General features: G+C 49.1%; 1 long non-coding RNA gene and 1 pseudogene across 1 annotated transcript; one reads left to right on the top strand and one right to left on the bottom strand.

Moving 5' to 3' along the window:
* Positions 1-60142: 60142 nt before the first annotated feature.
* LOC144153427 (uncharacterized) lies at positions 60143-63150 on the top strand (annotated as a pseudogene).
* Positions 63151-63808: 658 nt separating this feature from the next.
* On the bottom strand, positions 63809-66543 carry LOC144163196 (uncharacterized). Its single transcript, XR_013320858.1, has 2 exons — positions 66427-66543; positions 63809-64782 (listed from the first exon to the last, which is right to left on the bottom strand). It is a non-coding gene; the product is annotated as an uncharacterized LOC144163196 (long non-coding RNA).
* Positions 66544-72089: the final 5546 nt, after the last annotated feature.

The raw sequence follows: 72089 nt of genomic DNA, 5'->3' as shown, positions 1-72089 counted from the left end.
CTCAATGACACTGCAGTATTGCCGTAGCAGGGTGCACGGCAGCGACGGCTTCGCGCGTGTTCGGAAGCGGTACGGAGTCCTCGGCATCTTCGACAGAGTGGAGACAAGCATGGATACAAGCGAATAACGGTGAACCCAGCGAACCGGGCAAGTGCGGGCAGCGAGTGGCGCGGACTTAAAGTTCGGTGACACCGCAGCCCGCAGCGCCCAATGGGATGCTTGAGGCTCCAACGGCATGCATGCGTGGAGCTGGTCCACTCTTCACAGACCGGTTTCGGCTTTGGGTGAGCCTCATTTCACACCCGCTCGCTCGCTCCTGTCACGTGATCATAAAGATCGTGACGTCAAGACCGGAAGTCACTTGACAAAGATCGTTTCGTCACATTTTTGTGTTACCCAAAACAAATCATGCCAGCACTGCCGTGCGCGTTTTCTCTTGGCGTCGGCGTTTGTTTAACGTCCCATTTTCTTCCTCTAAATGTCGGTGCTATCCGCATGTTACGTTGTGAAGCGTCGATCTGCAACGTCGATCTGCAAACGTTTCTGTCAGATTACCAAACGTCCCGAGCGAGCGAGAGAGAGAGAGAGAGCTATTTTCCTCTTGTTTCCGTCGTTTCGTGGTTTCGGGCGTCGCGATCGTGCGTGGCGGTCGATCGTTCCGAGTGCGCGGCTGGCCTTGCGCGCCGGGAAGCTGACGTTCACATGTGGTACTTAATAACCATACCTTACCTGTGCTTGCTTATAGCTCAGAGTACTGGAACAACGAGAAATTTCGCAGCTACCTTGAAACGGTGTGGAACGAGCTGTGGGTAATGTTTCACAGGCTTGAATTGGGCGTTGTTCTAACGACAAATAACCGCATTGAAGCCCAAAACAGGGTGCTCAAGGCCCACTATGTCAAAAGTGCGAGTGGAAAGCGGTCACTGACGTCTCTGATTGCAGCCGTTGTTTGTGGCTACATTCCGGACAACGAGAAAAGGTTCCATGATTCGACGATGAGGCAGTCGTCCCTGTACAGACAGTAGAGAGTTTTAGTACAGAGGAAAGCGGCACTTTAGCGTGCCAATAGCGGTAGCGTGACCGCTAACGCTATGGGCGCACTAAAGGGGCGCCTCAGCAGGCTCTGCATTCCGAGATAGAAGCTCTGGAAATCAGGCAGCATGTGCTGCGAAAAGCCAAAGCTGAAGAATGGGAAAAGTGCAGCTCCCTTCTTCATTACTGCCATGACGTTGATGCACTGTTGGACACCAAGAAAATGGTTGAATCAGCATTCCGTAGGTTAGCTGAATGTGCACCACACAGTTCAGGTCTTCAAATTTGAGGCTCCCCAATGAAACGCCTTCCAAAGCGGAAACGCCTATAGTGTGTGTAAGGGTTCCAGGCGCCAGCGACACTGCAAAGTCGAACGCATGGGAAGCGGCGGTTCCGAGAAGTGGGAATGAATGACTTTATGGCAGCCAGCTCGTTAAGAGCAAGCGGTCTCTGGGTCACGCCGCCCGCGGGGGGACACATTGTCTGGGGTCGCAGCTGCGCTGTCGCGTTGTTTTGGCCGGAGTGCGCGGTGTAGCCGTGGGAAAACATTGGTAGCCTGGCGACTCAAATGTCATCCCGGGGGCATAGCGGCCGCTGGCTCGGGGCCCACCGCGGTTTCCATTCGCAGGTTGTAAAACCATTTGGTCCGTCGAGCGGCTGGAGACGGGGAGCGTGGAGCTGTCAACTGTGGTTAGACAGTGGCCGATTTATGGCTATAGCTTTCCTTTTGTTGGGCAGTGCGCGCGCGGAGTGGAGGCGCGCGAGGGTGCGCGCGTTGCGGCCCGGGATGGGCGCGGCAGAGGTGACGCCTGAGCCGGCCGCCATGTCCTTTTGTCCCTGCGCGCTGTTTCTGGCCCACGGTCTAATTAACGGGGCATCGCCTGTCAACGGCGGAGAATCTTGGGGACGCGCTGGGTCGTTAAGGCGGATGTTTATGGGTTTCAGCTGGCTTGAGTAGCTGTCCTGTCTCGAACGAGATGCGTGGGAACAGGCATGCAGACCACGTTCGTGGAAGCGTGTCCCTGGCGCTTGCACGTGTTTTTGCGGGTTTTAAAGCAAAGCTTTTTACCTCTACCCCCCAAGGGTTCTTTCGCGACCGTTGGTGTCACCAGAAAACTCCAGCGAACAAATAAAAGAATTTACTGGCACCGCCGGGAGTTGAACCTGGAGCTAATAGACTAACAAAGCGAGAGCCCATTGTCTTACCGCTATAGCTACGGGCCCAGACGAAGAAGGGGAAGACAGGTGGTGTACTCACCAAGCACATCTACGGGTTTTCCCCTGCGTTCTCGCTGAATGCCACGTGAAAGCGTCACGCGACCACTCACGCCCATCTAGCGCCGCTGTGCGCACATTGCTCATGTGCTAAGAGTTACGAAAATTAAAGGAAGCTCACACCAATGCATGGCATCTCACTTCTAGTACGCCAATGTGCTAAAGCCTGTGGCCTCCAGTGTTCACGTAAAAAGTCACACCTCCTTGTCGTCCGCCCTCACGCCAAATCAAGGAATACATTCAAATACTCCTTGATGGCTAGGTCATCACTCCAAGCCCCAGCATCAAGATCCTGGGCATACATCTCGAGGCTAACGCCAAGAGTAACGTCTGCTTGCAGCGCCTCAAAAACAGCATTAATCAAATCATACACATAATCACGCGAGTTGCCACCAAGAAGCGAGGCCTAAAGGAATCCGGCACCTTTAGATTAATTGAAGCTTTTGTCCTCTCGAGAGTCACTTTGTCAAACTGCAAAAGTGGCTTTTACACGAGGAACCATCCACTTGTAGAAAATAAACTGATTTGATTTGATTTATGTCAACCCCCTGTCTTCTTCTCAACAAGGAAGACATAGAGATGATTTATATAATGATTAGAAAGGTGGTCGAGCATGCAATTGGTCTTCTCATCAGTGCGTCCAAACAGAGCACAGGGCTCCACAACACGGTGGAAGAGCTGATAGAAGGCCATCTTTCTAACCAGAAGATCCGACTCAGAACTGCGGTGGGTAACTGCATGCTTCACCAGATTGGCTGGGCAGCCCAGAATGTCACTCCGCTTGACGTACTCCCAGACTCTTGGCGACTAAAACTAAAGATGCCCCCTTTGCTTAGAAATATGAACTCCTCACATGACGAGGGTCACCGAAAAGCACGGGCTCAAGCTCTAAACACCACCGTCGGTGGGGATCATGCAGTTATCAACACAGACGTCTCCAAACATCGAGGGCAGCAATACGCCATCATCGTGGCTACCTCCACCACCAACCTCCTTGCGTGTACCTCGCTTAGCGCCCAAGAAATGACGGCAGCAGATTAGGCAGCCATCAGCCTTCCTCTCACTCAACCAGAGGTTCGGAGGGTAGTCACCGATTCCCAGCAAGACTACTGGAATTACCAGTCGGGTTGGGTGTCCTGACCTGCACTGCGCGTGCTAAAAAATCACTCCCCAAACGGTTCCATTCAGCTCATCTGGGCACCCGCTCACGCTTCAATGGAGGGCAACAAATACGACCACCCAACAAGCCTGTGCTTTTACCTACCGTGCTATGGAGCTGCACGAGGACAGTCACCCGCTTGTCACGTTCAGGGAGATAACCCAGCATTATCGCCTTCTGAGGCAGACTCTACGTTCGCCTTACCCCGACCTTTCCAGAGAACAACAAACTACCCTACGGTTCATACAATCTGGGCTCGTTCCCACATCCTACGCGTCGTCACTTAATGCATCCGAATCACTACGACGCTGATTGTAAATTTTGCTCAGAAGTAGGAACACTCCGCCCGTAATTGGGCTGTGCGACTTTAGCCCTGAGCAACCTCCTCTCTTTCGTTCAACTACCCAACAAGAGCAATGGGAGAGGGTGCTGTCCAGGCCCTCTCTACCTACCCAGCTTCAGCGGGTACACACAACACAGGCCGCGCGGACCGCATATGGGCAACACAGAAGAGGGAATTACTCCCCAGGGCTGCACTCTGCGCCGTTCAGAAATCTGAACAGAAGTATTTCTTCCTCCTCCTCCTCCTCCTTCTCTGCCGGAAATCTCGTCGCCTCCGTCCGCGGCGCAGAGACGGAGAAGTCAGATCATCTAACACCGGGTTGGAGCTCACTTTAATTTTATAAGAAAAGTTTCCACTCTTGTGCTACACCAATACAACTCAACCAAACACCGTTCATGCATCATGCATTGATTTAACCTTACGAAGAATATCTCTTTGAAGTAATAAATGGTGTGGTTAAGTGCATTTCACTTCTCTCCGGAATTACTATTTCTAAAGCGATGTGAGTGAATTTAAGTGACGTCGCATGGGTAATCGTTATGGGTGCCGTTTACAGCTTTGCTTTTCACCACATTCACAGGGTGGATTGGCGCGATTTTTTTTTCAGTGTTTGCTGTGTTTGTTTGGTTTGCTTTTGATATTTTCCTTCTTCCTGTTGTGAGAGAGGGTGACCGATATCTCAGGGTTACGGGGGGCCTTGCCCACCGCAGTTTAAACCCGGATGTGGTAACCCGCCCAATCAGATCGCCAAGGGAGGCTGATTGGCCTGTGTATCGGGGGTGGAGACAAGGTGACCCATTAAAACCACGAGACACGAGGTCTCGGTGTCGAATCCTCAGAGTTTTAATAAGCTATGCACGGCCGGCGTATTGCCGGGCTAGCCAGGTCAGGCTAGGGAGGATCTCACCACTTGGGTAGTCTTAGGTCACGGTCCGTCGCTGACGGGGGTGTCGCGGCCACAAAGTCCTAGCTGACCTAGTAACCCACTTTATTTCTTACTCTGTTTACTTCAGTCTGTAAATATCCTGTATATGTCTTCCATGTAAATATACAGTTTTGAAAAACCCTCCATCCCCCGCACGGGGCACCTTGAGTATTCATGGTGACGGTGTTGGCGACACTGCGGACCCCGAGCCCCCAACATAAACTGTAACCTACCGTGTTGATGTGTTTAAAGGTGAAGGGTCGAAGCCTCAAACGGTGGCCGTCGGAGCCCAGGTCAAGCTCCGGCGGATGGGCTCCCTGTCTGTTTACTAGGCAGGGAGCTCCGGGACCTCTCAGGCTATCAGGGTAAGGTTTGAGAAGAAAGTACCCCCGTCCCCAGCTTTTTTTCTATGCTGTATGGAAAATTCAAAAACCCCCTCCAAACGTGATCGGTCCCTGAAAAGGGGCCGCACCGAAGTATCTTTCCCTCCACTTTCAAGCAGTAACTTCCCAAAGCCAGAAAAATTCTCTCGTTTCCTTGTTATCGAATCTCTTGACTCAGCCCGCCCTCTTGCTTCACAATCAGTATTTTTGATTACAAAATACCTTGATGGAATAATTGGGAAAACCTACAATGCCAAAAAACAACGCACAGGTGAAGTCCTTGTTGAAGTAAAAAACCAGCAGCAGGCAACCGCACTTCTTGGTCAGACGAAAATGGTCGATCTGGACATCAGGGTCACACCCCACCGCAGCCTGAATAGCTCGCAGGGTGTGATCTCTGAGGCAGATCTTCTTAACGAGACAGATGCCGACATTCTTGAAGGTCTAAAGGATCAGGGTGTCACAGCCGTGCGCCGCATCACGATGCGTAGAGATAATAAGATAATCCCCACGAAACATATTATCCTGACCTTCAACTGCTCCTCACTTCCTGACCATATCAACGCAGGGTTCATCCGATGCTCCATTCGTCCTTACATTCCAAACCCGCGCCGCTGCTTTAAGTGCCAGCGGTTCGGGCACGGAACCAACTCCTGCCGTGGTCGTCTGACCTGCGCAAAGTGCGCTCAGCATGATCATCCTTCTGATAATTGTCCATCGTCAACCCTCACCTGCGCCAACTGCCAGGGACCCCATGCCGCCTACTCTCGAACGTGTGAGAAGTTTAAGCACGAGAAGGCGAGCATTAATGTGAAGGTAACTGAGAACATCACCTTCCCAGAGGCGCGAAAGAGGTTCGCCTCTTTCCCCCTGGGGAGGTACGCCGACGCGGCTCGCCGGGGGGCGGAGCGGCGTCTGGTGTCCACAGGGACGAAGTTCAGCGAGTCTGACCTGGCCGCTCCGCCGCCCCCCCCTGGGGTGCCTCAGGCAGCCCAATCCGTCGCCACGCCGCTTGCTGAGGCAGCAGCGGTTGTGGTGACATCTTCTGTAGGGACCGGTGCCGCTCCCGCCTCTGTCACCCCGTCCTCCAGTGCGTTGGAGGGTACCGAGGTGATGGACACCACGGGCCCCGCACCGGTTCCCACCGCCACCGCACCGCCCGTGCCACCTCTGGCGCCCCGGACGCCCTCGGCGGTGGCGGCTCAAGCGAAGGGCTCCCGAGGGGGGGGCCAAGTCCAGGGGTCCCGGTCCGTCGGGCACCCCTCGGACATCCGACGACGACATGGATGTCGGGCCGTTCCTGCCTGCAACGCAGCGCAAGGAACGCGTCCCGACGCCAAAGCCTCCCGACAAGCCAAAAAAGACGAGAGTCACAGCCCCGAAAGACGACACATAAACAAACACAGACACTCCAGTAGCTCTCACACTATATAATGGGAAGAGAAAACATAATTCAATGGAACTGTGGAGGCCTTCTTAAAAATCTTGACGATGTATACGAACTACTGCATGCTAATCAGCCAAGTGTAATGTGTGTTCAGGAAACACATTTGAATTCCAAGCACACAAATTTCTTGAATAGTTACATGGTCTTCAGAAAGGACAGGGATGGCTGCACACACTCTTCTGGCGGTGTGGCCATAATTCCCCGGAAATCCTTAGCCTGCCACCCTGTCACTCTGAACACTGTCCTCGAGGCTGTAGCAATTCGAACAATATTATTTAATAGGGTGATAACGGTTTGCTCAATATATATTCCTCCTGATCTTGCACTTCCGAGCTGTGACTTCGAGGCGTTGGTTGACCAGCTGCCCGAACCATACATCTTAACAGGCGATGTTAATGCTCACAATTCTCTATGGGGCTCTTCTCGTACGGATGCCCGGGGTCGCTTGATAGAGAGGTTTCTTACATCCTCTGGAGCATGCCTTTTCAACAATAAACAGCCTACATACCATAACATAGGACACAACACATACTCATATCTTGACTTGGCTATTGGCTCTGCAGTTCTCTTTCCACTTCTCGAGTGGGGTGTGGGCACTGACCCATATGGCAGTGACCACTTCCCCACCTCACTAACATACATAGGTAAAGTCCCATGCAGTCCATCTTCCCATAATAGGTTCAATGAAGCACGAGCTAACTGGAGTACATTTACAGAGACATCCAAACTACACCACACATCCATAGGACACCTACACGTTGAAGAATCTACCAACCTCCTCGCGGCGCACATCCCCGACGCCGCCGAAAAGTCCATTCCCCACGCCTCTGGTGCCCCGCGCAACCAGCGGAGGCCGTGGTGGAATGAGGACTGTAGGCGGACGCGAGAGGCCCAGAACAAGGCGTGGGGTATCCTTCGTCGGTACCCCACGTCGGGAAACCTCCTCTTGTTCAAACGGGCCAAGGCGTTAGGAAAACGTGTGCGCCGTGGGGCAAAACGAGAGAGTTGGCGTACATTCATAACATCAATAAACTCCTACACAGACACAAGGGAAGTATGGACACGAATACGTAAACTCAATGGACAACAAACACACAGCCTGCCTCTGGTCAGCACTACAGGGGACACACTCGAAGACCAGGCTGACACACTCGCACAACACTTCCAACACGTGTCCAGTTCAGCACACTACACAAACACTTTCCTGAAACATAAAGCCTGTTGTGAAAAGAAGTCCCTACGCGACAGCAACAAATCACAGACTTCTTACAACTCCCTGTTTTCACTACATGAGCTGAGGGCTGCTCTAAGCACGTGTAAACCCTCAGCTCCAGGCCCAGACAACATCACATACACAATGATACAACACCTGCACGCAGACACTCTTCTAACACTCTTACACCTCTATAACAAGATTTGGCTTTCGGGGCACATTCCAAACTCTTGGAAGGAGGCTATAGTTGTAGCTTTCCTGAAGGAGGGAAAGGACCCGTCGTCCCCCTCAAGCTACCGTCCTATAGCCCTGACGAGCTGCCTGTGCAAGCTCTTCGAGAAGATGGTAAATCGCAGGCTCGTGTACTTCCTCGAGTACAATGGTCTTCTCGAGAGCTGCCAGGCGGGCTTTAGGGTGGGGCGATCGACGAACGATCAGCTGGTAGCCCTTGACTCGTACATCAAGGATGCCTTCGCGCATAAGCAGTATTGTTTAACTGTCTTCTTCGACCTTGAAAAGGCATACGACACCGCTTGGCGTTATGGGATCCTTAGGGACCTCAAGTCATTCGGTGTATCGGGTAACATGTTGAACACTCTTGTTAGTTACTTGTCAGACAGAACGTTTCGAGTAAGAGTTGGTTGTGCACTCTCAAACGTTTACGTGCAAGAAAATGGCGTGCCACAGGGTGGCGTGTTGAGCTGCACTCTCTTCATAGTAAAAATGAACTCTCTTGGTAAGGCACTGCCACCTACAATTTCTTATTCCATGTATCTAGATGACGTGCAGATATCCTATAAATCATGCAATATGTCAATCTGCGAACGTCAAGTCCAGCTTGGTGTAAAGAAACTTGCCGGCTGGGCAGACAAGAATAGTTTTAAATTAAATCCTGTAAAAAGCTCCTGCGTTGTGTTCTCCAGGAAGCGCGGGGTCCATATGGACCCAGACATTGCTCTTAATGGCGTGTCGCTTCCTGTGAACAAGGAGCACAAGTTCTTAGGTGTTGTGTTTGACCAGAAACTCACATTCGTTCCACACATCAAGGAACTTAAACATAAATGTCTTAAAACAATGAATATACTTAAGGTTCTCTCCCATCAATCTTATGGTTCCGACAAAGAACTCCTACTACGGCTCTATACTGCTTTGGTTGGGTCTCGTTTAGACTATGGCAGTGTGGTATATGGGTCGGCGACTAAAACAGCGTTGCGAATGCTTGACCCAGTGCTACACTTGGGGCTTCGTCTCGCCTCGGGTGCTTTTCGCACTAGCCCTGTCGAGAGTCTGTATGTCGAGTGTGATAAGTGGAGCCTTGAGAACCAACGAACGTACATGGACTTGCTATATGCTTTTAAAATTTCATCACTGAATAATCATCCTTTTTATCCTGTCTTTAACGATACATCAACATCTCTGCTCTTTGCAAATCGCCCATCCGTTCCTCTGCCCTTTTCACTTGGAGTGAGAGAGCGAGCCTCGGATCTCAGTGCTTCGTTTTTAGATGTGTACAAGTCATCCTTTTCTAACAGTTTACCGCCTTGGCAAGTTCGCCCTGTGTCGTGCGACCTTTCCTTTATGAGACTTGACAAAAATCGTGTACCACGAGCTGCAATACTGCAGCACTTTCTGTCTTTGCAGTTTAAATACACATGTGCAGAATTTTATAGTGACGCTTCTAAAACCTCCAGTATGGTGTCGTGGTCCTAATTTCAATGCAGCCAGAACCATGAGCATGCACACATCAATTTTTTCAGCAGAAGCGTATGGAATTTTACTGATTGTACGACACATCCTTGAAAATCACATTCCCAATTCCATCATATATACAGATTCTTTGAGTGTTGTTCGCGCACTGTCATCGCATACACCCCCCAGAAACCACATAGTTAATCTTGTATTCTGCACTATCATGTCCGTGTATGCACAAAATCATGAGCTGGTCCTCTGCTGGGTCCCAGGACACGCAGGGATCTCTGGGAACGAGTTGGCAGACGAGAGGGCCGGTGCGGCTGCACTCAGGAACACTGTGGACATTACAACGGTACCCTACACAGACCTCAAGCCACACATAAGACAACACCTGCGCAGAACATGGCAAACACACTGGGACGAACAGACAGACAACAAACTACATGTAATATAGCCACACTTGGGACGGTACACAACTGACTCACACAACAGACACACGGAAGTCGCCTTGGGTAGGCTGCGGATAGGGCACACCCATGCGACGCACTCGTATCTGCTGACGGGATCATCTAGACCCCAGTGCAGCAGGTGCGGAGAGGCCCTATCCGTGATGCACATTCTCATACAATGTAAGGCACTCGACACTACACGACGCAAACACTTCCCTCAACTACACACACGACATATTCCACCACACCCGTCATACTTCTTAGGAGACGATGCCATGTTTTCTGTTCAACGCACCTTTCAGTTCCTATCAGAAGTTCACTTTTTACAACTCATCTCATACCACCCATAGCTTTTACGCCTGGTCCTATACACCAGCCACCTTATTTATTTTTAACCACTCTTGTTCTTCACCCTGGCCATTTACACCAGCCGTGCTCATAGCTTTTAACTGATTTTATTTCTTGTTCTCTCCTCATCAAATCACTTTGTGTTTGGCGCTCTTTGCCCATGTCGGCCTTGCGCCAATAAAATCAAACCATCATCATCAAAACCCTCCATCAACCATCGTCGTCGTCGTGTCATCAGTGCCGCAACCATCAGGCACCAACGCAGATCATCATCATCTTCAACAACAATGAAAGAACTAACCATCATTTACTGTGTGCTATCCTTTTACTGTGGGCTAGCTGATTTGCGAGTGGTGTATGAAGTCATTCCAAGTTGTCCACAAAATGCTTTGCACTCAAAAGGGCCTGAAGGCAAAATACAAGTTTGTGAAAGATTTGGTGTTTTACAATGCCTCCTTCACTTGTCAGGCAGCAAACCATGTCTTATTCATTGAGAAATTAAACGATTTTCAATTTAAGTCAAAATTTTCTCCCGCTGCATTGTGTGTTTCCCGACATCAGCGATACATATTTAGGGCAGGTATCTAAAACAAAAGTTTGTGTGTTGGCTAAGTCTGCCGCAAACAGCGAGACGTGTCGTTTGTTGTCTTAATTTACCGTCCACCTTCCTACGTGGCACAATGATACCATGCAAGGACAGCTGTCCACACTCGCTTTGTTTGTGACCGGATTTGTACCTGGCTTATTTTTGTTACGGTTCATGGTAATCGTTTCCTGAAACACTGGTTTGGACAAACAGAGTTACGTAAGTGGCAATGTAGCTTATGCCACTTAACACTGCCGTGTCAGACAAGCCCATTATGCCCGACAACTCCGCAGCTTTGGCCAGCATAGTGCGTGTCTTTAGCACCAGTGCTTTTAAGTTTATGTTTGTAACTTTCATTCTTCCTGCTATAAAAGGAATATGCACTAAACTTAGGTGCCAATATCTAATTTTACAAGCTTACAATCCCTGTTGAATATGTGTTGCACTTTGTCGGCCTCAGCCAATCGCAAATAGCTGCCTACAGTGCATCATACAGTGCGAAAAAGCAGCTTGGGTGTTGCATGTCTTTTCTCTGTTTTCATCATTACATAACTTATCTGAGTGAAGCTTGCGCTTAAAGTGGAATCGGGGTTATTGTAACGAGGCACCTTTTCAAATAAACCACACTTGCATTTTGTCTTCATGGCTTCTTTAATGTTACATTTACACTGAAATTCTGACACAGATATCCCGAGAGTGCGCTTTTTGTTGAACTGAACTCCATGTTCTAAAGACAGCGAAGAGAGGCTTGCCTGATATGTTCGCACTCACTTGAGTTGAAAAATGTTCCCTCGGCAGGCTCTGTCAGCAACTCATATGTATGTTGTTTTGGTGTCATTACTGTATCTATTCCAAGTCTTAGTTTCTTTAACTGCTATAACAATAAAAGGGTCACTTGAGAGAAATTGAATTCAGCAACAAAGTACTGGTTTGCAGTATATGCTTAGCAGTACTTAAATAATAGATATTTGTGTAATGTCCGTGCCTTGTTCAAGATTATCAGGGTTGTGTTGCCTCCAGGTGCGGCATAGGTGTAAGCTATGCATGCTAATGTATTGGAATATACCAGGCTTCGTGCCTTTTGTGTTTTGAAAACCAACTGTTCTCTTTAGTGTGTTTTTCTAACTGACCATGGAACAATTTTTATGAAGGCTTTGTGCAATGCCCGTGAGTTTTAATTGCACAGAGGTGCAGTGTCCTGGTATCTGTACAACAAAGTGAGAGTGGTCTTGTGTTCTTTGATTTCCATTTTATTACTCCACATTGAATTGCTTACCTGTGTATATATTAGTTTGTCTTTCAGTATGTTATTTGAATTGGAATGTTTGTACACCGACACGTACCTGAGGCGCTCTCAAATAAATTGGTGTCTGCTCAACTATCCTGTATCACAGATCTGTAGCATTGCTGAGAGCAGTTAAGTGGCTTGTAAGCTACAGCTTAGACAGCCATTACCAGTTGAATGCTTCACACTGTTAAGGCATAATTACAGGTACAAACAAGAAGTCAGTCACATAAACAATAAACTACCTACCTGCAAGATATTGCTTTTATTGAACTTTTTCTGTAAAAATAATATTTGCTTTTTCTTGTGTTTCGAGTGTACGTATTGAATTCTAATTCACTTTCTCAGTTAACGGTGTTTTTGGACATATGCTGATTTTATATTTTATATATTTTGTTTTACCAGCAGTTTCTCTAAAGCATGTGGCAATGCTTGCTGTCATTCTAACTTCGCCTGATTTATGTAAAGTTGTGATGTACAGCAGCGGCAACGAAACATCCCAACTGTATGCGCCATAATGCAAGCACAATGTTTGGTACAAAGTTTGTTTACAGCAGGCTTTTTCAGCTGCTGCTGACTCACAGAAAAAATATGTAAAGTTCCTTTCAGGCTTTGGTAACTGTTGTGACTAATGTTAGTGCAGTAGAAGTGTGGCGGTGTCACAATTAATTTGTAAAATTGGTTTCGAACTCGGAATACTTTTACTAACTCTGTGAAACTATGCAAGTCATTACGTTAACTTTGTTTTAGTGGATTCAGCATCTAAAGGTCCAACGAGACGAAATGTCCAATAGTGGAGATTCCGTCTCAATGGACCTTTCGTCTCGTTGGACATTCAGGCTTGATTGGACCTTCCGTCTCGGTGGATCTCTCGATTCGTTGGATATTAAGGCTCTTACTATTGAATGAATGTCTGGAGCACTCTAAAGTTACCTTGAATGCCCTCTATCGCAACATAGTTGTGGGACCTTCCGCATTTTCACACGCAATAACTTTTACACGATAATTTGAAGTGAAATGTACGCCTGGCACCTCTGATTTACGTCATAAAATTTGAGTGTGCATGCAACGCTATTGACGAAAGCAAGCTTGGTCGCGAGTACGTTGCTGAGGGTGCCGAAATAGGACTCCAGTTTTTCCATTCGGGCCTGTTTTATCATTCGGGCAAACTATAAGAGTTTTTCTCGTCGTTTTGCTGGTGTGCACTATTATCAGCTAAAAAAATAATGTTTCCGACTTCATGCGCATGGCAGGCACGCGAGCGCTAAACAAACAAGCAAACAGTCACGTGCTCGTCCATCCAAAAAAAGAGGGTGCTACGACATTCGCCTGACACTCCCCGCGTATGCGCGCGAGTGTCCGCCAACTGCTCGCAGCCCGTAAGAAGCGGTCGATGCGGATGAGGGCTGTGTATTGTCACTTCGGTCTCATCAAGGCGTCAGTTTGATGTGTCATATTTGTCATCGAGGATTTCACATATTAATCAGTTATGGAGATAAAACATCCAACTTGAATATCTCCCCTTCTGATATTCGTCTAAATTTCGCGCCCACTTATAAAGACGGCGTTATTGTGCTTCACGCTGTCACAAGAGCAAGCCCAAATACTAACTTCAAGCCTTGGAATGATCATAGTATTCACTTTTCAAATGTGGAAACTTTTCAAAAACTGTCTTTTTTTCATCGATTCCCTTTCCTCATCTGTCCGCAACACTACAAATTTAGTGATGCCCTCAGCAGCATAGACTCAGCACCAGGACATACAGGGTGTTACATCCATAAATGGAACCCTTTAAAAAAATTTCCTGGGCGTATCGCGGCTCCGTTCGCGCTCAAACTTCACACGGAGGTCGCATTTTGTGGTATATTTTGTTTGGCACTGGGAAACACAGCAGTAGTTACCTGTTTATTCTGTAAATACATAACATCGATTTTCGACTATGGCAAAATGGCGGCCATTATGGACCGGCAAGCTGATCTTGGATCGGTGGTTCCACCTGGGATATGCAAAATGAAACGAGCGATGACGATTCACGGTAGGAAGGAGACGAATGAGGCAGCAGACGATCAGAAAACCTCTTTTGTCGATAGCTTAGCATGGCCACAAATAATTACATAGCAGCTAGTACAAATCATAATACTTTACTCCTGCGGTTCACTTTTGTCGATATTATTCACCTGGTTTCAGATAAGCTGTCATCTGCTGTGCCAGGTTACCCCACTCTCCGAAATAAGGCTTACAATTCTTTGTTCACGTTTGTTGCTTTGTTCTCGTTTTACTTCAATTATTATTCTGTGCGCAAGTTTCTATGCTTGCGACATGGCGCCATGAGGTGTTCACAGCATACGAAAAGGCATATCATGTTCACCTGCAGTGACTGATATTATGGCGTCATGTCCCAACTACAGAATGTTCGCCGTTCAGCTGCCTTGAGAGACAGGTAAGGTGTGCCGTACATAACGTGCCTTATAAGAAAAGCTTAAGTCGGATGATGTGTGGTTCCTTCACTCCTGCCCGTTTGTGCTTTGATGCGGTGAATGAATTTGGTTAGCCGAGTCATGGTGCGTTTAAGTCGTAGTACTGCATGGGAGCCTGATCTGTCCTGTAAGATGGTGAGTCCAGGTAGGCTCAAAGGCGAACTGCGCTCAAAATTTGAACCTCCTGAAAACATTATTTCCGCGTAGTCAGCCTAAAAAGACTGCATGCATGCTTAGGCAAAAAGGACTCAAAGTTGGTCTTCCGGGGGACTACTTGACTTTTCCCCCATCATTACACCCTTTGGGGACTAAATGTGAGCGGACGAACGGTTAATCTGGCACCCCGTTGGCCAGTTCCCATATTCCCAAGGGATGGACAACTATACTTCAAACAAAGGAGTGAACAAGAGAGAGTGCGAGCTGCGGATGCTGCTCGAATGCAATTATTTATTCTCATGCAGGTCAGATGATTTTGTGTGCACGTTAATTCTAGTCAACCATTAAGGAGTGCTCCAGCAACTCGAGAAGATAGCCCATACGTTGCTATAAGAGTCAATTGAGCAGAAGTTCGTTTTTCTAGCTGAAGAGTAATTGGCGAAATTTTGTGATTTCCGGGACCGTCTTGACACGCCATTAATCATATTTCCATGGCTGGTAATGAGTTTGAACTTTAACGCCATGCCCTTGGCAGTGTTGCGACCGTGTCATCCCAGCGCTGACACCAGTCGTTGCGGCCGGGTGGGCCGACCCGAGCCGAGCTCTGTCGCCTTCGGCATACGTGTGGTAGCGTGGTGTAGAGCGAGCGGCCAGCCGCTGTTGCAGCCGTGAAGAAGTCCAGAAGCCGTAGGCTAACGTAACTATTTACTTCATAGCGAGAGGTGATCCCAAGCCAAAAAAAACAATGCCCCGACGGGCGAGGTAACAGTACAGGACTCGAGCAGACTGGTAGCATGGATTCACTGCTCTAACAGGAATGGGTTATAGCGCTTGCGGGGCTCTATTTATTTGAGGTGAGCGCGACCACGGGTGGCGCAGCGAAGGGCGTCTTCGTGACGTCGACTTAGGGATTCTCGCATTTGTCGTCTGCTTCACTCGGGCTCGCTATATATGCTGTTTCTTTGCACTCGGTTAACTTTTGATGTTTGTCCGCACCAGATCTTGCGTATGCGCAACTTTTTATTATAAGAAAAGACTTAAAATCGCATACACTAGCTGAGGGAGGGATTTACAGTATAGCTTTCGGCACCGCGTCGGAAGAAACATTGCCGGCGTGGCCCCTTTCCTGCGAAGCCGGTCCTGCGCGGAGAGTCCGAGCTAGGCGTCAGCTTCTGTATTCAGAAATCTTTCGGACAAGGGAACATCCTGAGTCTAAAAACGACAGCAGCGAAAATGCAAGACCAAAACAAAATCCAGGCCTTCGGGGCTCTCGGCTCTGGCAGAAGGCACTAGGATTCCTGGCAATCGAATGTAAGCTACAACAGTTTTTGCAACCTTGCCGAACTCTCGGAAGTATTGTATCACATTACTTTACGTTGTCATGACATGAAAGTGTGCCGACATGCATTATGGGGCGCAAAAAATGTAAGTGGAGTTCCAAATAACCTGCGTGCGTATAGGCGCGTGCTGGGGCAGACTTTTGACCAGTATGGAGGCTTATAGAGCAAAACGGGAAACGTGTACGGTAAAAATACAGTAACAATATATTTCTTCACACCTCTGAGAGACATTTCGGTGCATTTCGGACAGCCATGCCTTCCCAATATTCAGATTAATGACACTGCACTCAAGAGTACGAGGAGGAGGAGGCGGAGGAAAAAACTTCAGCAGTACAATCGAGCTCGTTAGTGGGCGGGTTCCTCAGTCCAGGACAGAGAGTAAGAATAATTTTCTTCAATTCATCGAATGTCATCCCGAGTAGGCAAGGATTTGTTCTTTGCGCCTGAAGGGGTTGGAAAAAAATAAATAGCTGCTTGGAGGTATTCATCGGTTATGATTCTTCATAATACTGCAAACCGGCACGCACACCATTTCTTGCGTTTCTCAGAGAGTATATCAAGCTTTCAACACCTAAATCATGTCATAGATGTTCATGTTGAGATTCAGTTCGTTAGTTACGATCGAAATTGGGGGAGGAAAAGTCGCCTTCCAGAAATCGCGGTGGCATAGCACAAACCTTCTCATTGCATTTGCATGTGAATGAACTCACGCTGCGAATATGCACCTTCTTGTGCGCAGCCATATCGAAAGCCAATTTCTGAAGATTGTAGTGTAAGCCTCACAGCCTGAAGGACATATCCACACGAACTATTTGCGCCTCTCAAACATCACCAAACCTCCTAATAAGACGTGCGTGGCGGCGCAGAAAATTTAGTGCCTTGGAAAAAACATTCAGCTGATACAACTCAACAACAACGAAAGAAATAGAAGACAACCGCTTTGTTTCCTGCTTTGCGATGCGCGTGTAGGGACGCGCGGCTTGGTGCGTACCATTAGACTGTTGAAAATTTATATGAACATATCGAAAATACTTTAGGGGAGCCTACGCATTTTGCATACTTATCGAGGAGCTCTGAGCCCTGAACCTGGCAAATAATCTAGAAAGGAGGAGTTACACACGATTATCTGGCCGGTGCTCTGAAGGAAGTTGGTCTCTCTCTCCTCATTCGTTGCAAAGTTTTGCGGTATACAGCTTAATTTTATTAAGAGCTGTCAGAAGCTGGAAAAATAACTGAATTACTGGAAATACGCTTTTCGATGCCCTAAAAGGTTAAAGCGGGCGATTTTTCGCTTAGGTTTTGCTTCCCGTCACAAGCGGACCTCAGCGGAGCGAGTGTATCAGCGGCGCAAGTGTAGCAGACGACAGCGGCGTGTGTCCCTAAGCTGACGCCAGAGCCAGGGCGCGCCACTCAAACATCTCCCCGCCAATACCCAAAAGCGGCAACGCTCAAAACGCCAACAAGCGGCAACACGCCACGAACGCCAGACACACACAACGCTCTTTCCAGAGTTCGTGACCAGTCGGTAGCATCGGTGCAAGTTGAGTCCGAGAGAGGGGAGAGAGAAGGACTCCGCTGCGATCGCGGGGCCTCTGTGTCCTTGAAGAGCGTTGAGACGAGCCTCGCCGGCAGCCGCCGAAGTTTTGAAACGGAGACCCAGGCTTGTCCCGGCATGAAAAACATGTCACCGACAAGGGTAGGGGGCTGCCTGAAAGGCGCACGCAGTGGCTTCGCCGCACAGCCGAGGAGTAATGCCGGAAAGTACGGCGGCGGGCCGATTCGTAACAGCAGGCATTAACCAACCACTCTTGTTTCTCCACATACCCAACTTGGGGGATAGCAACTCATAACTTGTGGTTCGATACCCAATGGTACAATACCGGACGTCGCGATGTGGAGTACCGACCCGACGATCTCGTATGAGTATGGACACCCGTTCGCCGTCGCGGGCTTTCAGAGGAGCTACTGCGGCGTTACTTCGGGCCTTACAAGGTTCTGTCGCGTCTATAGGACGTAACCTACGCCGTGGTTCCCGAAGGAAACGTGTTTTCCCCTCCAAGGCGACAACCTCGCCCAGAAGTTGTACATGTCGTACGTCTGAAACCGTATCATGTCCGGTGACAAGGCGATGACTGCTCATGTGCGTTTACATCCCCGCCGCATGCTGACGTTGTAACCAAGTGGTTATGATTATCCTCTTGTTTTTCAACGAGTGGCATCGGGTCGATGCCATGCAGGAGGGGGGACAGTGCAACGGCTGGCAATGAGTTCGAACTTTAACGCCATGCCTCGGCAGTCATTAACCAACCGCTCGTTTCTCCACATACCCAACTTGGGGGATAGCAACTGATAACTTGTGGAGACGAAGACGAAGAAGAAAGGAAGCCGGAGAAGAAGAGACGGGAGAAGAGGTCGAGAGTTCGGTCAAGGCTGGACGTTCGCAGCTCGCTTGTGGGCATAAGTTCGCCCGTGTAAACAAACAATCCTGCTAGTAGTTTTGTTTATACCGTGAGAATATGATGGTCGAGTGTGCCGCGAACAAACAGATTAGTCTTATAGATTTCCATGATCACAATCACAATTTCTTGTTTGTATTGTGGTGGAACTATTTTGAGGAGGTTGACGAAAGGCATCCGCTGCACAGTCGCAACGCTCATTTTATTAACGTAGTGTAACGTTTGGCACAACACACTTGAACCTACCGCTATCGGCTTAATATTCACAACAAATGCGTGTCTTGAATAAAACATTGGGACCTTAGTATTGTTGGACCCTTCATCTCAGTGGACTTTTCATCTCGTTGGACATTTGGGATAGATTGGACCTTCAGACTCGGTGGATCTTTCGTCTCGTTGCACATTCAGGCTCGATTGCACCTTTCGTCTCGTTGGATATTCAGGCTCGAATGGACCTTTCGTCTCGCCGATCATGTGACAAATTGGACCTTTAGACTGGTTGGACATTCAGGCCACAAGCGGTTTTTGTGTAGATTGAAATAAAATTCAAGAGAACAAAGAGCAGAATGCACATTTGGTGGACACTTCAATGCCCACAGGAGGATATATATCAAAAGGCGGGGGTAAGTGCGAAAGGGTTCAAGTGGAGGTTGATCAGATAACATGCCTGATTTATAGCAGCCCTAAAACGGCACTTGTAAAGTGGCCTTTTAGCCGAGACAAATTTCTGGCTTTTTGTCAATCTCACATTCGAAGCTGTTATTAGCTATAGAACCTAGTTTTTGTAGTTCCTAAAGCTAAGTTACGACGTCCTAGTAAATTGGCAGAAGTCTAGCCTTCATGCGAGGGATAAAAAAAACAAGCGTCCTGCTGTCACCGTGGTCTTCGTACCTTTCTTTCCCCACCGCCGCTGCCATCTTTCGTCCCCGAAACGCGTAGCATATTACGCGGGTAGCAGCTCCGTTGAGCGAAACAACCTCCGGCGCTAACTGAACGCCAAAGCGATCGTAACTGACCAGCGCAACCACGCCTTGCTTGCAGCGGCTCTCTGCAACAATCGCTACCCATGCAAGCATCGCACTTCACCACCGAGTGCGCCGACATGAAGAGCGACAGCACAAAGCAATCGGTACATATGACACAACACACCCTCCACTCGACCACATCTCATTTGCGCATTTACCGCAAAAGCCGAATGTGGTAAGTACGTCGAGCTCTACGCTTCGATGCACACAATCGAACCTCAGTGTATTCTCCACATCACAGCACGGCGTTTGGTCGTGTGGTGATCTCTGGCACGTTGTTGCATGTCATTGCTGATGGCAATGTGACTTGTAGGATAGGTAGTGCAGAACTAGCGGTGGCTAACTTTGTCCTCGATTCTTCACGAGATGGATCGGTGTTTGATTGTTTGATTGTAGGGTTTAAAGCGCCGACGCAACGCAGGCAATGAGGCGCGCCGTAGTGGAGGGCTCCGGATTAATTTTGACCACCTGGGGATCTTTAACGTGCGCCGAAATCTCGTACACACGGGCGTTTTGGCTTTTGTCCTCCACCAGAAAAGCGGCCGCCGCAGCCGGGAATCGAACCCGCGACCTCGTGCTCAGCAGCGCAACGCCTTAGCCACTGAGCCACCGCGGCGGGTGGATCGGTGTTTGTCGTGGTCGCCGTTTCACCGATGAGGGCTCAGCACGCCGGCTTCACCCCTGAGCTCCCAGCACAGCACGCAACGCAAAGTCGAGCGTTTGCAGATCGACGCTGCACTTGGTTTAAGTAACCAGCCTTGACAACGTAACACGCGGATAGCACCGACGTTTAGAGGAAGAAAATGGGGCGCCAAACAAACGCCGACGCCAACGTAGAAAAAACGCGCACGGCACAATTTGTTTTGGGTAAAACAAGGAAGTGGCGAAACGATCTTTGTCACGTGCCTTCCGGTCTTGACGTCACGACCTTTATGATCACGTGACAGGAGCGAGAGGGGGTGTCATAGCGATGGGGTGTGAAATGAGGCTCACCCGGTTTGGACGCGCCCGAGCTCGCCCGAGCTCGCCACCGCTGCGCGCCGATGTATTGCGGGAAAGCCTGCCGCATGTCTAAGGAGAGCGAAAAATCCCGCGCGGGAGAGTTCGATATATCCATTGGGAGCAAAATCGCGTTCGGTATAAAAAGTTTTAAATGCATGTAATTTTTACCAGCATTATACAAGGGTTCGATATAGCCAGTAATTCGATATATCTCTGTTCGATATAAGCAGGCTTTACTAGTAGCGTTTGCGCCCACAATATGAGCATCTTTACCACACAAGCAACTTCGTGTGCGCCTTGAAGGGAAAGAGCGCTTACAAGCGGTCGCTGGAGCTCCCAACACTGCTTCGCGGCCGAAGCCGCCGCCATGTTGCCGCCACCGGCCGCACCGCGCGCAGCGTGCGGGTGGCTCCACGATCGGCTACCGGCGGCGCAACGCCGGTAGCCGATCGCAGAGGCCACGTTCCGCGCATCGAGTTTCTTACAATATACACATAGACAAAGACGCTAGCGCCAGAGAGGAATCTGGCGCTAGCGTCTATGCGGCTTACATCAAGGCCGTCTGTGTCGTCGTGGGCAGCCATTATATCATGCGCTGAGCGCTCGCCTTGGTTTCATCATTGGCGTGGATTGCAACGTTTTAGTGACCGCAAATGTAAACAAAGTGCCACAAAAACGCGATGAATAGTGTGGAATTATGCAAGTGAACAATAAAAACAGGCTGTGTTAAAACTAAGTAAAAAAGTAGTAAACCGCAGTTTTGCCGGAACGGTTGTGCCTGCTATTCCGCAGGGCAAGGTTGTAGTTACGAACAATGTTAATATTAGGAGGGGGGGGGAAACTCATTAGAGACTCTGATTTTATTAATTTTACTATTATTTGAAATAGTAAATTGTTCGAAGAACTTGAAAAGGTTTTTGATCGTGCCGATGTAAACGTTGCCTCCGTGGTGAACCGGTGCACCGACCGTCAGCCAGTTTAACAAGAAAAAAGAAAACGTGGCGTGACCCCAAGTAGCACGAACATTAGAATAACGTTATCTGAAAGTTGCGAAAGTTTAAATAACGTAAATGTTACGTGACAATGTTTATATAACGTTTTAAAAGAACATTCAATGTTTATGTCATGTTAGAAACGTTATTTTTACGTTTAAAAGAAACGTGTATCTTATCGTTTTGTTCCCAAAGTTTATTTAACGTTCAGGAAACAACTTCAAACCAATGTTAGAAATACTAATATTATTACAATGCTCATGACCCAACATTAAAGTAATGTAAGTGCGTAAACATTATGATAACGTTCAGGACATGTTCCGGAAACACCTTATAACCAATGTTAGAAATGCTAACGTTATTACAATGCTCAGGACTCAACATTAAAGTAATGTAAATATCCAAACGTTTTAATAACGTTCAGGGCATGTTCAGGACAGAACATTAGTGGGCCGCAAATAATGTAAACATTCTTATAATGTTAAGACGTTACAGCAATGCAACGCTCTAGGTAAAAACTTTATTGCAACATTATTACAATGTTCCAGGCGTAACGTAGAAGCAACGTACGAAATTTAACGTTATTAAAATGCTCAACGTAATACTGTCAGGTAACGCAATAAATCTGAACATAAGTACAGCGTTTAAGTTACAACGCCAGAGTAATGTTATGCTTCAAACATTAACCCAATGTTCAAACTAAGTGCACAATACGGCAACTGGCTTTTACCAAAGCCTTCGATTGAAGGACTCTGGTTTTACACAGTGCCGCGGTCAGGGGGGGGGAGGGGATTCAGGGGGTCAAAACACGTCCTCCCCCGAAATTTCTCGTGGGGCGGAGGGTTCATCTAGGACTGGAAGATTCACGCGAACGTGAATCTGCGCGTACGTGCACCTCATGCGTACGTGAATCACATGCGCCAGATAACGCTTCCAGGCTCCAGCGCGTACCAGTCGGTTCTTCTAGCTCCCTCTTTACCATTTCGACATACTAAAAGGGGAAGGATATTTTATGTTATTTCTTTATTTCACATCATACTACTTTGCATCTTGTGTCCTCGGCGTGTCGCCATTGATTCTGCTATCTCTGGCGTGTCTTCCGCGACCACTTCCAGCTCGTTTGAGCAGCTCCGGCGGCTCGGGCCAACAGTCCCTACTACAATACCAGTCTTAAGCTGACAGTCGGATGGAAGCCACAGGCTCGTTCAACCAGTCACACACACACACACATATATATATATATATATATATATATATATATATATATATATATATATATATATATATATATATATATATATATATATACATATATATATATATATATATATATATATATATATATATATATATATATATATATATATATGTACCAAGGATAGTAGGCCACATTTTCAACCAGCTCCTGGCACAGGGTAGAGGGTGCTTGCCCCAGTTGGCGCTCCGGATCTACAGAGCCTGCGCTGTCTCGCGGGTTCTTTACGCACTCGCCCTGGTCAACCTCAGGGATGCTCAGTGGAAGACCCTGAAGGTGGCTCATCGAAAGGCCCTTCGGCGCTGCGTCGGCCAACCAAGAGACTCCCCAGTGGCCTGCACCCTGTTGGAAACCGGAAGCTGGCCCATCTAGCTGCTCGCCACGCAAACAGTGCTGCGGCATGTGGAGCGCCTGTACCGAGCACCTGGAGATGACCACCTCGTGGCCAGGCTTCACTCGAGAGGGCAATCCTGCATGGGCAGCATGGCCGCTCTATTTGAGGACTATGTAGAAGTCCCTCAGTCCCTGTCCCTGTGCCTTCTGCCTCCCCCCCCCACCACCAGCCGTACCCCTAGACGTCACAATCACGCTGCCAGTAGTTGAGTCCCGGGCGAGACTGCCAGAGGTCGGGATTCGCCAGGAAGCTGCTGCCCTCATGGACCTCGAACCGCCGGGACAATTCCTGGTATACACAGATGGCTCGGTCCTTCCAAGTGAGGGCCGAGGGGCTGCTGCCTGCACTGCCCCGGCCAGAGGAGCCCATCGGCAATGCCGGCTGCCGTTACCCACCAGCTCCACAGTGGCCAAGCTGGCAGGCCTACACTTGGCCGCGGACATGCTGCTGGAAGATCCACCACCAGCGGCCGCCATCTTCTGCGACTCCCGGCCGGCGCTACTTCGCCTGAGGGAGGCATCTGCACCTCGAGATGTCCCTAGTTGTCATGCTGCGCGACCTGCAGGGACAAGGCTGCAACCCCCGGTTGCAGTGGCTTCCTGCCCACGTTGGTATACAGGGGAACGAGGCTGCAGACGATCTAGCGAAAGCAGCCCAACACTCTCCAATGGCCCCGGTTTCCGCCTCCCTGGTGCGCTAGGATGTTGCCAGGGACGTCATCAGGCCAGAGGTGGCCGCCCGCCACCCCTGCAAATGAGTGGCCACCTGTGAGGGCTTCCCGCGGCTCCTTTCCATCAGTGGGATATCCCAAATAGAGCGGCCTCTCCTTCTCCGGCTCCGCACCGGCAGCTACAGCGCAGTAGCACGCCTCCACAGACAGGGTTGCAAGGCCACACCCACCTGTGCCCACTGCCCCGACACCGAAACATTGGATGACATCCTCTGCTCCTGCCCTGCGTATGCTGCTGCCCGGAAAAAACTGGTGTCTGGGTTCCGGCGGCTGGGGCTACCGTCAAGCACTGCAGAGGACATCCTGCGTCCTCGGGGACCCTTCATGCTGCACCGAGAGGCCTTCAGGCTGCTCCTCTCGTACCTCCACGAGTCGCGCCTCAACACCCGCCCAGGAACTGTCGAAGCCAGACCCCACCCATAATCTACCCCCTGTTAACCCTTTTGTGTGCGTGGGTGTGTATGTGTGAGTGCGTGTGTATGTAAATAGTCTGTATATAACCTGCGTGTGTATGTATACAGTTTGTACATAGCCTTTTAATAGCCTGTTATCATATTTATTTTCCATTGCCCTACACTGCCTTTTTTTCTTCTTCAATGCGCTTTTCTCCCCCGGCGAAACCTGTGCCCTCTGTCGAGGGGCAAAACTTCGCCTTGTAAATATTTTCAGTTTAATAAACACTTTCTCTCTCTCCGTGATCGACGCGTGCATCTCTCAGCTTTTCGTTTTCATCTTTTCCGCAGCCCTCACGCAACCTCCGTTACCTCCTGATGATGATGATCGTTGGATGTTTATGGCGCATGGCCAACTGGGGCAAAGAGCGCCAAAACAATAGTCGATGATGGGGGTGAAACCCCAAACACTAAGTAAAATCAGCAAAAACAAAAGTAAAATCACAAAACGACAATGAGCATGGCTGGTGTATAGGGCCAGATTTCATGATGCGTGATAGGAAATGAGGTTTAAAAACTTGACGTCAGACAAATACTCAAACACACGTTTCACGGAAACAATGGCATCATCACCTAGGAAAAACGATGAATGTAGGGGAATATGTTGTCTGTAAAGTTCTCTGAAGTGTTTGTGTCGTGTTGTGTCAAGTGCCTTGCATTGCATGAGTATGTGGACTACGGATAGGCCCTCCCCACACCTGCTACGCAGGGGTCTTGGAGATCCCGTGAGCAGGTGCGAGTGCGTCACATGTGTATGGCCTATCCGTAATCTAGCTAAGGTAACTTCAATGTGCCTGTTGTGTGAGTCAGTAGTGTATTGTCCCAAGTGTGGTTTTATTACGTGTAGTTTGTTGTCTGTCTGTTCGCTCCAGTCTGCTTGCCATGTTTTACGGAGTTGTTGTCTAATGTGTGGCTTGAGCTCTGTGTAAGGTAGTGTTGCCATGTCGACTGTGTTTCGGAGTGCAGCATTGGCGGCCATTTCATCCGCCACTTCATTACCGCCAATGCCAGAGTGGCCTGGCACCCAACACACAGTCACCCCAAGGTTTGAGGAATAAGCTACCATAATTGTTTTGAAGACATGATTAATGACATGGTTTTTTGATGACTTTCCGGATGATAATGCACGGACGACGCTCAACGAATCTGTATAAATGACGGATGTAGGAATACGATGTTCAACTATGTGACTTACAACGACAAATATGCCATATCCTCCTGCCGTAAAAATACTTGTATTAACATTCATTGTTCTACATGCTTCAAAATTGGGCCCATGCGCAGCACAAGACACCGCAGTGGTCGTTTTAGATGCATCGCTGAAAAACTCTGCAGCCTTGTATTTATCCTGTATATACATGAAATGCTGCAAAATCCCACTTTTTGGTGTCATGTTCTTATTGTATTTTAAGAAAGACAAGTCACATGCAACAGGACGAAGATGCAATGGTGCTACAAGATCGGTGATAGATGACTTGAATGTGTCTACAAAGGAGACCTCATGAATAGTGACCTCGTCCCTTACTCTGAGCGAGAAGGGAACAGGAATGGATGGGCGATTTAAAAAGAGCTTTGATGTGGATGTATCATTAAAAACCGGTTTAAAAGGATGGTTGTCCATTGATGAAATTTTAGAAGCATATAACAAGTCAACATAGGTTCGCTGGTGTGATAAGCACCATTTGTCACACTCTGCGTAAAGACTCTGTACAGGGCTCGTACGGAATGCGCCACAAGAGAGGCGAAGCCCCAAGTGAAGCACTGGGTCGAGCATTTTAAGTGCTGTTTTAGTGGCTGACCCATACACAACACTCCCATAGTCCAATCTAGACCCCACTAGGCTTCTGAAAATACGTAACAGGAGTTGCTTATCCGTTCCATACGACTGGTGGGACAAGATTTTAAGAATGTTTAGAGCCTTTAGACATTTATGTTTCAATTGTTTAATGTGAGGGATGAACGTAAGCCTTTCATCCAACACCACACCTAAAAACTTGTGTTCCTTCCTCAGAGGAATCGATACGCCATTAAGGATAATGTCTGGGTCCGGATGGATCCCACGCCTCCTGGAGAAGACAACACAGGTGCTTTTTTCTGGGTTAAGTTTAAAACCGTTCTTGTCTGCCCAGCTGGCAAGTTTTTTGACACCGAGCTGGACTTGACGCTCACAGATGGACATATTACATGATTTAAAAGATACCTGGATGTCGTCTACATACATTGAATAAGAAATTGTAGGTGGCAGTGCCTTCCCAAGGGAGTTCATCTTAACTATGAACAGAGTGCAGCTTAGCACTCCACCTTGCGGAACGCCGTTTTCTTGCACATGAACTCTTGAGAGTGCGCTACCTACTCTCACGCGAAACGTTCTTTCGGACAAATAACTAGCAAGGGTGTTGAGCATATGGCCCGAAACACCGAAAGACTTTAGGTCACTGAGGATGCCGTAACGCCAAGCGGTGTCATAGGCCTTCTTAAGGTAAAAACCACCGTTGTGCAAAACTGTTTGTGAATGAAGGCGTCATTTATATAGGACTCGAGCGCGACGAGTTGGTCGTTGGTGGACCGCCCCGCCCTGAAGCCTGCCTGGGAGCTCTCGAGAAGACCATTGTACTCAAGAAAGTACATGAGTCTCCTGTTTATCATCTCGAGGAGCTTGCACAGGCAGCTTGTGAGGGCGATGGGCCGATAGCTGGCGGGAGAGGAAGGGTCTTTTCCTTCCTTCAGGAAAGCCACTACTATGGCCTCTCTCCAAGAGCGAGGAATGTGCCCCGAAAGCCATATGTTGTTGTATAGATGTAGGAGTGTTTCAAGAGTGTCTGGGTGTAGGTATTGTATCATGGTGTATGTGATTTTGTCTGCACCTGGAGCTGAAGGCTTACATGCGTTCAGAGCAACCTTCAGCTCATGAATTGAAAAAGGAGAATTGTAAGAAGTGTGCGACTTGTTGTTATCACGCAGGGACTTCTTTTCTACAGATGTCTTGTGTTTCATGAAAGTGTTTGTGTAGTGTGCTGAACTGGACACGTGTTCGAAGTGTTGTGCAAGTGTGTTAGCCTGGTCTTCCAGTGTGTCCCCTGTTGTACTAACCAGGGGCAGGCTGTGTGTCTGTTGTCCTTTTAGTTTTCGTATTCGTGTCCAGACTTTGTGTGTGTCAGTGTATGAGTTGATGGAAGTGAGGAAGGTGCGCCAACTCTCCCTTTTCGACTCACGACGCACTCGCTTCCCAAAAGCCTTTGCCCGTTTAAAAGAAATGAGGTTATCTGACGTGGGGTACCGGCGAAGGACACCCCACGCCTTGTTCTGGGCCTCTCGCGCCCGCCTACAGTCCTCGTTCCACCAGGGCCTCCTTGGGTTGCGGGATGCACTGGAGGCCTGCGGCATAGACTTTTCGGCGGCGTCGAGTATGTGTGCCGTGACGAGTTGGGCTGCTTCCTCCACGTGTAGGTGTTTTATGGTTGTGTGGTGTAGTTTAGATGTTTCTGTGAATGTGCTCCAGTTTGCTTTTGATTCATTAAACCTGTTATGGGAAGATGGACTGCATGGGCCTTTACCTATGTACGTTAGGGAAGTGGGGAAATGGTCACTACCATATGGGTCTGTGCCCACACCCCACTCAAGACATGGAAAGAGAACTGCGGAACCAATCGCCAAGTCAAGATGCGAGTATGTATTGTGTCCTAAGTTATGGTATGTAGGCTGTTTTTTGTTGAAAAGGCATGCTCCGGAGGATGTAAGAAACTTCTCTATCAGGCGACCGCGGGCATCCGTTCTGGAGGAGCCCCAAAGAGAGTTGTGCGCATTAAGGTCGCCTGTTAGTATGTATGGTTCGGGCAGCTGGTCGACCAGTGCCTCGAAATCAGAGCTCAGAGGTGCAAAATCAGGAGGAATGTAAATGGAGCATTGTCACGCGTCTCACGCGGCGAAGAAATGAGGCTCAAGTTGGTTCATTTGATGGCAACACAATATATTTACAAAACAAAACTACTCAAACGAACAGAATCATAGCAAACCCACAAGCATATCACACAATACATAAAAAACAAGGTCGACCTCACACTACCAAAAATCTAGCCAAAACGTCACTATAACACGTTAACTGTTAATGCCCAACTCAAACAAATCCCACCTCCGGTACTACTAGGAACACGGTGCGACGCCGATGACGTGGCCCAGTGGAACGGTTGGCTTACATGTTTCCGAACGTAGCAGCTCGTCTCGATGGCGGGTGGTGTTCTTCAGTGGTCGGGATGACCGTGGTGAGATGCCACGGCTTCGCTGAGCAGCGCGGCTCAGCAAGGGGCCAGCAGAGCGAAGCTGCTGGTAATCGGTGGTCTTGAGCTGCCCGCTGCCAGACGGTGCGGTGCCGCTGGTGCGTCGTGGGGCACTGCTCGACGGGTCGCCGGCGGTGCGATGCCGCCGGTCAGCAGGAGGCCAGCAGAGCGCAGCTGCTGGTAATCGGTGGTTCCGGGCAGCCCGCTGCCAAACGGTGCGATGCCGCTGGTGCGATGTGCAGGCACGGCCCGAACTTGCCACCGTTCCTCCGAAGAACCCGCTCCACTCTCTTTGCTCCAACTTCGTTCTCCCCGTCTTCACCTCGCATTATATCGTGTGAGGCTCCAATTTGCTGTCGTAGATAACCTTCTCCTCCTCTTCGGTCACCCTGTGTACCTTCTTTATTGGTTCCTTCCAATCCTCCTTTCCATCCCGTGCGCTGATTCTTCTTCCTCTTCGTCTTTTCTTTCGTCATTTTCTTCTCGGGCCAATCCCCCTTCGGGTATGGGTTCTTACCACATGACAAGCATACCGTTATCAACCTATTAAATATTATCGTACGGATTGCTACCGCCTCGAGGACAGTGTTCAGAGTGACAGGGTGGCAGGCTAAGGATTTCCGGGCAATTATGGCCACACCGCCAGAAGAGTGTGTGCAGCCATCCCTGTCCTTTCTGAAGACCATGTAACTATTCAAGAAATTTGTGTGCTTGGAATTCAAATGTGTTTCCTGAACACACATTACACTTGGCTGATTAGCATGCAGTAGTTCGTATACATCGTCAAGATTTTTAAGAAGGCCTCTACAGTTCCATTGAATTATGTTTTCTCTTCCCATTATTTAGTGTGAGAGCTACTGGAGTGTGTGTGTTTGTTTATGTGTCGTCTTTCGGGGCTGTGACCCTCGCCTTTTTTGGCTTGTCGGGGGGCTTTGGCGTCGGGACGCGTTCCTTGCGCTGCGTTGCAGGCAGGAACGGCCCGACATCCATGTCGTCGTCGGATGTCCGAGGGGTGCCCGACGGACCGGGCCCCCCGGACTTGGCCCCCCCTCGGGAGCCCTTCGTTTGAGCCGCCACCGCCGAGGGCGTCCGGGGCGCCAGAGGTGGCACGGGCGGTGCGGTGGAGGTGGGAACCGGTGCGGGGCCCGTGGTGTCCATCACCTCGGTACCCTCCAACACACTGGAGGATGGGGAGACAGAGGCGGGAGCGGCACCGGTCCCGGCGGAAGAGGTTGCCACCACAACCGCTGCTGCCTCAGCAAGCGGCGTGGTTGGGCTGCCAGAGGCAACCCAGAGGGGGGCGGCGGAGGGACCAGGTCAGACTCGCTGAACTGGGTCCCTGTGGAAACCAGACGCCGCTCCGCCCCCCGGCGAGCTGCGTCGGCGTACCTCCCCAGAGGGAAAGAGGCGAACCTCTTCCGCGCCTCTGGGAAGGTGATGTTTTCAGTGATTTTGAGGTTGAATATTATCTTTTCCATCTGGAACCTTTCACACGTGCGGGAGTACGCAGCATGAGGTCCATGACAGTTGCTGCACATTAATTGTTGAGCCTGGCAGTTATCTGTATCATGATCTTGAGATGAACATTTTGCACACGTTGTTTTTCCACGACAGGAGGTGGTGCCATGCCCGAACCATTGGCACTTGAAACAGCGCCGCGGGTTCGGGATGTAAGGCCGGACAGAACAATGAATGAAACGCGCTTTGATGGATTCAGGGAGTGTGGAACGGTCAAATGTCAAGATTATATGCTTTGTCATGATTTGCTTATCATCTCGTCGCATGGTGATGCGCCTCACTGCCGTCACGCCCTCGCCTTTCAGACCTTCGAGCAGATCGGCTTCCGTCTCATTTATCAGATCTGGCTCAGAAATCACACCCTGAGAGCTATTGAGGCTACGGTGGGGTGTGACTCTGATGTCCAAATCTGCCATGCGATTCTGGGTAAGGAGGCTTGTGGCTTGCTGGTGAGTGTTCACCTCGACCAGAACTTCGCCGGTTCTCAGTTTCTTGGCTTGGAAAGACTTGCCAAGGATGCCTTCAAGGAATTTGGTGATAAGGAACACTGACTGGGAGGAGATAGGATTTGACTTGTCAAGAGATTCAACAATCAAGAAGCGCGGATAGTTATCTGGCTTTTGGGATGCAATTGTTGGCAAGGGTGGGAATGAAGCTTCGGTGCGGCCCCTTTTCGGGGGCCGATCACGTTTGGGGGGGGGGGGGGTTTGGGAAATGCCATATGATACATTGGAAAGCAGGGAGACGGGGGTACTTTCTTCTTTGACCTTACCCTGTTAGCCAAAGAGGTCCCGGAGCTCCCTGCCTGGTGAACAGACAGGGAGCCCATCCGACGGAGCTTGACCAAGGCTCCGACGGCCACCGTTCGTGGTTTCTCATCCTCCACCTATAAACACATCGCCACGGTTGGATCCAGCTTATGTTTGGGGGCTCGGGGTCCGCGGTATCGCCAGTACCGTCACCAAGATTGCTCAAGGTGCCCCGTGCGGGGTCCGTTACCTCCTGTCAGAGCCCCTAAAAATGCGTTGCGTCATGGAAACTAGGTTCAATAGAATAACACAAGCCTTGGTCGATTACAGGATAGACAAGGAGGTCAGATGTTTAAATTGTTTGGGCCCTTGACATTAGAAAGATCAGAGCTCTGGCCAACGTGCAGGAAGAGGCGGCTGTTTGAAATAGTTCTCAATGCGTAAATGTGCCGCGATTCTCGTGGTCGAACCCCTTACGCCTCTTGAACTCGCGAGCCCTGGCGTAACTTATATGTTAGGACCTCAAGAAAGGTCCCCGCTTGTTACATTGTTAAATTGGTTTAAAGAGTAAACACAAGCACCCAACTATCTCAAATTAGGCCTGAAATGTAAAAAAAAGAACGCTCGAAGCTCATGAAACCAACTGTTTGTTCTTAACAGGCGGCTTGACAAAGAGACAAAAAGGCAGTTTAGGGGGTCAGCTTTACGGGTGGGGGCCTGGAGAGAGGATAACGAACCGCTCCCCCCCCCCTCCCATATAAAATCCTGGCTACTCGTTTTAAAAATCGCAGCAAAATTATTTCAGTGCTTAACAGCATTTTGATGCTGGAGATGTGCTGACACGACGGTTGTAAGTGTGTGCCCGCGTGCTTATTTTGTGTTATGAGTCCAGCCGCCAACGTGTTGAGAAGAATAAATAACCGCCCCAGTCGGGCACCAGTTGTGGTTTTGGACGCTGACAGTCCGCGCAAAACATTTCTCGGGCCCACACGCGACTTTACTCTCAGCTGCCTTTGTTCCCTCTGTTCAAATGAAGGAATAGCTCCGTCAACAACCGGTCCCATTCATGACCAGTCCCATTGTTGCCCACCGCTGCTCCTCTCGTTTTGCAAGCCATGAACACAGAGTTGCTTGCGGGAGCGCGTGGGGAGGAGGAGGGGAGGTGGGGGGGCTTCGTCTCCCTTTTACGACCCGCAAGGGAAATGCCTCAAATTCCTGTTCTCGTGCCTTATATTAAGGGTGAGGCTGCCTGGTATTTTTCTTTTCGCTCATCAGCACCGAGCGCAAGAAAAGAGCGACACACAGAGCAGCAGAAGATGCTTCGCTTCATCGATAAACACTCTTATGGCCAGGAAACACCTGCATTTGCAATTCAAATGCAGGTTGCTTCAAATATAGAAGAAAACACACTTTTTACTATTTTCAGTAAGCAATGTGAAGTGAAATGTATTCTCAAAAAACAGTAATGCTGGAAAAACTGATAGTTTTATGTGTAATTTCCACATCCCTGTCACGTTTTCACCGCCAATTATGCGCTATTAAAGCAGAAACCGCAAAAATGTGAGAACTAGTTCGTATCTATGGCGATCGAATTAACACCCATTGGACGATCTGGTAGATTTCTAACGAACTCATACCTGCAGTGAAAGCCAGAGTTGCCCTTCGCATGCAACGCGAAACTGCATGCGACACCGCAGTTTCGCGTTGTTTTGTTTCGTATTATCCATATAAAGTAATAAGCACAACAATATTGTTATGGAGCATCAGCCACAGAGGAAGAAGAGAGGAACGCCAGTACCTAGTCTACTTAAAGCCTTGTGGACATGTGCTATATTCTAGCCAAAATAAGACGCTGGGAGCGCTCAGACCCTGAGGTGTACATGGAAAAGGAAGTAGACGAAGCTCTTGCGTTCATGATTTGCGCGGGGCCTTCCGTACTGCAAATACGGCTTGTTTATTGATGGATTGTAGGGTTTCACCCGACGACGCAACGCAGGCGATGCGGCACGCCGTAGTGGAGGGCTCCGGATTAATTTTGAGCCTTTGGGTATCTTTAACGTGCGCCGAAACATCGTACACACGGGAGTTATTGCTTTTTGCTTCCATCAGAAAAGCGGCCGCCGCGGCCGGTAATAGAACCCGCGTCCTCGTGCCCAGCAGCACAACGCCTTAGCCACTGGACCACAACCGCGGGTGTCAATACGCCTTGCAATAGATCTTCGCTTCACGTCTTCCTCTCCGTAACGTGTTGGTGGCGGTTGCAAACCATATATCCGCGCTCCTTCCTCGAGCCTATATAAGCGTGCTCACAAGCGATGATACTGTATACTCTCGCGCTCACGCTACAAACGGCTAGCCTTCTTTATGAGTGTAGTTGGGGAATCGACTGCCTGATGTCGACGGGCAGTGGTCCCAAGGTGAAATCAAGCCCAGGGACCAATTCTTATTCCCTTGCAAAGATCTAACAAAGCTGTACAAACTTCCTTTGTAGCCGCATCACTGTCTTCCTAGAGGGGATTCCAACAATGTCCACGTATGTAAACTACACTTCGCTGTCACTCCAATGCCTGCCCATAGCACTGCACTAGAAGGCACGGTTGCTGCCTAAATATTTTCATGACTTCTGTTGCGGTCTTGTTAATTAACTGCAAAAGCTTTAATGTTTGACAACTCAATGGCCTTTGATGAAACTTCGTAAAAATATTTAGGAGACGAAACTGTTACTTCGAAGACTTCCCTTTGCAGCAGACTTAATCAATTCAATTTTGGTGCAAGTGTAGGGTTATCCGCCGTGTAAAAGCACGCACCACGTCGAGATACAGGGTTACGTGTACAGTTAAACCTAAATGTAACAAAGATGATAAACATTTCGATTTTTCTTTACATGCAGATTTTAGTTACATGAAAGTTTCGATTTAAGCTAGGCTCCCGTAAATGAAGCTAAAACTAAATCAGAATGCTAGACATCAGGTATACTGAACCCTCGCTTTAAGAATTTGTTTTACGCTGAAAAAAATGCGCTATTTGCGTTTTCTGCTTTCCCACGAAGTTTTTGAGTACACGGAATTCCAAAAAATCAAGGTCACTTACCCCTGTATTCGCAAACGAGACTTAAGTAATAATTCTGCCTTTTGACACTCTTCACTGCCTTAACGAATTTCAAGGATGTGGTCTCTCTACCTCATAATATGCACAACCCTAGCATTGCACAATGCACTCATGCACACAGCGAGGAACCACAGTGGAGTCGAGCTATTTGAGCACGCTCACGAAACTGCGACCCCATCTCGCCAGGTGGAGTAGGGGGGGGGGGGGGGGGGGTGAGGGGCGGGAGGGAAAAGAAATATGCCAGTGTACGTCAAACGAAGGCGTTTATTTGCGCCAACCCCTTCAGTTACATTTCAATATTCCCGTGGGTGGAAAGGGGCGATGGGCGATTTGGCGCCACGCGCAAGTGTGCGCGTCATCGGCGCGCTGAACCAGTGGGCTTAGCAATAAGGGCAAAATCTACGGTGCTGGCCGATGGGCTCGCTAGAGAAAGACACTGTCCGTCTGTTCCCAGGCACGTACCGCATGGCGTGATCGTCGAGTGTCAGGTACGGCGAATATGTGAGCGAAGGGACTAAGGATCAACCTAGGACACAGGCCGGCAGCCGGAAGGGCTTGCGGGCTTAGAGCCGGCGCAAAAGAGCTCCGACCGGGCGGTGAGGGAAATAGTTACGCACCTTAGGCTGTCCTGCTGAGCGTCTACCCGAACGGCCCCCCGCGCAGAGCGCGAGTCCCGCGTACCGGCGAGGGGGAGTTCGGGTGCCGTTCAAACAAGCCAATGAAAGGAGCTTAAGCAAGAACCAGGGCCGTGGAGCTGACAGTGTTTTTTCGCGCAACATATGCCGGCGCCTTCACCTCGTCAGGAATTTGAAGCTTTGGCTCGGCCCAACGCAGTGGCGCAGGGGTGAGCTGGCCCTTCGGGAAGAGGGTGGGCGGAGAGGGGGGGGGGGGGGGGAAGACGCCAGGATCCCCACAAGGACTACACGTATGCTAAAAGGGCGCCTTTTCGTGAACTTGATGCTTTTTCTCGCACTCAAACTTTTCGAGAGGGTGCTAGCTGGGATTCTGTACCAGACGACAACATTCATCCTTCTTTCCAGCGGAGACCGCACCAGAAATTACAATATGTCTTGAAAAGAGGAAGCTTTTCGTTTCCATGTAGTGGAACTCATCACCAACGAACTTACACTTCAGAAAGCAGTGGAGACACGCCACTACGTACACCGACAGTTGCTCCTAGCACGTAACCGACACCACACTAACACTGGAAACGGACGGTAGTTTGCGGAGCGGGCAACGTTCGCTAAATTGCTGCATATCTCCAGCCAATTTTTCAGAAAAAGTGCCAAAAAAACTGGCTCATCAGCGTAGCGAATTCGCCACATCAAGGTGTAATGGTTGCCATGCCTTCGTTATGTACAAGTCAGGTCGCAAAATCGTTTTCAATGGGGCTAGGAATGGGGATTTTAAAACGTTGTTAAATCCAGGAATTCGTTACATAGAGGTGTGTTACATCCTGGTTCAAATGTAATTGAAATGTCTCCCTTTTTCCCATTTTGTGCCTTGCAGATATTATGCTAACTCAAAGCCAGACTTCTTCACACCGGCAAGAGTAAAAAGATTATGGAGTATTCGTCCCTGAAATTCAGCCGAAGGGCAAGAAACCAATATCTAGTTTCAAATTACGCGAACTTCGTTTAAAACCTTGATTTGTGTTTGTTGTTGAAAAGTTGCATACCCATATTTCTCCCATCCTCGGGTGCGGCTCAAGCACACGATGACCTCGATAAATGGGGAGGATGAGCGGAAGGGGGGTGGGGGGGAGATCGAACCTTTCAGCGCCCACTTGGTTGGCGCCTATGCCATCGAGCTAATTTGAAACAAATCATCCGATCACAGCGTCTGCCTGTTACGAACCGGCCTATTTCCGATTGGCCTATGACGGGGTCTGGGACATTTCGGGGAAGCACGTTTCTGTGCACGGGCTTTCCGATGCACGGACTTCTCGGTTCACAGGCATTTCGATGCGAAAACATTTTGAAGAACAGATATGGTTACTCGTTGTGTGCTCCTCACGAGCCAGACCGAATCCCTTCCCAATAGGGCCCTCCTCCATCACATACACCCCTCAGTTTATCCCTCTCCCTTTTGCCCACTATGCGGAGACAAGGCCACGGTGCAACATTACATCTGGGTCTGTCCGTATGATCCCCTCCCTCAAATCAATTCCTCGGAGCTCTCGGAGGCAGCGCTGCGCTGCTCTGACCCGGAGAGACAGAAGATCATCATAGCCCGGGCTACGAAGGTCGCCGCACAGCTCCGGCTGCCGGCCACCTGCCTCGCTTTGAGGTTTTTAATAAAGTGCTTCTCTCTCTCTCTCTCACGGGGGGCGCCACCTGCGCTCGAGGAAGGTAGACATGTGTTCCATAGGCTCCGTCTTCGACCTCTGGTAGTGCCGGACTTCTTGGAGTTATTGCCTTGAGTGTGCACTCTACAGCTTCGCGAAGTGGCCAGCTTCCCGTTCGTGCTTGTCTCCAGCAAATCTGACCGCGCGGCGACGCATTACTGACGACTTGAACTGTGCCCGCCAGCTAACCCTCTTGCCCGGCAGTGAGGCGGCCGGCTGCGGTGGCACTCCCTAGCACGTGCTCGGACACCTCGTGCTCTGTCCTCCTGTCTGCATGCTCGCGCACAGTGTCGGCGGCAACACCATCTTCTTCAACGCTCCCACAACTTCCAAGGTCGGCGCTTCATGCTCCCAGTGGTTCCCTGCTGGCCCCCGCTCAACTGGTCCTGGCTTCTCCGCCGATGACGCTCTCACAAGCTACAGCCTCCACCCCTGCAACCCAGTCGCCTGATGACCCGGATGGTCAAGTTATGGATAAAGACGGCAGCAACCGGGACAACGACGGCCCTGGAAGATCTGGACTCGAGTCAAGCCCAATCGCAAGACTGCAATCGCTCGCCTAGATCGGGTAAGTAGGCCCCGAGCACTCTTCTTGATGAGACCACTCACAAAAATTAGTGAGCGCGCTATACCCAAAAACGCCCTCGCACATTTGTTAGGCACTCTTGCGCCTACTCCCGAAATGGCCGAACTCGCAACGCACCGCTTCAACGTCGCGGGAAACTGCATACAGGTTACCTTATATGACCATGAGCACGCTAACCGCCTCCTTGCAACTACAAGTCTCTGCTTTCAGAACGACAACCGTGTGGTCACTCTTCCTATCGAGGTCAAACACTCCCCCAACTGTGCGAATACTTCACGTGGAGTCATCACAGTGGAACCTGGAGATTCAAATGAAACAATTTTGAATTGGATTCGCCGTGAGCAAGCTGAGGTCTTGGCGGCGCAACGGATAGTCAAAACGAATCGAGCTGTTCTAACCTTTGCCTCTCCAACGATTCCGCACGTCGTCAAATACTATATGGCTATAGTTAAAGTATCTCCTTATGAGCCCAAGCGAATGGTTTGCTTCGCATGCCACAACATCGGGCACATGGCGAAGTACTGCCCGCCTCAATCTGTGTGTCGTAAATGTGGGCGCGTACATGCCGAAGCTGAACCTTGCAAGCGCACACTTTATTGCGTGGCATGTAAAAAGGATGGGCGTCTGGCAGTGGACCCCACGTGTCCGGCCCGCACTGCCTCCTCCTCTCGCACCTATTCAAAAGTGCAAGACGGCGTGTCCTGGGCTGATCGGTTCGTACTCATGGCAACCCAAGTACCAATGCCGTCGGCGCAGTGTCGTCACCTGCTGCAGCTACAGTTGACCCTCCACCTCCACGTCCTGAGACAAGCGACCCCATTCTGCAGACAGTATTGTCCGAACTTGCCAGCCTCCGAACTGAACTCCACCAGCTTCGTGAGGAAAACGCGCAGCTCAAGGCTGAACTTGCAGCATCCAAGCTGGGGTCTCATACCACGCCCACCAATGCAGCTTCCTCTACCTCAATCACGCCCCAAAAAAAGGCTGATTCCCCCTCTACTTCCATTATTGCACCTGCAAAGTCGGCCCTCCGCAAGCCCCTTCCCTCCACGCCCAAGCAACGAAAAAGTCGCAGTACTAGCGTCAAGCGTACCCCCACCTCGCAAAAAGCGACCAACACGAACGATATTATGAAGATTCTAAAATTTAATCGCGCTGACATCCAGCAAGAACGACGTGCTCGAATGGCTGACATGGACAAGCTTCGCACCTTCACAGAAAAATATGCTGAACAAACTACGGGCACAATGAATTACCTCCAAACCCTACCCGGTCGTCCAAATGAAGGCGATGAACCGCCTAGAAAGATAACCCTCTGTGCTACCCTTGGAAAATGAAGCGGTCTCTTTGCGTTTTACAGTGGAACTGCCGTAGTTTCGATCAATCGGCTTCTATTCTGTCCAGTCGAGTATCACAAATTCTATTCTCCACCGAGAAACCCGATCCATGCCCAAACTTAGAGGATGCACCAGTTATTCAGAAGCATCAATAACTCACCGTGGCAAGACCACACCACTCGCCCAGCCTCTAGTGGTTGAATAAGCAGCTGTTTTGGTACGATCGGACCTAGGTTGCTGCAAGCTGTCCGTCCCAGGCCAATGCTCTAAGGATCACGAGGTGGTTATCGTGCAGGTTCGCCTACCTGACGGGAAACCAATAATTGCAGCATCCGTGTACTACCGTCCAGTTACCGGCTCGCAAAAATCCATCAACTATAATTGGCTAGCAGTCTTTCAGGCATTACGGAACCAGGGGGTAGATGAGCACTATGTAAGAATACTAGGGGATATCTACAATGGGTCTACAGCTACCATTATCCTCCATAGGGAGAGCAGTAAAATACCTATAAGGAAGGGTGTCAGACAAGGAGACACAAATTCTCCAATGTTATTCACAGCATGCTTACAAGAAGTATTCAGAACGTTGGATTGGGAACAGGTGGGAGTAAGGGTTAATGGAGAATACCTCAGTAACTTCAGATTTGCTGATGATGTTGCCTTGCTAAGTAACCCCGGGGACGAATTGCAAAGCATGCTCTCCGCACTGGGCGAACAGAGTAGAACCGTGGGCCTGAAAATTAATATGCAGAAAACCAAAGTAATGATAAATAACCTCGGGACAGCACAGCAGTTTGAGATAGGTTGCGAGGCAGTGGAAGTGGTAAGCGAATATATCTACTTAGGCCAAGTTGTGACCCCAGATCCCAACCATGAGGCAGAGATAATTAGAAGGATCAGAATGGGGTGGGGTGCATACGGCAGACATTCTCAGATAATAAATAGCAGCCTATCATTGTCGCTGAAGAAGAAAGTGTATGACAGCTGCATCTTACCGGTACTCACCTACGGGGCAGAAACCTGGAGGCTCACTAAGAGGGTTCAACTTAAATTGAGAACGACTCAGCGGGCAATGGAGCGGAAAATGATAGGTGTAACACTAAGGGACAAGAAGAGAGCGGAGTGTGCCAGGGAGCAAACTGGTGTTAAAGACATATTAGTAGAAATTAAGAAGAAGAAATGGACGTGGGCAGGGTATGTAATGCGAAGGCAAGATAACCGCTGGTCATTAAAGGAGTACTGACACGAAATTTCTCGCTTTCAGTTTTTACGCTGTAAAGAATACCTATTGTCCCAATAATTACGAAAATCGAACCGAAAGCCGTCAGCCGCCAACACAGAATTAATTATAGCACGTTTATTGCAACCAATTTCAAATTTGGTCGCCGCGCGGGAAAATGGCCGTTCGAAGGCCAGCCTGCAAGCCGGCCAGCCTTACGTCACGGTATCACCCGTGACGTCAGGGACGTTTTTCTTTCCTCCATGCGTTCGCCGCATCGTCTGCTACGATTTCACATGGTCCGCGACTCGCCCGCGCAGCCGACATGTAGTCTGAATCGTCAGACTCGGATGAGTCACTGCCACCCGACAGACCGAACAACTTTATTTGGCCAGGCGATTAGGCCGGCGATGTCTTCGCCGTCGTCCGTTTTTTAATATCACTGCGGCTCGAACCGGCGCAGACCGTGATATAGCAACAGCTTGTCGCCACTCTTCTAATCAATCTCATCACGAAAAAGAAGCTCCACATGCGAGAAAGTAGATGTTAGTGTGTTGAAAATTGTGCTAGGAGTTGTTATCAGCGCCGAATTTAAAAGTGGCGTTCAGATATTTGCCGCGATGGCAAGCCTACGCTGACCGTCAGCGGAGGTTCGGCGCTCCGACTCAGCACTGCGGGCACCACGGTGCGGCGAGCGGCCGAAAGATGGCGCCACCTGCGCGCTAGAATCAAAACAGGCCGCGGCAGATGTCTTGGTCGCCGATCGCTGTAACGGAAATTATTGCCAAAATAATCTTCATATGCGAAAAAGGGGATGATAGTGTGGTGAAAAGTTGTGTAAGGGATGGTCATTCGCAGTTGTACAGATACCAGCGATCAAATAGTCGCCACGATACTAAGCCTGAAGTTCCCAACAGCCAAGCTGACCCGAGCAACGCCGAGCCGCTGGCTTGGGCGACAGTTTTTCAGTCCACGTTTAGCGCTGCATGTCGTCGCGTGGAAAATAATGCATCTTGGCGTCGTCGTCGATTTGCTCGGACAGGCTTCCACGAGCAGTACTTTGCATACCGCGAGCTTGCCATAGCACAACTTGGGCGAGCTCGGCGACACGCACCGCCGCGTCGCCGCGGTGCCCGTCGACATCGCGCAGTTTTCGGCACCAGTGCCGAACACCATGCGCCGGCAACGAACTGAAGAGCAAAGACGTCGAACACGCAACGTTTACAAGCATTGCTCACACAGCTACGCCCACGTCTCCTGCCCAAACGAATACCACCGACAACAGCAGAGCAGGATATCGTTTCCGGTTCTGAAAACGACTATATGACGTCACTCTGAACCGGCCAGACACGTAGGCCAATGTTTCGTCACGCCGAAAGCGATTGCGCTAGTGCTGCCGATTTGTGGAAGCTCGCGGCCTGGACAATCAAAATCGATTTTAGATGTGATTCCGGCCTCGGATCGCTGCAAAAATTCTGTGAGGCATCTGTACAAACTACTGAAGCCAATTATATCATTTTTTAGGTATCAAAATTTGGTGTCAGTACTCCTTTAAGGGTAACAGAGTGGATCCCTAGAGAAGGCAAGCGTTCCAGGGGGCGGCAGAAAGTTAGATGGGCAGATGAGATCAAGAAGTTTGCGGGGATAAACTGGTCACAGTTGGCACAGGACCGAGATAATTGGAGAATAATGGGAGAGGCCTTTGCCCTGCAGTGGGCGTAGATAGGCTTGTGATGATGACGATGATGATGATAATTGGCTACATCACCTCATTTCGGAGTACCCCCACACTCCCATTATCATCGGCGGCGATTTTAATGCGAAAAGTACCACATGGGGATATGCCTCTACCGATAGCCGATGCTCCTGCCTTGAAGCGGCCATTGACGACTGTGGCCTCTCCCTTCTCAATGACCCTACGTTACCCACAAGGGTGGGTCTTCATCCCAAGCAAAATAACAGTTCACCTGACCTCACCATTTCTACCAGTGGGGTGATTCGTGAGTGGAGCACCTATACCACCACTTGGGGAAGCGATCATTACCCGATTCTCCTTACTCTTCGAGGAAAGCGCTTTCGCGCTCGTCAATGCCCTTCGCACATCAACTGGACAGCCTTTCGAAGCAACGTTGATATCCCTGAAAATGCTGACCTGTCGCAATTCCATGTGGCTATACAGTGTGCGAAATGGCAGGCTTACAGAGAAAATCATTTGCGACTCTTCGACATCTGCCCTGGACGCACATCTCACTAACCTCTGGAAGCGCGTGCAATCTCTCACCACTCGTTGCCTCACCAACGGAAAACGTCAGCAAAACCTGATCCGGATTCGTCGCCAATATCAAATCATCCGGGAATACCAACGATCCCTTTCCAACGAGCATTAGCATAGCCTTTGTGAAAAGCTTGGTAAAGAACGAGGGCTTTCCAAACTATGGAGCACATTTCGGAGCTTGTCTGGGCAAGCGCAAGCAAAAACCCACGTTGTTTGCTTCGCTCACTCTCCGAGACACGCCAGAGGACGTTGAGCGTCGCCTTATTACGGCGTTTTTCCCTCACGCCTCTCTCAGTCCCCACCCCCCGCTGCCGACCATACTGGTTCCAGACGTGGATAGAGATCTCGACGCCCCATTCACCATGGGGGAGTTTAAAGCGGCTCTTCCTCCCCCTCCCCTCGCCTTCAACTTGATCACGCACGCCAGGCACGGAAGTGCCGTCTTTCTTCCGTTACCCCTCCTGGCTACCTGGCTCTGGCTCCCCCGATGCCTCGCTCTGCAGAAGTATTCGTCAACAAAGCTAGGGCCAACGCAGCTCTCACGCCCCACATCACAAGAAAATGGATTTACCCAACGGGGTCTCCACCTCCTTACTGTCCCCACTGCCGAATGACCGTATTCGCCACCCTTGACCACCTAATCTGGCGCTGCTCCGCGTTTTTGCTGTACCGGCCTATCCTCACCAATGCTATGCCTCCCGATGCCTCAGAAGATGATCCTCCATTTGAAGATCCGAATTTTATCAGAGCCCTTGGGCTCTTCGGCGTAGAGAGTGGTCTTTCAAAATTAGTGTAGAATCGGGCCTACTCCGGTCGTAGAAATCCCCTATTGGTAGATCTACACCTTAGCCTGACCTCCGCGGTCTGAAGGGAACCCCTGTGCCGTCTTCATGGACGCATCGTCTTTTTAACTGAGCTACTCCTCCCTTCCCCTCCTTCCCCTACCCCTATTTTGCCCGCATGGCCTTCCCTCGCCTAATAAAGGACTACAACAACAACAACAACTCTCTCTCACGTGCCACGCTGGAAGAAGACGACGACGGTAGAAAACGACGACGAAGCGTTTAAGCACGCAAGCCGTGCGCGTGCAGTTTTGTGGAAACAGCGGTAATAAGATAACGCCAGCGGTGCGCTGTCTCGAGCAGGTCGTGTAAAATATATTTGTTGGTACCAGCCACCGACTTCTGTCTGGTTCTTGTATGCGTTATTTGCTTTGAACATTTTGTGTATTTGGATTTTCGTAAACCATATGTCGTGGATGATTATTTACTGCACTTACTGATGTTGTATTAATGCCGCGTTTCAAAAGTTTACCGTCATGATTTGACCATTTTTATGTTTATCTTTAATACCCTTCAGGCAAGACCTATTATAAAGCCGATTGATTTTACTGGTCGTGGCTTATTTCCTATTAAGTTGTTCTTTCGGCAGGAAAGAGATTACTCTACATTCACACCCAGAAAACATTAGAAACAGCAGTTTCTGGCCGTGTTTCGTAATGCCAAGTGAATTACTGTGAAATGGCATCGTGTTATTTTAAATGCAGAGCATTTTAGTAACTCACGATGTCACCCGCGTTGGCGTCCGTAAGTCCGCGTCCGCATCGCTCCCCCTACACTATATAAATACTTGCCGGCGCCAGGTTTCGATCCTACGACTCTGCGGGCGGAACGCAAGGTGCACGGTACTCTACCAACTGAGCCACAAAGCCGACACAGAACGGAAGGTTACGAACGTGCCTTGTATCCTTGACTCATTCAACCGTCGGCCAGAGGTGCGCCCTCTCCCCCGCGTCCTCCTCGCTTTCTCTCCGCTCGCAACGCCCTCTCTCGCCGCGTTCGGTTCGGGCGCACAACAGGTGGGGACGTGCGCAACACCCTCTCTCGCCGCGTTAGGTTCGCGCGCAAGAACAGGTGGGGCGCTCGCATCGCGCTCTCTCGCCGCGGTCGGTTCGCGCTTAAACCACATACCGTAAAAACCCGCGTATAATACGGACCCGCGTATAATACGAGGTGTAATTCGGGGACATCAAAATCAGAAAAAAATTTCATCCCCATATTATGCGAGGTAAAGAGCACAGAAAACATTTATTTGCACTGCAGTTGCCGTTCAGTCATTGTCCGTTTTCGCTGGCACTGTCTCCCGGCGTCCGTTCAGTCATCGTCGGGTTCGCTGCCACTGTCTCCTGAAGTCGCCTTGTTGGAAATGTCTTCCCACAGATAGTGGTCCTCAGGGCCATCAAGGGCGTTCGAGATGCCGCATTTCTTAAAAGAGCGACTGACGAGCTCCTCTGGGATGCTGGCCCACGCATTCGCGATCCAGCCACAAAGCACCGCTGGGGAAGCCCGCGTCAGCCATCCGGTATCTGTCACTTACGGGTCTCCTGACCTCATCCACTCTTGGTAGCAGGACCTGATGCAGTCATTGAAAGGCTTGTTGATGCAAACTTCTAGCGGTTGCAGCTGGGACGTCATTCTTCCTGGAATGACAATGAGTTCGGTGCGGGGTTCGCGCAACAATTTCTTCACGGAATCGGCCAGGTGGCAGCGAAAGGCGTCCAACACGAGCAATGACGGGAATCCCCAACAGTGCTCCAGGCCGCCGACATCACACAGATTTTATCCAGTCAAGCACCAGTTGCTTTCTCCACCCGCGAATGCTGCCTTCGGTGACGCCGATCTGCCGTCCTGTGGCGCAATTGCTGATGGTCTCGGCACATAAAATGACTTTTCTTTTAATTGCAGCCGAATACTGCCTTCGTGCACCCGACATCGTGATAGACTTGCGGTGAACATGCTGATCCTTCGCGTGGTCAAAACAATCAAAATGGCGCCGGCTGAGAGAAGCAGCAGCCAGCTAACGCCACCGCAAGAAGGTGCACCCTCCGCTGAAACCGAAACCGAAAGTGCAAATTTTCGGCTGAAAACTTTGGGATCCACATATAATACGAGGAACAAATTTTACATGGTAAAATTGGAAAAAAACCTCGTATTATACGCGGGTTTTTACGGTATGTCGTTCGCGCGCGCTGCGCTCGCTAACATCTGTGGCGTGATCGTGACGTCAGCATCACGCGTTCGCGTGGTGGCGATTTCGGCGCTATAACCCTCTCTCGCGGGGGGCATTGGATTGGATTCGATTCAATTGGCTTGGATTGGCTTGGATTTGGATTGAATTGGATTAAAGTGGATTGTGTTGGATTGTGTTGCGTCATAGCCGCGCCACGTTGCGTCATAGCCGCTCCACGTTGCGTCATAGCCGCGGCAGGGGGTTCACGGCACGTTTCACCATCGACTTCATCGACAATGTCTACGCTGGAAGACAACAATTACAACAACAACAACCAATACATAATCCATACGACTTGCAGGCGCGCCCCCCCCCCCCCCCCCGCAGAAATTCTCTGCATTTGATCGTGCCCCTCGCGAGGGGGATGTTTCTTTTGGCAAGCCGGAGAACTTACGCAGCCGCAAAAAAAAAGAAAGAAAAAGGACAGGCGCAGTCGGAGCATCCCTACCTCACATTTTTTTTATGGTGTGACTATGAAATTTTCGGAGCCTTTCAGCGGGGGAGGAAGGAGGTGGGGGAAGGGAATCCATGTGCAAGGGAGTTCCTGGCGAAGGCATGCTTTACAGGCGATCAGGCGAGAAATTAAGTAATCATATTCGCTAACGGTGCACAAGGCTGCAAGGGTAACTCGATTGTTTTTTGTTTAAAGCGTACATGTACGAAAAAAAACCTTTTTTGTAGTTATGTGACCACACAGCAGTAGCTATTCGGTGCGCACCATGCAGCCGGATTGGTTAAGCTGCCCATATTTTTTTTCATAGAATCATAATATTTCTGACCAGTGGATTGAAACTTTTAGATAAATTTAGTTTAGAAAAAAATTCTCTCTCGTGTTATTTTACAAATTTGCTCCCCACAGGCAGGATTACTATAAAACCGGACGTCTCGCCACTTGTATTTCATGTTTGGCTATGAAGCGTTTGTTGATTCGTGTATCACGATCAGTCTCGTTCAAAGTCATGCCTTATGAAATAATGTTAAATCTTGTTCGCCAGTCCTCCTCATTATGTTCGTAGAGACGGCCAGGCGAGGCTGTCTTCACTTTGGGATGTAAAAGGAGAACCCCGTGGCGCGGTCCGCGAGGGCGAATGGAGAAGTGTCCCGTAAATAGTTCCATCGTGCGACGTTTCTTTGTGCAGTATCCCCCCACGGCTTTTTGTTCATTCAGACAGGGTTCAACCGCAGACAGCGGCTGCGGAAAGATGCTTGGAGATCCACTCCCTTCTCGCCCCATATGAGAGGGAAAGAAAAGAAGGGCAAGGGGTCTTTTCTTGCCACTGCCGAGACGACCCCATGCGTACCCAGCTCCAGTCGTAGCACCTGATGGTTCACCTGGCGCACTACAGTTGTAGATGTAAGTATATGCGCAAGCGCATGCTTGTTTTCTCGTAGTCTGTTCGATGGAGTTATATATTTCTTTGTGGTCTGTCCAAGGGAGCCTCGTTTAATCGCTGGATATTCAAGACGAAGCACCAGAGGCGGCGTTTGGGCAATGTGAGCGACATACAAGGAAAACAATAATAGCTTAAAGTGGGCAGGAGCAGCTCGTGAGTATTATTTCGCTTACAGGCCCGTTCACACTATAGGCCCTACGAAGCAACGCGATTTCTGTCGCGGCGACAAATGAATCGACACCAAACGAGAAAAATTGATCGTCAGGTTACAAAAGGGACAGAAATCGCGTCGCTTGATCGCAAGTGTGAACGGGACTTATATGGCTGGTGATATATACTAGGCAGTATTGATGGATGAATCGAGGTCACGGATTCATTGCATGGAAACGATTTTTGCGCGCCTTGTGCAAAGTGAATTCGGAAAGCTAACCCCTGCATCCACACACGAATGATTTTCACTTCAGTCTGGGAAGTGATGTAGCGGCTTGGGCACGCGAAACAAAATAATAGAGAGAGAGAACATCTTTATTGGCCGGCTAAATTAGTCGCAGATACCAGCCTCCTGTAGGGGAGGCAGCATCTATGACTGCTGGCGTTGAAGGGCCTCCATCGCGAACTGGACGGCTCCCCGTTGAGAGTCTAAGTCTTCCTTGCCCACCGCACGAGCAAGATGGGGTGGAAGCGCGTCTGTTGGGTCCGGAGTCACAGCATATGTCCATAGCATGTGCGCCATAGTAGCGCGACTAGCACTGCACAGCACACACACGTCACTCGGCTGTAGTTCGGGGTGGACGTGTTTCGCCCATACAGGGGTCCACGTCGCACGCACTTGTAATTGTCTGAACAGTACTGCCTCTTGCCTAGAGAGGTTCGAGTGAGGCCCAGGGTATCGTCTCCGGGAGTCCCGGAAGCACTTCAGTACCTCCCCGTACGTAGTAATCGGGTTGAAGTCTTCACCTTCGTTGTCGTGATCGTCCACTGGAGCAGGGGAGACCGAGCCGGCGTTGCGTCTAGTGAGCGCACTCGCCATCCGGTCCGCGTCCTCGTTGCGGTTCGTTTCGGGTCCCACTGTGCCCATGTGGGCTGGGAACCACTTGATGCACACCGTTGTCTGTGATGACCGTAGGGCCCCGCACACCCTCACAACACTCGGGTGCACCTTGTTCTCGGCGAAACGCAGGACGGCCGTCCGGGAGTCGCTGAGGACGGTGGTGCAGTTAGGGTTGGAGAGAGCCAGCGCGATGGCCAGCTCTTCCGCTTGTTCAGTGGATGATGCCACGATGCTGCCGGCCGTGTAGAGCTCACCGGTGGTGGCTGCGACGACGGCGGCGGCGTACGTGTTCTTGCGGTCCGGGTACCTGGCCACGTCCACGTAGAAGGCCCCGGTGTCGTTGGAGTGAGTGGTTGTAAGTGCCCGCGCTCGAGCGAGCCGTCTTTCGTTGTTCTCCCCTGGACTCATGTGGCGGGGACGTGGGGCGACCTGCAGCTTGCGCAGTAGGTCCCGCGGAAGCGGCAGCCAGTCCCTACCTTCCTGCAGCCTCGGTTGATATCCTATCCTTTGTAGTATTGCCCTGCCCGTTCGGGTCTGCGCGAGACGTGTAAGCTGCGCGGTTTGCTGCGCCTCGACTATCTCGCCTAGTGTATTATGCACACCTAGCTCAAGGAGCCGTTCATTATTAGTGTGGTTGTAAAGACCAAGTGCAGCTTTGTGTGCCTTGCGTATGAGCGCCTCCAGTTTTCTACGCTCGAGGTCGGTCCAGTCATGAAAGGCCGCGACATAGGCCAGGTGGCTGATGGCGAAAGACTGTACGAGTTTGAGCAAGTTGTGCTCTCGGCTAGCGGAGGCTCACGCTACGGTGGCGGGTTACTGGGACTGACCGCGCATGCGCGTGCGGGGAGGGCGAGGAGGTTGCCCATCAGTGGAGAGAAGCCGCGGGCATGGCGAAGGCCGGCCGGCGGAACTAATCCCGCCACCGGAACGAATTTTCACCTTCCCAGACGGGCCCCGCTACTCGCCGCCTTAGCGTTAGCGGACGGTACCCGGTATGCTAAAACTCTCTAATATTCGTCTCACGTTAGTTCGGTGCATGAAAACGAAATTTTGAAAAAAGAAAGCATTGCTTTCAGGACTGGATTAAGGGGAGGGAGGGGGGGGGAGAGGGGGGCTACGGGGGCTGCAGCCCCGGGCCCCCAGCTGCCAGGAGCCCCGCTCGATCATACGAAAAAAAAAAATATCTTGATGGTGTTCGCTGCCCGCATTGAGAGTTGAAGGTAGGAGCTTCAACCTCACCTTCACACCGAAGCGGACTAACTCGTGACAGGTGGGGAGGAGTGGCGGCCCCTCACGTTATGTTTGACAACTTTCGAGTCCATTTCAATTTAATTTAGTTATTCCTACTCCTCTTCCTTGTTTTCCCGAGGTTTATGAGAAGACGTCTTGGACCAAAAGTCCTGGGTACACAGCTTGACCGGGCCTAAGAAGCCACATAAAAAAGGCCTTTTTCGGCACAGGTGGCTTCGGTAGATTTTTCGGTACACAGACATCGAAGTACGCGGACGTTTCGGCGCGCACACTTTTCGGTTTCAGAAAGGGTCAGGCATGCGGATAATGAAATAATGCTTGAAGAACATTGTAAATTGTTTAAGCCTGAGGGACGTTATATGTAATTATTCACAACTTAAGCACTGCCCTACGGGCTCATACATATTTTCTGCCAGAAATTTCAATATTGACAAGGAAGTTCATTGCGATGACAACCCGTTCAATGAAGTTAGTGGATTAGTTGAATCGCATAAGCGTGATTGATATCGACTCGATATTTCTCGCTTAATGGTCAGCGTATATATGGTTATTTAAATGTTCAAATGTTGTGTAGGCCACTCGCGGGGTCGTTAGGCTTCAGCCCGCGCCTCTGTGCTGTAGACCCTGCAGGCTGTCTGAGCAACAAGCGTTGCGAAGCTACATGTCCGAGCGACTCCTGCCCGACCCTAGCGTCTCCCTTCGAGCTGGGGAATCAGCAGGCCTAGGCAGGGTGAAGAGCTCAGGCGTGGACGCCAAAGCAACAACAACGTCTGTTTCCTTTCGGGATGACGAAAGCTGTGTCCTCTTAAAAACGCATACTGCGTGCGGCACCTTCGATGCCGTCTTGAAAACGGACCTCCGCCGCGACTCGGGGACGGTATGCTGTTTGTCCCCGTGGGCGCTTTTCGCTTTAAAATGAGCCGGCGGACGGCATGGACCAAAGGGCCACCCGCAGATCTGTTCCCACTTTGGCGCGGCGGCAGGAGGAGAGGAACCCCCGAAGGTGCGCGGGAAAAACAGCGGACACGGCAGAAGTGTTGAGGACTCGAAAACGAGAGGCCCACCCATACTCGCCTCCGTCGTAGACCCCGAATCTAGACGATAAGCTTCAGCGTGTTCCCACTGCCAGTTACGACCAAACAACGACCCGACCGATCCACAACTACTGAATGCTGGAACTGTTGCGCGGCACCGACGGGGGCAGCAGCGCGGGGGAAAGCACAGTCATTCTATTCCTACTAAACTGTTGTCTGATGCCATCTCTCGTGCTCACCTGTCGCTCTCCAACCCAAAGAGAATCCGTTAATGTGTAACGGCTTGCCGACTAGCAAGACCATCACAGCTGTGCAACAGGAGTTCATCGCCGCTGAAAGTTCGATGGCCATGCGCTAACCCACGCACGAAGCGGACCGCTCCCCAGCCCAAAAAGCGACATTTTTCTGCTTATCGTCTTTGTGCTAATCGGGCTGTGATAGGAAGGTTGCGTTGCGCGACACCTCGGACGACCCCCCCCCCCCCCCCCCCCAACCTCCTTCAAAGGCGGCGCGTGTTCTAACCGCCGCGTGCTTTCTCGTCTGCACGGGTAACCTACAGGATTTTGGCCCGTTAGCCGTGGCGGCTCTAACTGTTTGGCAGATGTCTGTGAGTGACAGCTGCCTGCGCGGACTTTGAGCCCTCCCATATATGCAGGTGGAGAACTTTACAATAAAACTAAAACCTTACAGGCTTAATAAAATATGCTTCTTGTAAGAAAATACTCATCTGTACATGGCGTGTGCAGGCCGACACTGCGCTTCAATTAATTGTGAATCTGTGATGGACCGGCAATCAAACCATACTAACTTTTACTCCTGATAAAATCTGTTATATAATACTCGACATCAGCCAAGAAATTAGTTTCCGTAATGCGTAAAATTATGAGTAAGTTATCACTGATAAGAGAGCATAACATGCGCTTCGAAAATTTTCGCATATCAAAGCGGAATTATTATCATCATCATACTCATAATCATAATCATCATCATCGTGATTAGGACCTCAAGGTCGCAGTGGCCCCAGGCCCCTAAATTTCCTAATACGGCACTGATTACGTTTGCTCCAAATTGCCTGGCGATGCAATTTGGGGCAAACGTGAACGCCAGGAACACCTATCGCAAAGAGGTCGTCAAACTTATGGGATATTGTTAAAAACTGGCAGTTCGGCAGCGGTGCTCCTAGAGCGAACAACTGAAGTAGCCGTGCTGTATTTGTCACGCAGGTGAGCTTCCTTTTGTGGTAAAAAAAACATATTGCCTGCTGCACCGCTGCCGAACACTTCAAGTGCCCGTTCTTTTTTGCTTTGTTGTTGTTCGCTTGTTACTTTTTTGATGACGTTTTGATTTAACCATGCCAAAGGGGAACAACGAGATGGCAAAGCTGCTGGAAGAGTTTAAGAGTGAACTCCGTCAGGATATTCGCACTCTTACGGACAGCGTTAAATATTGCTCAGATACATGTGACGGTGTAAATGAAATCCAAAAGGACATGTGGAGCCGGAGCTGGAAATCAGGAGGCTTGTCGATAAAAACCTTGATCTCGAAAAGGAAAACAAGAACCTTCGTGACCGGTTAGACGAACTTGAACAACCCCACAGGCTAAACAATCTTGAAATAAAAGGACTGCCTGTAGATTGCGACGAAGTAGAAATTGTGAAAGAGATTGGCAAAAAGTTAGGACCCACCGCGGTGGCTCAGTGGCTAAGGCGTTGCGCCGCTGAGCACGAGGTCGCGGGTTCGATTCCCGGCCGCGGCGGCCACTTTTCTGGTGCAGGCGAGAAGCAAAAACGCCCGGGTGCACGAGATTTCTGCGCACGTAAAAGATCCCCAGGTGGTCAAAATTAATCCGGAGCCCTCCACTACGGCGCCCCTCACCACCTGTGTTTCGTCGGCGCGTTAAACCTTACAATCAATCAATCAATCAATCAAAAAGTTAGGGGAGGAAATTGTCGATACTGACATCGACATCTGCCACAGGGTTGACATACCACACTCGAAAGACAGAAATGTAATTGTGCGTTTCACGCGTAGAAGCAAGCGCAACGCGGTACTTGCCAAGGCAAGAAAAATGCGCCTAACTACCGAAGCCCTTGGCTTTGAAGGAGCGAGCAAGCCGGTGTTCCTGAATAAACACCTAACCCAGAAGAATAAGCGATTGCTCGGGGCGGCTATCGCAAAAAAGAAATCAGTTGCCTGGAAGTATGTCTGGACCATCAATTGAAAAGTTCCGGCACGCCGAGGCGAATCGACGCCGATTCTGCGCATTTCCACGATGTCCGATGTCGAACGCATGAATGCGCAATCGCCTGCGGCATCTTTATCAGAATGATAGCGCCGAGCACTTCAACCTCTCATGCATTCAGTTAAACTGTTCGCCTCGAAACTTTATTATTTTTTCTCGCACAGTTTGCAGCGAGTTCATGAGTAGTACCAGGTTGGATTTCGATAGCTTCAATGAATTGATAGCTAACCATAAATGGTCACGCAAGTCTGCGTCGTTATTTCCCTTAAATGCTAGAAGCCTCCGTAACAAAGGTGAACAACTTGATGTTTATTTCGAGCAACTATCTATAAAATTTGATTTTTTGTGCTTTACGGAAACCTGGTACGCAGATGCCAGCGATGTGTATTTGTTTGATGGCTATTTCCCATGTCGGGTTGTTTAGAGCTGAAAAGTGAGGTGGTGGTGTTTCAGTTTACGCCAAAGCTGGGTTAAAATGTGACCTAATAGATGAGTATTCTGCCATCACTAGTGATTTTGAAGTGATCACGATACGCTGCTGTAGTGTTTGTATAGTGCTCATGTACAGGCCCGCGTCTGGCAAAGTAGAATGTTTTCTAGACTATTTGGACAAAACATTAGCCCATGTATCTTCTTCAAGTCTGTGTGCGATACTTGCAGGTGATGTAAATATTGATCTATTAACACTTAGTAATGCCCAATGTGAATTTTTTTCGACTGTGTACTGTTATGATTTTCAAAATCTTGTGAATTGTGCTACTAGAGTCACTCCAACTTCCGAAACTTTACTTGATGTTTGTTTTACGAACTATCGTACTGGAAGAGTGATTTCTGGTGGGCTTTGTGCGGACGTGAGTGACCACTTGGCTGTGTTTCGTGCTCTAGAAATTCATGTTGGTAGAACGAAAGCACCTATTTACAAAACAAGGGTAATAAATGACACTACTGTAGAAGCGTTGGTGGAACATGTTAGACAGGCAGATTGGTCCGATGTATTGAACGAGAAGAGTTCGTGTGCAAGCTTCACAATGTTCTATAGTAAAATTAAAGACATATACTATAAGGCTTTTCCGGAGTATTCTCTGCGGAAACACAAAAAAGCGAGAGAGCCTTGGATATGTGCCACACTTTATAACAAAATTCAAGAAAGAAATCGTTTATTTCAGCTTTGCCTGAAGCTCAGAGATGATACCAAATTTAAGGAATTTCGAGCTCTTCGTAATAAAGTAAATGCCGAAATAAAAATAGCGAGGGATATGTACTACCAGCGTAAGTTTGAACAAGTTGATCAACCACATAAATTTTGGAGAGTCTTCAATGAGTTAGGCAATAAAAAAACGAGTCACGTTTTTCCAGATTTTTTAGATATAAATGGTGAGCCTGTCTCCGGAACTGAAGTGTGTGAGCGCTTGAATGAGCATTTCGTCTCTTGTGTTAGAAGTCTGAAAAAATCTTGCCTAGTAGCTCCTGACCCAATCAAATACCTAAAACCGGGTTCGTCAGGTACAAGTTTCATTTCCCCGACTGATGAGCCTGAAATTATGACTACTATCCTTTCATTGAAAACTAGCAGTGCTGCTGGTCCAGATGGTATAAAAGCGTGGCCAATCAAGTTAATCGCCCCCTTCATAGCAGTACCTTTGGCTCACGTATGCAATCGTGTGTCTCACGATGGTCTATATCCCAGTGAGCTTAAAACTTGTCGGGTAACCGTTGTGCACAAGGGTGGGGCAAAAAATGATTTCAACAACTACCGGCCAATTTCCGTCCTAAGCATTTTTTCAAAGGTTTTCGAATCATTAATTCTTAAAAGATTCACCGATTATATAAACCGCTTAAAAATAATTACACCAAAACAATTAGGCTTTGTAAAGGGAAAGTCTACGGAACTGGCCCTACTTACAATCAAGGAAAAGCGTATTGAAAACATCGAAAAAAAGCTTTACACAATTGTAATATTTCTTGATATAAAAAAGGCATTTGATTCCGTAAATCACCGTGTATTATTGAAAAAGTTAGACAGCTATGGAATAAGGGGAAATGCGCCGAGCCTCATTGAAAGTTATCTTAGTAACCGTAAACAGTATGTAATGCTCGGTGAATATGCATCACAATATCAAAATATCACGAAAGGTGCCCCACAAGGTTCCATTTTAGGACCTCTGCTGTTTTTACTATATATAAATGACATATGCAATATACCGCCAACGCAGGATATTATACTATATGCAGACGACACTAACGTGTCGTGCATTAATTAAACTAACGCGTCGTGCATTAACTGTGTATTAATGCAGAGCATTTCAGTAACTCACGATGTCACCCGCGTTGTCCCGTCGTAGTCCGCACCGTCGCTGTCCGCACCCCTCCCCCTACACTATATAAAAGAAAATACTATCCGGCGCCCGGTTTCGATCCCTCGACCCTGCGGGCGGAACGCAATGTACACGGTACTCTACCCACTGCGCCACAGAGCCGACACAGAATGGGACGCTACGGACGCGCCTTATATCGTTGACTCATTCAAATTACTGCTGACGAGCGCTCTCTCGTGAGCAGTTGCCACAAGTGCAACAACATTAACGTAACGCAAACTACTTAACGTTGTGCGCCCCCGGAAATGCTCTGCATTTGATCATGCCCCTCGCGAGGGGGATGTTTATACAGGAACTCCTACTTCTAGCGGACTCCTGGCGCCCTCTTTCTGCCATTGTAGAGACTATGAGGCGGTCTTCGAAGGGCGCCAAATTTGAATTCTACAAATTTTTTTTACTGGGGATAACATGGGAGATCTTGAAATAGTGGCGAACGATTGGCTTAAGGAACTCTCCACTTGGCTATTGACAAATGATCTGGACCTAAATACAAAAAAACCAAGTACGGAATTTTCAGAGCTAGAAACACTCTTTTAGATAGGAATCTTGAACTCTACTTTTCAAATGAAGGTATTAAAGTATCAAATTTCTTGGCGTATATTTTGATGAATTTCTTACGTGGAACGAGCTTACTAATCAACTATTACTGAAGCTATCTAAGGTTACTGGCGCACTATGGAAACTACGTGATAAAATACCCAAGAGTTTCAGACTAACTGTGTATTATGCGATGTTCCAATCACAGTTAAATTACTGCCTTTTAGTCTGGGGCTTAACAAATCGTTCTAATATTTAAAAGCTAACTATAACGCAGAAAAAAGCTATTCGGTCTCTAGAAAATCTAGGTTCCCGACACAGTACCAGACAGTTCAGAGAAGCACATGAAATACTGAATATACAACAGCTACATATGTACAACTTAGCATTATCTGTCTACACGAAAATGCGCATAAATTGTCATGAATTTCAGCAAACATATCTATCAATGAATGATAGTTTTCAATTCAGAAAAATAAACTACAGGTTACCCCGTATTAGAACTAAATGGTAATGCAGATATCGGTGAGATTATCGAAACATGTCCTCCAAATTCCTTTAAACGACTATTACGAGAATACTGTTTTGCAAGATCTCTATTTTGACTTATTTTATAAGTAAATTTAGCTATTGGCTTCCTGTGTTGTATATGTACCTTTCTTTTTTGTATAAATAATTCCCTTTGAATTTCGGTTTTTTGTAAGTTTATATATATGTTATTGTGTGATGATATGTTGTGTGATGCTAACACTGTTACGCGAAGTGTTGCGAGTGCTTGAAAATTTGTGTTTTTCTTTTTGTTTGTTTCCTCGGTTACCAGTTGTACTGAATTTTTTTTCTCGTCTTGTGTAACTTTGTGCTGCTGCTGATGCCTCAAAGGGAGCAGGGACCCAGTCAGGTACTTATGTGTACCTTTTGTCCCCGTACCCTTAGTCTTTGTTTATGAAAAATAAAGAGTTTTACATTGTCAAAAAAAAACTGCGGACCTGGGCCTTTCGTCGCAGCTTTCTTCGCTGGCGATAATCAACCAGACAACCTGCGTGACTATATAGCCGACTTTAAGTTAGCAGGGGGTTCTTTGAGGGTTGGAGGTGTCATAGAGAGTGGGAAAAAGTGCGCTGTTCGAGTACATGTTCGTTTGCGACCCAACTATACAAGGACATTTTTGAAATGCATTAAGCAGCATGGTACGTTCTTGAGTTGTGAGACATGCACCCCGAAATGCTGTTAAACAGCAGCTGGCAAAGAGTCGAATTTTATTTCATTGCAGACTATGGTTTCGAGATACCATCAAACTGGGAAAGCCGCGGAGTTCAGCGACGATGAGTGCTAATCCCGAGGATCTAGAAATTGGTAAGTAAATATTGCTCAATTGTGCAAATGGCTATCTGGTTGAGCGAATCAAAATGTAATTAAATCGAAAACACGCATCACAACAGCAGCTGGAATGACCAGGTCCGGTTTAACTAACCAGATAAAGATCCGAAGGGGGAAAGGGGGTGGGGTAGGAGGTGTGGGAGGTACTTGGTCATGCTAGCGATCGCCCGCTCCCGCTAAAGGGAACCGTTACGCCCAAAAGAGGTCCCTCTGCATACAGGATTTTCTTTTTTATCTACAGCGCGTACTTTATGAGAAGTTTGGAACCAACACGTTTTCATTGGGGCCGTATTGATCACGCACAGCCGTCCCCCGAAATAGAACCGACATGCTTCGAGCAAAAAGGCTAGTTCAAGTATAGTCCATCGATGGTGCGGTTTCGAACAGCTCGAATAAAATGATTTTGCTTTCGTGGTTCCAGGAGCACTTCCAAACTTTTGACAAAGCCTGTAAATGCTTTGATAAGCAGCAGCAGTGATGAATAACATAGTGCGTATCATAAGACGAGGTAACAATACCGAGAGTGAAATAACAAAAATCATAGTTAAAGTAACGCTAACTTTAGTGGCAATGTGGCTTTGACTGAAAAGCTGGTCCTTCCTACATGCGTGCAAAAAAAAAAAAAAAAGAATGCCCGGCCTGTTGCAAAATGCTCTAATTCTTCGTTCTTTCTTTCGCTAGCCCATTCCAAACGGGAGGTTCCCGTTTGAACCTATTCCCATTTCACCCTTCCCGCTTGTTCCGTCCCGTTTCAACCCAGCACAAAATGACCTTCCCGTTTCGCCTTTTCCCACTTGGCCATTGGCCAGTTCCCGTTTGAACCCGTTCCCATTTCAACCTTCCCGTTTGTTCCTTCCCATTTCAACCCGGGGCGAAGGAACCTTCCCGTTTCACATTTTTCCGTTTAGTCCCTTCCCGGAATAACGTACCCAGTTTATGAAACGTTATAAAACGTTATAAAAACACTTGCTTGTTATTCATTTATTTCAGTTTGTTCACAGCCGCCGCGATAGCATGCTCAGTACATCCAGAGTCCTTGACTGCTCTTCCAACCTGGGCTTCACTTTTTGAGTCTAGAGGCGACGACATTTGGTTACAATTCGTCATACAAATTTACAAATCTTTACATTACAAAGCTTAACAAAGTAACAAATTAAAAATAATAAACAAATCTTTTAAATTAACAAGCAAGTCTTTTAAACTAAGGAACCAAAAGTGATAAAATAAAAAAGCCCAGAAAAGCACCGCGGAAGCACAAATAAAAATCGCGAAAACACCCTCACTTTTAAAGAAATCGTATTTGGCGGACTAACATATTTAATCGTTATAATAGCGCAAGTCTACATCAATGTCGAAAAGAAACAGATGAAAACTATACAAGATAAAAAGATGTATAAAAATAAAGCAACCCTATGTATCTGGATACATATGCCACAACTGGCTATAAAAAATCGCAGTCGTGAGAAGAGGCGAAAATATAAACTTAGCTTTGCATTTTATTGATTCTGTTTATTCCCGTCACTCAGGCGTACTCAATTTGCATAGTAGGGCAAACCTTAAAACTTAAGCAGCGCAGGGTCGTCGCTAGCCTAAATTTTCTTTACTAGAGAAACTTAAAATTGTCGCGGGAATACTACCTCCAAGGGCCCTTCAGACGTTCAGCGAGAAGACATCATAGTAAGACTATTAGGCAGCCAATCAGCTGAATTACTATTCGAAAGTTCTCTTACTGGCAATTTCTTATCGGAATAAGTTACCAGAACGAACAGTTAAGTTAACTCGGTATCGTTAGAAGAATTTTCCCCACGTATTTTAAATATGTGTTCTGGTTGAATCGTCGAATTTTAAAATTGGAATACATTACGAATGCATATCCTTGTTCGGAACCCTTTGCGTCTATTACATATTTATGTCTTTTACTTATTTGTGTGGGGCGTTTTTAAACTACGCCAACCAATACTGATGTGTTTTTATGTTCCCTCCTGCATGAGCCCGACCAGGCCGTAAAGTATCAGTAAATAAATAAACATATCTGCCCATTACTCACGCCAATTCTCAGATTTCTGCACGTTTTTGCCTTTTTTAAAGTATCTATAGATCTCTCCAACTATAAGACAACGCTCCGCTCCAAACAATGAGCATAAGAGGGGCTGATAAATAAATTTCAGCCGCACGTACCAACACCAACTGCAGAAAAATCCAATGCGTGCATTCCTCAAGATATTGGGTATAATTACAGTACACATTCACCGCTACAAATTTTGTGTCAAGAGGGCAGTATCGCCTAAGGCATTCGGAAACTTGTATCGGCCGTAAATATCGGTCGACTCCGGAAAATGTGGTGCATACAATTTTTAGTGCATGGCCCGTTGCTTGTAAGCACATTTTGGGGAACAGTTTCAAAGATGGTAACGCATATTTTCAGACATTCAAATGGGTTGCAACGATGCGGGTTCAAATGAGAAGGGCGTTTTGGGAACGGGCTGAAACAGGAAGCGTCCAAACGGGAAGGTCGTTTCGGGAACGTGCGCACACGGGACGGGTCAAGCGGGAAGGGCGTTTCGGGAATGGGTTCAAACGGGAAGGGGTCAAACGGGAATGGGTTCTTTCGGGCTACACCCTTCCAAACACGTATTAAAACATGTAAAACAACTCTTTTCAGTGCTGAGAAAAACTAGAATCGAAGTTGTTCGTTTATGAGTCCCCACTTTGGTTCCCTTTATTATGTAAATAAACTTGGACCGTTATGCACAATCGTGTTTAATTGGTGTGTTCTTTTTTTATCCATCTGTAGTACCTTTGTAGCATTTTGTGCTCCTTTTTAGGTGAAAGGTCTGCCGGACTGGAGGAGCAAACATCGCGTCTACAACCAAGCGAATTTTCAGATTTGTTGTTTCCATTGAGGCAGCTGTCATCGATATACAGTTGGATGGGAAGAAAAGAAAAAAAAGGTCCGAGAGGCTTAGACTCCGTTACCTAGTATTTGGTGAGTGTAAAAAATTTCTGCGAGCGTATTTTGATTTGTTTTAGTCGTTCAATTTATAAATTGCTATGCAGCCTGTGGGGAGCGCCTTGGCACGACACTTTCTGGTCTAGGGGGTGTCGCCCGGAGCCCCTCGCCATGGGCTCCCTTCCCTCGCCATCCTCGCCTTCCGTGCGGCAACCGGGCCGCGAGACTTGAGGACGTCGGGGCCCGAGGGATGGCGCTGGCGGACACGGGGCAGCGGGCAGGGAGGTGAAGGAGCTGGCGCTGGTGAAGAAGAGCCGCGCGCGGGGACTGGGGACGCCGAGAGTGTTCTTGGCTGGTGTGCGTGTGTATGCCCGGACGAGGATGTGAGTAAAGAGTTTCTTATTGTACTCAACCGCAGTGTGCCTCATTTCTGGACGGCTGTAGAGAGCAGGACCACATCTGGCGCCCGAACGTGGGGCTGATTTCAAGCCCACCAGTGGACATTTGCTCTCTGAGGCGGCCGGGAAGGGGCCCACTGCGGTTTAAGCCGGTATTCCTTTGTTCCGGAAAGGAAGCGCCATTTTGGGCACCAGGCTTCACGGACCTTTCCGCCGTATAGATGCATGTATGGTAAATCAGTTGGATGGCGGTGTTTTGGTTTCTTAGTTTAGTTTTCACGGTAGCTGCGAAAGCCTGAAGTTTTTTTTTTTGCGTTCTTCGTTCTGTGTTTTTGTAACAGCTTAAGTGACTACATTACATCGTGGGTATATATACGTAGCGTCTTGTAGGCTTGTAGGAAGGTATGTAGCGCTTGAGAAGAAGTCGTTCGTGTATTCTGATGCGCCCCTATTGCAGTTTTTTTCGTATTTTGATGTGTGTTTGCTTGAGTTTTTGTCATATATTGTCTGGATGCCTCTGTTCCCGTTGTAGATTTCCGAATGTGGTTTGTTTGTCGCGTTGCGTAAGTAGCTAGCGCGGAGTGTTTTGTACCGGTGTGTGGGCAGTTTGGCGTTGTAGACATAGTTCGCTCGCGATGGCCCCGACCACAAGGAGTGAGACGGGACAAAAGGAGAGCCCGCAGGGCTCGGGGGAAGACGCGGCGGCGGACGTTGTGCGGGAGGCTGCTGAGCAGTTGCAGCCCGCAGATTTGGCCTCCATGATGAGGCAGATGACCGCGATGTTCGCGGAGATTACCCGAACGCTGGGTTCGGCGCCGGTGGCCCCCGCCGCGGCCCCAGTAGCGTCAGGTTCGCGGCCGGGCTTTAACGTTGAGGTCCCCTCATACTCAGGCTACGGTGACGCGAAATCGGTGTACGAGTTCCTTCAAAAACTCGATTCCTACCAAACGGCGCTGGGCGCATCGTAGGAGGATGTGCTGAGGCAAGTCCTGCCCGTAGCACTGGTGGGAACCGCTGCGCGGTGGAGGCGCTGCCAGCCGGCGTTCACTTCGATGGCAGATTTCAAGGACCGATTCCGCGCGGAGTTCCTACCACCCAATTACGAACACCGTATGAGGGACGAGCTTGCACTTCACACGCAGCACCCTGAGGAGAGCCTCCTCGAGTACGTGCGGGCGATGCAGGAGCTCTACGAACGGGCCGACCCAGCGGCAGCCGACGCGGACAAAGTAGCCGGGTGTGCAGGCAATGCCACCCGCGTTTTAGACCGCACTTGCGGGGTCGGAGTTTTCCTAACCTCGAGGCCCTCGCACAGGAAGCGCGCATAGTTCAGGCGGATCTGCTCGCCGAGCTGCGCTACACTCTTCGGCAAAAAGGACTAAAAGTTCGTCCTTTCGGGGACTAACGGCCTCTGCCACAGTCATTAGTCCCTTTGGGGACTAACTGCGAGGGGACGAACGGTGTACACAAGCAAACCGACGCGCTAACCACTGGACCACGCCGCCGCGTGGTAACTGCGGTAGATAATATTCAAGTGTACAGCGTGTAGTTCTGTGCAGAACGCAACAGATCCATTGAAACTGGTGCCCGAATTTCTATCTGTGCAAGCGAACGTGGCCGTGTTTTGCGCCTTGCGCTTAGCGCTTTGCTAGGTTTAGGGACTATTGCTCAGTTCGATTCGAAGTAGAGCCTCACAACCATAGTTTTTCTCGTAAATAACAATCAACTCGTCGTCGCCTAGTTGAGATAGGTAGCTGGGCGATCGGACGACTCATTTGTGTCCGCACAAATTAGCGCAAGCTAAGTGCTTTCTTAGTATTCGATACATATATTAAGTGCTCTATGTAACGTATGTGAAATGTGTCGTGTGTGTGAGTGTCAGAATAAGGAAACATGCCATATTCTCCTGCATCGGCGAAAGCAAATTCAGTGTTGCTTAGCCTGAATTCTTCAAATTCGCGTCGCTAGACGATTGCGACTGGGAAATGCAAGCGGGTTTTACAGCAGTTGCAGAATTGTCATAGCTTTGGTGCCCAAGGCAATTATGTACCGAGTGTAAAAGATAACTTCGAGACGCTTACCTGTAGCGAGCATTTTAGGGGCGAAGCTCCTAAAGCCGTGGGTCTGTCCATCCCTTGTGTCTCGTGGTACGTGACCGCCTAGTTCGATGACTCACTCGCAGGTAGCGCTACGTGACAGCCTAGTTCGATGACTCACTCGCAGGTGGTGCTGGTGTGAGTGACGTCATGATGACGTCACCCGCACGTGACTGCCACTATAAAAGGCAATCGCTGTTGACGCGCTTCCTCTTTCGCAACGAGTCACCGGATGGAGGAGGTGGTTGTTGACAAGGCTGCGGAGCGGAGGGCGCGCAGGGCGGCGGCAGCGCGCGCTCGCCGACAGGATCCCGCCGTGCGCGAAAGAGAGGCCGAAGCATCTCGTCTAGAATGTCGCGCTTAAACCGCGCGTCGGCAGCTTCGGGGTGAGCTCGCTTGATGCGTTTTGCAGCCGCCTCGCGAGCTCTCACTGCATCGGGGTTTCCCTGCCGATACGAGCGCTTGCTTGCAGCCTCACGAACCCTACAACAACAACAACAAACGAACAAGAACAAAATAAAAGAATAAAATAAAAGTTGATTTGTACAATGTACGCACACAGTCTTACGTCTTTCTTAATGATGTAATGGGCGAACTTTCACGGGAGAGTTACGGTTACCGATGATCTCCCCCTCTCGAGCTTCGCCCCACTTATCATCATTCATTCCGTGGATATGGCGTGATTTTTTTGTTTTGCAGTTGTCATCAGCAACATGCGTTTTTTCTCGTCTGTTAAACATATACATATTTATTACGCTCAGAAATCCACTTTTGCTATTGTCACTAATTTTTGTGTTACTGTTAAGGCGCTTGAAAGCTTTCATTGGCCGTTATTACGTCGCACGAATCGTATGCAACACAGCGCATCAACATAACCTCGCCGAGAAGCGTATGGCAATCGCGCTCTACTAACCCTAGGCGATTTTCTTATAACTAACATCAATATTTTCTCCCGTAGCACCATCTGAAGCACCCAGTGACTGCAATGGCTTGTGTTTTGGAAATATAAAACTGTTCGCAGACATATGCGCGAAAGGGCAACGACGACGCCATTAGGGGATTAACGACGCAGCAAAGAGACTAACTGCATGCGTTTCGTCTTCCCGTTACTCCTTATAGATCGGCGGGAACGAACAGTTAGTCCGCATTTATGCACACGGCACGTACTCTGCCGCAGATACTCCCCTTGAAGATGAACGGTCGTCCGCGAAGACTAACAGCTGTATTTTAGTCCCTATTTTAGTCCTTTTTGCCTAAGAGTGTACAGGCTGCCGCCGAGGCCCGGAGAATCGCTCGAACCGGGTTGCGCTTGGTCAGGAGCGCCGGTGCCTAGCGCCCATCAGGCCGAAACAATGGCCGTGAGGCAAGAGACTGCAGTGGGGAACTCCGCCACTCTCAGGGCGCTAGACCCGTACTCTTACGAGCAAAGGCGCCGTTCGGGGCTGGAAGACCGCCGATCGGCCCCTCGGCAAAACGCCGGCTTTCGAGGACAAGGGGAGCGAATGGCGGCCACCCAAACTCCTCTGAAAGAAACAACGCAGGCGTAGGAATGGGGCAGCAGGACGAAACGGCCCGTTTGTGCTGGTTTTGTCACAAGCCTGGCCACTTTTCCCGTCAATGCCCCGAGAAAATGCGTAGCACGCAGGGAAACTCGGATCACCGGCGACGGTGAAGGGCGGTGGCTCGTCGTCGCCGGCGGGAAGCGAGAAGAGGGGACCATACAGAGGGGGCGCGAGGGAGCCCCCACACTGTAAGAACTAGAGGAGTGCTGGGCACTCTGCCTAGGAGTAAAAACTTTTGTCCCATATTTCACTCCCTTTGGAAGCATTGGGCGACTCGTCCGAGGAGTAGCGCGTGGCGGCCGAACGAGAGGCGAAACACTCCCCGTGGGATTTACTTGCTGCTTTCGAAGCGGAGTACTTGAACCCTGTGTGGGAATTGCAATGCCATCTCCAAGGCAGCGTTCTGTCACTCCCTTTAGGCGTGAATAAGCTGTATTGGCGGTGTTCCCGGATACTGCAGACGGGTACTACTACTCTCTCTTGGAAAGCATCTCGTTACGCCTCAAGAGCGTTCTGCTATTCCCCGCGAGGCAGCGTGCTTTCGCTCCGCCTGCTACTAGACCGCCCCCCCCCTTCCCCACGATGGTACTATAGGCAGTTACAAGCAAACAAAACAGGACAAGCTATTTTGAAACACGGGAAAGAAGAAAAAACAAGCTCAGACTTTATTTTTCAAAATACCACAACAATCGGTTCATTCTGCAATTTAACACAAAATGCAATTTATTGGGAATTAAAATATCACGGCATAAAAACGGTTCCTACTCCACATGCACACAGGAAAGACGTAGCGCCTATTTAGGATACATCCAAGAAAAAATTCACAAATAAAAATGCAGCAAAGCAATTGAAAACACTGAAATACAAAATTAAATTATGACGATAAAAATGACATTAACATCCACAAATAAAAAGATACTGGCATTAACACGAAAAGCGTCAGTAGAAATACAGCAGTGGGAGAATAGTTAACAGTATTAACATAAAACAAAATCCCTTAGTACATTAGTGAGTGCTTCACATGGACTGAAAAAGCCAGCCTTTATTTAACACACATAAAAAATATTTATAAATAAATTTTGCGAAAGAAAAATCTGGGACTAAAACAATTCAGCGTGGATTACTATTAACGCATTACAAGGTGCAATCAACACAAAGATACAAAGCCATTGACACGGCAAATTTGCAACAGATATATTTTGGTGGTACAATAGGAAACCGCAGGAAACATTCCCACTGGGTTTTTTAGGCGGGTGGTTCTCAAATGAGGATGCGCTAGTAAGATTTAAAAAGGCATAACTTGGTATTAAAAACAAACACGTTCGAGCTGACTGCTTCATAATGTTGGTGGCGGCCTTCAGAACAGTACCGACCAGGGCACCGTGCTTGAGCCAAAGTAACGTCTACAGAAGCAAGAAGGTGCGCTTCGCCTTTGAAGCGTATTACACAATGAACGGCCAAAACACAGACAGCAGCAATGGGAACCCATCCACGATGTCCAAGGGTGTGAGGAGAAGTGTCTTGAATGCGACGGCCACTGCTGCTGACGCCTCGGGGATCTCTCCCTCTCTCAAAAAAAAAAAAAATCTTCGGGCAAGTAGCGTCTTCCCGTGATTCCTACATAGACAGAAAGAGGGGGACAGCAAAGATAAGTTCTACAATGAAAAAAATATAACGAGTTTGACAACGTTAAATGAAGTTTATTGGGTGATAGATTAGTTTTTGCGCCGAGAGCACGCACTGAACCCATATTGGAATGTCATACTGCTTGGCGCAGTAACCAGTCTAGATGCGGATGTGGTGACCTTGGATGCCACCACGCTCATTGTACCACTTGGCAAACGTCATGTCAGACAGCGCGCCCTACAGCTGTCTGCCTACGCACTGCGCCCCAAACCCATTAGTGCTTACGTGTCCGTAGCTTCAACTGTTTACCCCGCTATCGTTCCCGGTATAAAAACATTGCACAAAATTTAAGGAAACATAACTCTTTTTGTAAGGTTATAATCCCTGAATAATTTGCATTGGATTTTGTCCTCAGCCGACTGCAACGTAGGGCCAATTATACGTTCACAAGATTAGCGTGGAAAAGTTGCTAATGGGTCATATAGCTACTTTTTTCTTCATTCTCGAGTACGCTTCGTTGCATGCACGCTGCAGATCGCAACATTTGATGAGAACCAATAGGTTCGTTATTGAACGATCAGAACGCTCGAGCGACGGCGACAACCGACGCAAAAAAAGTAATGTAATGGGTACAACAAACAGTGTGGGCGACAGCGACAAACGAAAAAAAGTAATGCATTGCTGCCAATGCCCTTCGTCGTCGTTGCTGCCGCTCGCTTGTGGGCTGCTTCTGTCCGGGAATAAACCCGCGACGGCGACGGCCCGTCGCCTGCCGCTGTCGCCGCCGTCACCGGCCTGTGTAAAAAATTTTCGCTTGTCTCTGTCGCACACAATACCTGTTTGCCGTACACATTGAGTGAGGTTTCTCGCGTCGCTCATCGCCTTAAGCCCGTAATTTATTTTCCTATTTTCACTGCTGCGACTCATTGCCAAATGCTAACCGGCGTTCACAGGAGAAGTTCGACTCTTCCAAACATTTGGAAATTCGCCACAGCAACGAGAATAGATCGTTTTGGTGCACGAGCGGCGCCACAGCTGCGAATTCGCAAGCGAAATTCGCCCCATGTAGAACGGGCTTTAGACGCATGTAATTACCCCTTAACAGTGCGGTGAGTACGCCCCGAAAAGTCCCATTTCCGTCCATCCTGCCCTCAAGCAAAACGTAAAAAAACTTGTCTGAACAGCATTTCAGTCTGCTGCTGTACGCGCGGCGGTCACTAAAATTATTGTAATTTAGTGACTACCACGCGCTAGACGCGCTCCTATAACTCAGCCTATTGTACGCAATTCTTTGGAGCCGCGCAGGTAGCCACAGCTACTGCACGGCCGCCACTCTAACCCTAGCCGCCGAGCTAAGAGTACAGCGTAGCGCTGCGACTAATCGCGCGACCATGCTTCCTACCTGCGAAAACATTCCGCAAGGATACCAACACTTCACGAATCAAAGGAATTGAAACGGTGCAAGAATCGACGCTGTTTGCACACGGGTACAAAACCCGCCCTTCAAAACTAAGCAACGGTTAAAATCAGTCACTAAAACGTTAGGACTAATCGCTTCCGCGGACCGAAGTACCGAGAGTAACTCTGCTTCGTTAAATACACAAGACAAGAATACGAGGTTAACTAATGGCTTACCTCTACTTCCCGCCAGCGTTTCTTCGTCCGGTAGATAAATCCAAGGTCGTAATAGCTGCGAAAGATCCCAAGCTCAAGGCGCGAAGCCTGCGACGGCCGCGGATACAGTCCGGCCATTGGCGGTGAGATGTTTGAGTGGCGCCCCCTGGATCTGACGTCAGCTTAGGGACCCGCTCCGCTGTCGTCTGCTACATTCGCCGCGCTGCTACACCCGCGCCGCGGTCGTCCGGTTCTCACTGGCAGCAGTGCCTTTGCTAGAAATCGCCCGCTATGATGCTTTGGTGCTTTAAAAAGCGTGTTTTCAATCAGATTCTGACGGCTCTGAATAATTTCAAGCTTTGTCCCGCAGAATTTTGCAACACACGAGGAGAGAGAGAACGACTTTCAGAGAGCAACGCTCAGACATAACTCGCCGTCGTCCTATCTAGCGTATTTGCGAGTTTCAGCGCTCAGAGCTCCTCGATAAGTAATCAAAATGCGTAGGCTTCCTTTAACTATTTCTGAGATGCTCTTATGAAGACTCAACAGTCTAATGCTACGCATCAAGCTGCGGGTCGCACAGCAGGAAATAAAACGGGTGTTTTCTCTTTCTTTCGTTGTTGTTAGACGAACGTTTTTTTTTTTTTCTGTGCCCACCGCATTCATTTTCTGCACCGTCCTAAATGTCCTAGGAGGTTTGGGGATGTTAGCGAGGCTCACAAAGTTCGTGTGAATATTCAATGCAATAAGATCTGTGCTACGGCGCAGATAACGTTGTCCACAGTACTCGAAGGCGGCTTTTGTGCACCTAATTTCTATCCAACCATCGATATCGTAACGAACTCAATCTCAACCCGAAAAGTTCTGACATGATTACGGTGTTGAAAGCTTGATATACTTGCTAACTAACGCAATAAACAGTATACATGCCAATTTTTAGTATAACACAACTCGAAACCAATGAATATGTCCAGACAGCTCTTTATTGTTTTCCAACCCCTTCAGTCGCAAAGAACAAGTCCTGGCCTACACGGGTTGACGTTCGGTGAATTGAAGAATGAATCTTACTCTCTCGTCTTGGACTGAGGAGCCTGCCCACTAACCAGGTCGATTTTACTGTTAAAGTTTTCTCCTCCTCCTCGTCCTCCCCTGGTTATCCTCCTCCTGGTGCAGTTTTACTATAATGCCTGTCTGAATATTGGGATAATATGGTTCTGGCAAATGTACCGAAATATCCCTCCAAATATGAAAAAAAAACATAGTCTTACTGTATGTTTGCCTTACAGGTTACTCGTTTAGCTCAATAAGCCTGCATACTGGTTAGAAGCCAGGTAGAAAACCAGCACGCGCCTATACACACAGCAGGTTATTTGGAAATCAACCGACATTATTTGTGCCCCATAGTGCATGTCGGCATACTTTCATGCCGTGACAACGTAAACTGACTTGATACAATAGTTTCGAGTGTTGCCAAATCTGTTTTACCTTACATGCGATTAGCTGGAATCGTAATGCCTTCTGCCAAAGCCGACAGCCCCGAAGGCCTGGAATTTGTTTTGGTCTTCCATTTTCGCTGTTGTCGGTTGTCAGCCTGCGGCTGTTACCTTTGTTCGAAAGACTGCTAAACACAGAGGCTGACGCCTAGCTCCGACTCTTCGCGCTCCGCACAGGACCAGCTTCGCAGCAATGCATGGGCGACGCCGGCAATGTTTTTTTCCGGAGCGGTATCAAAAACTATACTTAAAATCACGCCTTGAGCTAGTTTACGCTATTTTATGTCTTTTGTTACGAAAAAAAAAGTTGCGCATTCGCGAGATCTGCTGCGGACAAGCACAAAATCTCAACCGCGCGCAAAGAAACAGCATAGAGAGCGAGCCCGAGTGAAGCAGACGACAAATGCGAGAATCCCTAAGCCGACGTCACGGAGGCGCGCTCCGCAGCGCCGCCCGTGGTCGCGCTCACCGCCAATAGCGCGCGCATCGCTACACAGTGCGCATAGTTCCGAAATCGGCCTCAGCGCTGTCGCCGCTGTGATGTTCGTCCGAAAGAAAAACTAGAACCACGCACGCACGCACGCACGCTCGCACGAATGAACGAATAGACGACTTGCTCGCGTGTGCATGATGTCGAGCTGACGCACAAGCGGCCAGCGGTTAGCCAACACGCGTCGTATACTGTGTCGAAACAAGTATAACGATAAGGGCAGGTCCAACTTCCCATGTTGCACGAAGCGTCTGCTTGAACGCCCACTGCGTTCGTAGCACATTGACATCACGGTCTGGCGCTGCCTGTAAGTCGCCCGTCCGGCCTTGGCGGGTTCACCGCCTGTGTGGGTTTTTGCAGAACACGCGCACTTAGTGGCTCGCTGAAGGTGCCTTTCTCACGCTTGCTCGGGCGGTTCGCGTTACCTGATCCCCCGGATGTGTGACGCGTTACGTATCGTGATCCACGCCTGCACCGCCGCGGGGGGGGGGGGGGGGGGGGGGGTCATCATAGGCCTCCTGCGCTGGAGTTTTGGCGACATGCAGCGCCCCTAGCGGCCAACGCCTCTGGGTAGTACAAAAGCAGACGACCCCCGCCGCCCTGAAAGCTGGTTGTGGCGCTTTGTGGCGAGTTTAAATGACTGCATATTATATGAAATAGCCCTTAAAGTAGTTGCAGAGGCTAAACAAAATAATATCTGCTAAAAAAAGCCTATTTGTCGGCTTTCTTTTAGCGAGCTTTCGCGATGGTCGCGGCGTGGGACAGTATCGCCAGGTCGGGTGGTTTAACTGTTTCACGACAGTTACAGTTTTTTCTTCTTGCGTGCGGTCGACAAAGGAAAGTTCACGAGTAGCATAAACAAGGAACGCTGCTCATCCTATATCCTGAGGTAACTGCAAAAGGTTGCTTCAGCGGGAGCATGCAAGCGAACGCAAGAATTGCGCAGCCGACTCAGCTGACACTGCTGGCCTGGCACCGCCTTTGAAACGAGTGGAAATTTTGTTTCGTATTTTCGCAAACTAAATGATTCTTGCGTAACGTTTTACGCCGCACGATTTACGAACGGGAGGGTACATGTATACTAGCGAGTAGGTGGGGCAATAGCGCCAAATAAACAAATTAAGCGCTATTAAAGGACGCAAAACATGCACCAAATCACACGCCCGCTGCCTGCAGAGATGTGTACTTCTATAACACCACATAACACAGCATAACATAACACAGCCGCATACACGGCGCGGGGCCCCGAATATATTCATACGATCATCACTGACATGTGTTGGTTTCCTAGTGCAGGGGTCGTCGAATCTAAACGCCGACACCCCAGTTTTGACTTCAAATGGAGTTAGACAGCGAGGTAAGAACAGAGAATTGGCGTCCTCCAGTTGAATTGCACCCCCATCTTCACACTTCGCCAGATTATTGTCAAAAATTATTAGAAATTCGCTGAATTTTTTCTCTTTGCATTCAAAGCCCCCCTCCTCCTCCCCCCTCCCCCCCCCCTTCCGATTTGCCGTCCAGCCCTCCGCCGTGTCGGCTGCATGGAACTCGGCCGTTGCTGACGCTCATTCTAGGCTATTAAGTGCGAACTGGGAATGTATACTGCAAGAGCGTAATTAAGTAAAGCGAGAGCAAACAAGGAAAGCGAGCGGCCTCTTAGTTCGCCCGACCACTTTGTTTTACGGCCACTATATATAATTTCGGAATCGCAAAACAGATTTCACGCTTCTGACGGTCGCGGCAATTTGTCACTGAGACACGCAACAAAACGGCAAGCTAACGCTGCACCGTGTATTCGTAACGGCGACGCAAACGAGCACTGTTTGATGAAAGTGCACGCATAGTGTGCAGGTACGCAAAAGAGCGGCGCACCGCAGCAGGCGAGCCTGCGGTTCGCCGGACTCGCTGGCTTTTTAAAGCGCGATCATCACCGATTGCGTCACTCTTCTTGGCTGTTTTTGAGAAGTCTCTCTCACCTAGAGTATTAGTTTAAACTAGAAATTTCACTTAAAATTTTACTTCGTACGACGATCGATCGGTGAACCTGCGAGTAGCAGACGCCGTCACGGTCCCGGCACTTTCGTCGGCGCTGTAAACGTGTTAAGCGCTGCAAAGCTCCTCCCCCTAATGCCAAGTTGATCGCTGAAATAGATCGGACGCGTCGGGGATGAACTGGTGACCACGTCGCAAAATAATCGGGAGCGTCGAGCTCAGTTTGCTTCTGTCAACACGGGATCCTATGGGACCCGCGCAGCTTTGTACTACCCGGAAGTACTGCCCGGAAGCCGCTTGCGCAGCGCCCCCTGGGCAGCGCAGGAGGCCTATTTCTCTTTGCCTAACAAAGGCGCTTGAGTTCCAGCAACCGATCGGTGTGTACCAGGCCTCTCAAGCTTGGACGTTCCCTGTCTTCCCTATAGGCGGCGTAAAAATCGACGCCCCACGTGACCAACCTAAAGCGCTGTTTTCGACCATCAAGCCCACCAGACGGCGCAGGCAAAATGTTACTTTTGGTATAGAATACAAAACATTCATTCCGTGACTCAAAGAGCCCACACAGTTCGCTTACAATGTGTTATTGAAAAATACTATTAACAAGTTCCGCATCAAACATCCGTTGAGCAAAAATGTACGCAACTTTTTACGAACAGCCGACTGGTGCACCACCTCGTTTCTGAATTCGCAACCACAAAGCCGCCAATTCAAATTGAAACCGCTGCAACGGCCGACCGTTTCAATGTGCGCGGAGCACCGGTTTCGTGACTGTTATTGCTGTTATGTGCTTTTGCGTCCATCAGTTGTTGAGAGGACTGGCAAAACACGGGAATTGAGTGCTTGTGGAATGACAAATGTGGGAAATTCCGCATCGGAAGGCAGCTGTCGAGGCCAGAATATTCGATTCTTCCAACAGAAGGTGAGTGTTATGCACTCCGCTAGAAAGACGGTGCAAAGGAAACCGTTGTCGCCGTCAATACTTCATTTGTGCCCTTCGTTCGAAATCTTAGCGCAAGCAGAGTCCTTCAATGCTTTACTGGTCACGAAACTTCGGCTCTCGGTTCATATAGGGACCGCGCGCGCCGCTACAGGCGCCACCTCCGCACGAAGGTCATCCAGCCGCCGCGCGTGCGGCGTATTGGCCAGCTCTTGGCGTGCAAACGCTCGCTGCTTTTGGTGTCTGCGCGCTGATTAACTGCGTTTTTTTTCGTAGTAGTTAGCGATGAATAGTCCGGTTATTGTATTAATCACCTGCCTTCAACGGGGTTTTATTTCTCGAAGTAAGTTACCGTAAACTTCGGCCGCGAACGGCAACGGCTTCTGTGTGCTCTGGCACAAGCGCTGCGCCGTCGTGTTTACGGATTTTAAATCTATATTGCTTCTTTTCATAAAGCAAAGTTGTAAATACCACACATACGGTAGCTGTGTAGTCACGGACTGCTGCTATCGATAATACAATAAATAAACTGAAAGAAACCAAGTACGCGTCGTTCAGACTACGCTTAATGAATCCGTTGATTGCTCTGGAATGCACAGAACGCTAAAAGAGATAGCCCAATAGTATTGTCGTTTCGATGAGTGTGTACATACTTGAAAACATCTAAAAACGCTGCAGAAACGCGAAGGATCAAAACACGAAGTGATACAGGGTGTTTCAGCGAACACTTTCAAAAATTCTTAAAAATAGGCTCTTCGAGAAAAAAAGAAAC

This window comes from Haemaphysalis longicornis, unplaced genomic scaffold (assembly GCF_048455015.1).
Source record: "Haemaphysalis longicornis isolate Haplotype H1 unplaced genomic scaffold, Haemaphysalis longicornis Haplotype H1 scaffold_1, whole genome shotgun sequence".
NCBI lineage: Eukaryota > Metazoa > Arthropoda > Arachnida > Ixodida > Ixodidae > Haemaphysalis > Haemaphysalis longicornis.
Note: the sequence above shows the minus strand (reverse complement) of the source record. Positions and strands in the feature narration are given on the sequence as shown.